This window comes from Heterodontus francisci, chromosome 40, assembly GCF_036365525.1.
Source record: "Heterodontus francisci isolate sHetFra1 chromosome 40, sHetFra1.hap1, whole genome shotgun sequence".
Classification (NCBI taxonomy): Eukaryota; Metazoa; Chordata; class Chondrichthyes; order Heterodontiformes; family Heterodontidae; genus Heterodontus; species Heterodontus francisci.
The window spans coordinates 21,451,427-21,523,515 of NC_090410.1; the positions used below are offsets into that span (position 1 = coordinate 21,451,427).

Genomic DNA, 72,089 nt, shown 5'->3' on the forward strand with positions numbered 1-72,089 from the left:
GAGATGTTAAAGCAGCATCGTCAGCAAAGAGAAGTTCTCTGATGAGGACTTTCCGTACTTTGGACTTCGCTCTTAGACGGTTGTTCAACCTTGCCCGTCTAAGAGCGAAGTCCAAATTAGTAGCATACACACACGTTAATCCCCTGAGTTGGCAACTGGTCAGATTGGTGTGTTTCAAAACCAAATTCTTAACCTGATCATTACCAAATTAATCCTCACACACAGCATGTTTATTCATTGTTTCAAAATCTGATCTTCAACAGAGATTATACTCATGTGTCCACAGAAGCGAAGTTACTTAGGTTCATCCGAAAGTCAGAACGGAGCGGGTGATCAGTCCTCCCCTTCCGATTCTCCAAGTAGTTGATCAGACTACTTAGTCCTGAGCTAGCTAGCCAGCACTTTGGAGCACACTATCTTATACCCTGTTTCATGCATGCTGCCTGCATGATCAGCTCGGGATGGGCCCGACCTGACTACCCGATGTACAGTGATTGGTCGGTCAGCTGTTGCTAACGCCGCGGGTGGGCTACGTCAGCCACCGTCGATCAAGGGTCACTGACCCGAAACGTTAACTCTGCTTCTCTTTCCACAGATGCTGCCAGACCTGCTGAGTGAATCCAGCATTTCTTGTTTTTGTTGTCGATCAACCTTTCACTGGTTTTGACATCTTTTTATTTTTGGGATACTCATCCCTCAAGATTTGACCACATTGCATAGCTAGTTCTCCGTTCTCCAGCCCTTGTCTGATAACAAGGCATTACATGACTCCGCTGACCCACGGTCTCCAAGCAACTAGCCCACATGGCGCGTCAGTTACAAATTTAACAGTGAGTTTCGACATTGTTTTCATAACCACCGTGCAGGTTTTACTACAGTCACTTCCCCTTTAACAGTTCAGTTACACCACATAGCTGTCTCAGCACATCCCTACCTCCATGCAATGGACTTGTTTACACTTTTAACAGGTCACATATAGTTCACGGATTGGATGGTGGTCGCCTACAGCTGTGGAATCACATTTTCAGCAAGCCAATGGTGTGTTTAATGACGGCTCTGGTGGAGGTGTGAGCTGCTTTGTATCACTCTGCTGTGTTTTGGGGACGCCTCGTTGGTGTCATGAACCAGTTCCAAAGCAGGTAACCTTTGTCACCCAGGATCCAGCGGTCAACTTGGGCTGGTGCTTCAAAAATTCCAGTTGGTTAAGAGTTTTGCTAAATATATGCGTCGCAACATCTCCCTGGATAAAGAACAGAGACCTGCATGATTTTCCACCTGACGTCGCAAACCAGTTGCACAGTGAAAAAGTGAAATCCTTTGCGATTCACAAATGCAGCTGGCTGGTCCCAGGGAGCTCTAATGGCCACATGGGTGCATTCATGGGATTCATGCATTCATGGGTGCATTCCCTTGCACTCATGGGAAATGAGCGATGGTGCTTGGCTGTCCTTGTCTACTGGGAAATGGATGAAATCTTTGGTGTGACAGAATAGGGCATTGGTGACCTCTGTAATGTGAGTGGCAGCCTGTGAGATGCCATAGATGTCGCCCATTGAGTCCTGGACAGCACTGCTTGCAAAAACAATTAGGTGCCGCAGTCACCTTGAGGGCAACTGGCATTGGGTTCCCACCGAAACCATGTGGTTGTTAGTCCTGCTGAACGATTCCACACGTCAGTGACCATTTCACGTGATATCCTCAGACGTCTCTGGCATTGCCTCTCCGACATCTGAAAGATGTTTGTCCTGTCCTGAGGTTACGTTGATGCACCAGTGCACATCCTCTAGGATGCCTTCCCTGGAGGGTTTCATTCTGAGCCGCCTCCCCCTCTGTTGTTGCCGCTAAGCAGGAAGAGCCCTCCTCAGTCATATCCTTTGCTCGTGTTCCCGAGGTAGCAAGAATATTGGGTGTATGAGACGCATGTCATTGCAATGTTTTAACTGTGTTATGACCAAGGTGGGAGGAGTGCACTGTTAATTCAGTCCCACTTCTCCATAGGTCACAGCATATCAACAAATTTTCCCACTTACCGAAACAAATAGATACTCTATTTGTCCCCAGAATAAAGCACACCAACCAGGTTTCTTTAATCAACAACAAAATTAACCGCTTATTACAAAACCAAATCTTAACCAATAATGAAGTAAATCTATATATGAACTGAGATATTAAAGCTTCTTATTTTCCCTAGCCCTCATGCACACACACATACATCCAAAAACCGGTTAACTGGGGGAAAAAAATTATTCTGGTTTACAGCTGTTTCAGAGGAATGAAAGGAATAATAAAATAACTTAATCCGTCATGATCCGGGAGGAAGTTTTTCAGTTCGGTGAGGTGTCCCAAAGTCAAATAGTTGGATGCCATGCAAAGTCTTTCAACTGCAAAAATATTGACTTTGCTGGTCTTCAGCTTGGTCTCACATCTCAGGTTGAAGAATCACACTTGAAGTCACAGATTGAACTTTAACAAAGATTTAACAAGCTTTTAATAAAGACTGCTGCCTACTGCAACTACAAAACCTATCTGACCTTACAACAACCCCCAGGTCAGGTGTTTTCCACAAAGCACAAAGTTATTTTCAGTTTTCCTTCCAAGTATCACATGGTCTCTAATACTCAAGCCCACACATACAATCGTGACAGCTGGAGCCAAACATCCATTCCAATGACACCCTTCCTTTTGCTGAAGAATTCAGGGAAGGAGACCACTGGCCTCAAATAGAACTGCACAAAGCCGACTGGGTGCACGTGACCTTTAAATGAACATGAACCGGGTGGCATGAGATTTCTGTGCGCTGCTGAATCTGGCAAGTAGGACTTAACTTCTAATACTTATAAGGTAATGTGGATTCATTGTATGCAAATTTATGAAAGGTTGGAACCCTGACATAATCTCGGAAATTAAACCCGCTATCGGGAATGTGAAATAGCACCTCCTGGCTTATTAAATCACCCTGCCCACCTTGAAAGCCACCACTCTTGCAGGCCTTAAAATCCACCCCCCCCCCCCACCCCGTCATGACTCCCAGCTGTGACAAAGGGTCACAGATCTGAAATGTTAACTCTGTTTCTTTCTGCACAGATGTTGCGAGACCTGCTGAGTATTTCCAACACTTTCAGGGAGAACTTGAACTCTTCATCCTTTCCAGATGGGAAATGAGGAGCCTCAGGAGATCAAGCCAACACATGACTGCACACAAAGGAATCCCAGCACACACTGCCTTCATATAGATGATGATTATTAGCTGGACTGGGACAGGAGAGGGGGAGGCAAAAAAATAACTCTGGAATCTGACGCTTAGATGCTATGATTGAGGGTGGGAATTGTAGGTTGCCTAGGGAAGGATGACCTAGATGACCTCCATCCAACTATCTTAAAACAAAATATTTGCGATGACAAAACTTTGTCAATCAAGACAAAAGAGAGTGCACTTTCTGGAAAAGATGCTGCAGGGATGTTTATGTTAAAAGCGGGCATGAAATCTTACAATTTACAGTTTGAGAGATGGAGGAAGGTCTTGGCAGCACGTTTCTGATCAGAATCGAAACTAAAGCAGAGTTTCGTTTCTGTGCGAAGGAGGAGTCACATCGCTTTGACGTCTCTGTTCCTGGGTTTAAATAACGGGCAGATCAATTTCAGTGTGAAGCACACATTGGTGGAAGCAGGTAGAGAGCTCAGGATGGAACAACAGCCCATCTACAACCCGGTATGTACCTGATTGTTTTTTTTTCTGCAAATAACCCCGGCGTGACATTAAATTCAGTGAGCGATGAATTTGCGGGGGAGTGTTATGTTGATAAATTGATAAAAACCAGGAGAGATAACAATATGAGGTGGGGTGGAGAAGAGGTAAAGAGTGAGAGAGACTAGGGGGAGTAAGACTGAGGGAGTGAGAGAGACAGGCGGGTGTCGTGAGTTACTTGAGGTGGATAGTGAGGGAGTCTGGAGGGCGGGGTGGAGGGGAAGAGAGGGAGACTCAAACACAGTGAGGGAGATTTGGGGGGAGAGTGAGGGAGATGGGGGAGTGAGGGAGAGTGGGGTAGAGTGAGGGAGAGTGGGATAGTGTTGTGGGACCCACCATTTCCTGCAGAGCCAGAAACCACTGCAACATGGTGAATGGGAGTGGCACTGGGGAGCAGCCAGTAAACGGGTGCACATAGAAACAGGAGTAGGTAATTTAACTTTAAATTCTTAACAGTCGAGTATCTCCTGCTTGCACCATCACCTGTCAAGCAAAGGTTGCCCCATAACTCTATGGAGCTACTTCCAAGCCTTGGAAATACTCTTGGTAATCCTGTGCCATTACCACAGATTCAGTCCCGAATGTCCTGGAATAAAAGAGGAGCAAATCCATTGTTGCTCTGAACTGAAAAGTTGGGGCAGAGCCAATCTCGCCCTGTGAAGCTGCAAGCTGTCACAGATTTGAAGTAAATTGACAGACACTTTGCCCAAATTGAAAAGAATTGAAAAGATTTTGATCTCAAATTTCACAGACATCAAATTGGACACGGTCCTGTAACTGTGTAATTATTGAAACTCCCTTTCATATTTTTTTTCAATGTCTTTGTGCATTTCACAGCAATGCTGGGTATTTATTAAAATTACTGCCATCAATTGGACTCAATACTCGCACAAAGATCCCCACACTCTAAAGCTGTAGGCATGATTTACCCAAACAAATCCTTGAATTCTGCCCAATAAATTTCAGCTCTTTTCAGTTTTCCAAACATTATTCATGAAGGCGTAAAGTTTTTACCAATCTTTAGCATTGCTGCCTTAAGTGAAGGAACATGCATCCTTAGGAGATCTGTTCAAACAAGCAGAAACCATTAGTAACATCACATTCACTTTAAACACAATCCTGTTGGGAAGGCAGAATTTTATTTTGTTCAATCTCATTTAAAAAGTGTAGTTTTTCTCCCTTGTCTTGTTTCACCAGGATACAGATACAATTGGATCAAGTTTAAACCCCAAATGTTGTTCAATCATTTAGCATTTAAGAGATGTTTTAAACCCTCATATTGTCCTTAGGGAGTCAGCACAGTCCAGTCACAAAATGTCTCAGTGTTGCCACAGAGGTGACAGAAGTTCCTCATTTTTTCTGATGATTGTCAATCATGGGGCCAATGAGAGCTACAACTGAGGTGATTTATCTGGTATAATTTCTTGAAAAATAGACCAAGCTGAATGAGACTTTGGAGGCACGATATTAAATCAAAGTTTACGTTTTATACTGAATTGTTTCTTAGATATCAATAGTATTTACATTCTCCAGTACCTCCAGTCACATTAATTAGACTCAACATTAACTGTTTGTCCAGCTTAAATCATTCATTTCTTGCTATTGGGGGAGGCAGTGGTGTAGTGATAATGAAACTGGATTGGTAATCCAAAGGTCTCAGCTAATGCTATGGGTTTAAGTTCCAACATGGCAGGTGGCGAAATTTGAATCCAATGAATCAATCTGGAATAAGAAAAAGCTAGTCTAATGGTGATCTAGTCGATTGTTGTAAAAACCCATCTGGTTCACAGATGTTCTTTAGGGAAGGAAATCTGCCGTCCTTACCTGGTCTGGCCTATATGTATCACCAGACCCACATCAATGTGGTTGACTCTTAACTTCCCTCTGAAATAGCCTCGCAAGCCACTCAGTTCAAGGGTAATTAAGGATAATAAGTCAGTGACGCCCACATCCCATGAACGAATAAAAATCGCTGACAAATTCAGAATTGCCAAATTTTATGTGACACTCTCATGTCCGGAACCAGAGACTACCCACGTAATTTTCAATTTCACTGTGGCCATGATAACAATCTAGGTTTCACAATTTAATAGTTAATAGTTAACTCAGGTTTGTTAACCTCAAACAAAACTCAGAACCCTTTGTATGATATCTCTGTTTGGTTCAGGTTATTCTGTTGATCTGGTTGCGATGTGTCAGGTCCAAGTACAGATTAGCTCTGACTCAAGGTCCCTGTTCAAGGTTGGCACCCTCACGTAGAATTTTTTAAAAATGATTTGATCATGGGATGTGGGCATCGCTGGCTAGGCCAGCATTTGTTGCCCATCCCTGATTGCCCCTGAGTCCAAATCAAAGTTCAAGGAGAGAGATAGGGCCTATTGAAAATTGCATCGACTGGGAAGCCTGACAGCATCCTGTTGAGTGCAGGAGGATTCCGGCTGTAGCTTATAGGACGTTTAGGGAGGTGGTCACACCACAGGTTAGGAGGATGCAGGCAGATAGAGAATGAATGACCGCCAGGCAGTTTCAGAGAACCAGGCAGGTAGTGCAGGAGTCCCCTGATATCATCTCACTCGCTAATCGGTTTTCCATTTTAGATACTGGTAAGGGTGATGATTCCTCAGAACAGTGCAGTCAGAGCCACGTTTGTGGCACCACAGGTGGCTCAGTTGCACAGGAGGGGAGGAAGAGGAGTGGAAGAGCAGTAGTGATAGGGAGCAGGATAGAGGAACAGACAGGCAGTTCTGCGACAGTAAACATGACTCCGGGATGATATGTTGCCTCCCTGGTGTCAGGGTCAAGGAGGTCACGGAGAGGCTGCAGGACATTCCTCTGGGGCAGGGTGAAAAGCCAGAGGTCATGGTCCACATTGGTACCAATGACATAGGTAAGAAGGGGGATAAGGTCCGGAAAGCAGATTTTAGGGAGCTAGGAAGGAGATTAAAAAGCGAGACCTCAAAAGCAGTAATCTCAGGATTATTCCCAGTCCCACGTGCAAGTGAGCATAGGAATAGGAGAATTGAGTGATTGAACATGTGGCTGGAGAACTGGTGTAAGAGGGAGGGTATCAGATTTCTAAGACATTGGAACCAGTTCTGGGGCAGGTGGGACCTGTACAACACGGACGGGTTGTATCTTAGCAGGACTGGGACGAATATCCTTGCAGGGAGATTTGCTAGTGCTGTTGGGGAGGGTTTAAACTAACATGTCAGGGGGATGAGAATGTGAGAGGGAGCTCAGATTGGAGGGAAGCAAAACTGGTAACTAGTCAGGGGCTGTGGGAACCAGATGTAAGTATCAGAGAGGAGTGCCAAGTGCACAGAATACTGGGGGAGATAGATAGCACGAGAGTAGGGAATAGCACATTATTAGTTGGGGTTAGAGTAAGGGAGAAAGTAATAAAGTCTGAATCAGGGTTAATATATAGAGTGTCGTTAATAAAACTGGTGAGGTACAGGTGCAGAGTGCCATGTGGAAATATGATGTTGTGGCTATAACAGAGAACTGACTCAAAGAAGGGCAGGACTGGGAGTTAAATATTCTGAAAGAAATCTGAAATAAAAACAGAGCTGAGAAGAATCAGCGGGTACGTTCTGTCAAAGGGTTTAACAACTGAAGCTTTAATTTGTCCATTCTTTCCTCAGACACGGACTGTCCAAGCACCTTCCAACAAGTTGTTCAGGAAAGATAGGAAAGGGAAAAAAGGGGAAGGGGTGGTGTTATTGATTAATGAGAACATTGCAGTGCTGGAGAAAAAGGATGTCTCAGAGGGGTCGAGGACAGAATCAATTTGGCTAAAGCTAAGGAACAAAAAAGGTGCAGTTACATTGCTTGGTGTTGTCTATAGGCCACCAGCTGGTGGGGAGGATGTAGAAGACCAAATTTGCAAGGAAATTACAGAGAGGTGCAAACATTATAGGGTAGTTAGAATGGGGGACTTTAATTATCCTAATATTGACAGGGATAGCAGTAGTCTAAAGGGCAGTGAGGGCAAGAGTTCCCAGAATGTGCTCAGGAAAATTTTCGTCAACAATATGTTGCTAGTCCAACAAGAAAGGAGGCACTGCTAGACCTGGTTCTTGGGAATGATGTGTGTCAGGCAAACCCCCACCTACCAAAACTGAGGCACACACACATTATTTCGCCACATGAACAAAAACTTAAAATTGCAATCCCTGACTGGAAGGACATTTGCCTCGTACCTGACAATGTTGAAACAATGGGGACTCAGTAGTTGCTTCCCCAATACACAGAAGTGGTCAAACCTGTTTTAGTCACATGACTAGCTGGCTGGAGTTTTTGAATTTGAACTTCCAACAAAGGATTTGAACTGAGAACACCATGTGCTCATGCACTGAGAGCATCTCCTCTCCTGTCTGCCTGCCTTCATCTCCTTCCCATGGAACTGAATCTTGTGAAAACACATGAAACTCAAAGAGAGAAAGATTTCCTACGTGAACAAAGTTTTAAGAAGACCAGTGGGCCCCAACGAAATGCAAGACCATATCTTCAATCAAGGACTACAGTGAGCTCAAGAAACAGTAACAAGATATTGCCTCAAACTGTTCTACTTATCTTTTCTTCTGTTCTTTTCTGTCCTTATTTGCATGTCTGTATCACGTGTGTATGCTAGCGTGGGCACATCGTATATCCATAGGCATTAACTATGTTAGAGTTTAAGTTTAAGGTTTAATAAATTTCATCTTCTTTAAATCAAAGAAAGCCTGTTTGTGTACATTTCTTTGCCTTATAATTGGAAACCGTGAACAAGGATTCACAAAAAGGGGAGCTCAAAGCACAGTGTATTTAAAATTAAACCCTGTTACAATAAGACCAGGTGAAGACAGCAAAAGACAGCGAGACACATTACTCACCTGGTCATATCAGGTATCTGTAGGAGACATTTAGGGTACAGTGATCATTGTATCGCAAGGTTTAGGCTGACTATGGAAAAGGACAAAGAGCACTCCAGAGTAAGAATAATTAACTGGGAGAAGGCCAACTTCAGTGGCATGTCTGGACACAAAAAACAGGACAAGTCCAACCTGGCCAATTACCGCCCCATCAGTCGACTCTCAATCATTAGTAAAGTGATGGAAGATGTCATTGACAGTGCTATGAAATGGTATTTGCTTAGCAATAACCTGATCAGTGATGCTCAGTTTAGCATCCACTAGGGCCACTCAGCTTCTGACCTCATTACAGCCTTGGTTCAAACATGGGCAAAAGAGCTGAACTGAAGAGCTGAGGTGAGAGCGACTGCCCTTGATAACAAGGCAGCATTTGATCGAGTATGGCATCAAGGAGCCCGAGCAAAACTGAAGTCAATGGGAATCGGGGGGAAAGCTCTCTGCTGGTTGGAGTCATACCTTGCGCAAAGGTTGTGGTTGTTGGAGGTCAATCATCTGAGCTCCAGGACATCACTGCAAGAGTTCCTCAGGGTAGTGTCCTAGGGCCAACCATCTTCAGCTGCTTCATCAATGACCTTCCTTCAATCATAAGGTCAGAAGTGGGGATGTTCGCTGATGATTGCACAATGTTCAGCACCATTTGCGACTCCTGTGATACTGAAGCAGTCTGTGTAGAAATGCAGCAAGACCTGGACAATATCCAGGCTTGGGCTGATAAATGGCAAGTAGCATTTGTGCCACACAAGTGCCAGACAATGACAATCTCCAACAAGAGATAATCTAACCATCTCCCTTTGACATTCAGTGGCATTACCATCGCTGAATCCCCCACTATCAACATCCTAGGGGTCACCATTGACCAGAAACTGAACTGGAGTAGCCATATAAATACCATGGCTACAAGAGCAGGTCAGAGGCTAGGAATCCTGAGGCGAGTAACTCACCTCCTGACTCCCCAAAGCCTGTCCACCATCTACAAGGCACAAGTCAGGAGTGTGATGGAATACCCTCAACTTGCCTGGATGGGTGCAGCTCCAACAACACTCAAGAAGCTTGACACCATCCAGGATAAAGCAGCTGGCTTGATTGGCATCCCATCAATAAACATTCACTCCCTCCACCACTGACGTACAGTGGCAGCAGTGTGTACCATCTACAAGATGCACTGCAGAAATGCACCAAGGCTCCTTAGACAGCACCTTCCAAACCCACGACCTCTACCAACTAGAAGGACAAGGGCAGCAAATGCATGGGAACACCACCACCTGCAAGTTCCCCTCCAACTCACATACTAACCTGACTTGGAACTGTATCGCTGTTCCTTCACTGTCACTGGGTCCAAATCCTGGAACTCCCTTCCTAACAGCACTGTGGGTGTACCTACCTCATATGGACTGCAGCGGTTCAAGAAGACAGCTCACCACCACCTTCTCAAGGGCAATTAGGGATAGCCCCACATCCCATGAATGAATAAAAACGGGGTAATAATGGAACTGGGGCAAATAAATTGGAGTCAGAAACTGGCAGGAAAACTAGTAGATGAACAATGGGCTACCTTAAAAGAAGGTATAGTTCGGGCACAGTCAAGGGGTATTCCTTCGAAGGGAAAAAGTAGGGCAAACAAATCCAGAGCTCCCTGGAAGACAAAAGAGGTAGAGATTAAGATAAAGAAGAAAAAGTCTGCTTATGACAAATGCCAGATGGAAAATACTATTAAGAACCAGACTGAATATTGAAGGTCCAGAGGGGAAGTGAAAAAGCAAATAAGAGAAGCAAAGAGAGCGCATGAAAAGAGACTGGCAGCTAGCATTAAAGGAAATCCCAAAGTTTTCTATAGGCATATAAATAGGAATAGGGTGTAAAAGGAGGAGTGGGGCCGATTACGGAACAGAGTGGGATTTAAACATGGAGGTAGAGGGCATAGCTGAGGTATTAAATGAATACTTTGCATCTGTCTTTACCAAGGAAGAAGATGCAACCTGGTCAATGTTGAAAGAGGAGGTAAGTCAGATCCTAGAGGGATTTAAAATTCATAAGGAGGATGTATTAGATAGGCTGTCCGTACATAAAGTGGATAAAGTACCAGGGCTGGATGAGATGCATCCAAGGATACTGAGGGAAGTGAGGGTGGAAATCGCAGAGGCACTGGCCATAATGTTTCAGTCTTCCTTAGATTCGTGGGTGGTGCCAGAGGACTGGAGAATTGCAAATGTTACACCCTTGTTCAAAAAAGGGTGTAAAGATAAGCCCAGCAACCACAGGCCAGTCAGTTTAACTTCGGTGGTGGAAAAATATCTAGAAAAAATAATTTGGGACAAAATCAATCGTCACATGGACAAATGTGAGTTAATTAAGGAAAGCCAGCATGGATTTCTTAAGGGAAAATCATGTTTAGCTAACTTGATGGAGTTTTTTTGAGGAGGTAACAGAGAGGGTTAATGGGGGCAATGCTGTTGATATGGTGTACATGGACTTTCAAAAGGCGTTTGATACTGTGCCACACAACAGACTTGTGAGCAAACTTGTAGCTCATGGAATAAAAGGGACAGTAGCAACATGGATATGAAATTGGCTGAGTGACAGGAAAGAAAGAGTCAATGGATGTTTTGTAGTGGAGTTCCCCAGGGATCAGTGTTGGGACCCTTGCTTTTCCTGATGTATATTGATGACCTAGACCTTGGTGTACAGGGCACAGTTTCAAAGTTTGCAGATGATTTAAAACTTGGAAGCATTGTGAACTGTGAGGAGGATAGTGTAGAACTTCAAAAGGACATAGACAAGTTGGTGGAATGGGCAGACAGGTGGCAGATGAAGTTCAATGCAGAGAAGTGTGAAGGGATTCATTTTGGTCGGAAAAATATGGAGAGACTATATAGAATAAAGGGTACAATTCTAAAGGGGGTGCAGGAGCAGAGGGACTTGGGAGTGCATAAGTCATTGAATGGGGCAGGACAGGTTGAGACAGCAGTCAATATAGCATACAGTGTCCTGGGCTTTATTAATAGGGCCATAGAGTACAAGAGCAAGGAAATTATGTTGACCTTCTATAAGACACCAGTTCAGCCTCAGCTAGAGTACTGCGTCCAGTTCTGGGCGCCTCACTTTTGGAAAGACGTGAGGGCATTGGCGAGAGTGCAGAAAAGATTCACGAGAATGGTTCCAGGGATGAGCAATTTTGGTTATGACGATAGGTTGGAGAAGTTAGGACTGTTTTCCTTGGAGAAGGGAAGGCAGAGAGGTGATTTGATAGAGGTATTCAAAATCATGAGGGGTCTGGACAGAGTAGATAGAGAGAAACTGCTCCCACTCATGAAAGGATTGAGAACGAGTGGGCACAGATTTAAAGTATTTGGTAAGAGAAGCAAAAGTGACATGAGGAAAAACATTTTCATTCAGCGAGTGGTTAAGGTCTGGAATGCGCTGCCTGAGAATGTGGTGGAGGCAGGTTCAATTATCCCAAAAGCAATCCAGAATTGAATGGCTTCATCTTAAAAAAAAAAGGAGGTGTGAAGTAGCCATGTCTTGGACCATTGTGCGATCACCATGGGCCAGAAACCACAGTATCTCATAACAGGAGGTGAGAGGTTACACAGTTTTACTTTAAAATAAAGACAGCCAGTGAGAGAGAGAGAGACTGAACCAGAAGGCAAAGCTACTAGTAGCAGCTGGCATTCCAGCAAGCCAGAAAGCATATGCCCTGTTGAAAAAATCCAACAACTATATTACACAGCAGAGAGCGCTGGAGGTGACCCACCATCTTCAACAGAGCCTTCAATCAAGAGAGAAATCTACAATCATTTCAGGCCTGCAACTATCTAGAACTCGAATCTCAAGCGAATTCAACAGGTTTATCGTCACCCTTCTCCCCCACATTAACCCACCTACCTCTTTCTCGTCTCTATCTGTTTCTTGTATGTGTATGTGTGCATGCAAGTGAATGCGTGAGTGGATGTGGTTGCGACAATTTTGTCTAAGGCATTGACATGTTGGGCCCCCACCTGCCAAGAATGAGGCATATAAATTTCGCCATATGAGCATTGATTTTAAACTGTTGCTGGAGCGAGGAAATGACAGATTAAACAGATCAGCGGTGGCAGGAAAAAACATTTGCATACTAACAGACAGTTCTTGGAGGGACAAAGGGGCTATTCTCTGCTCCAATTTAACCCACAATCAACTTTGAGCACCAGGTATTGTGTGTAAGAAGAGACATTCCAGGGTTGGCTAAGACGAGAATCCACAAACAGACATGGTCAGACCAGCTAGTCATATGACTAACGTGCTTGGCAACCTGGGTTTTTCTGAATTGTACAAAGAGTTTGAACAAGAGAAAAGACTGTTTGCTCCTGGAGTGAGAAGACCTTTCCTGTCTGCTCCCATCTTTTTCTGACAAGCCTCTGAACCCATTGAGGACACATGAACTTCAAGAGAGAAAAGTCTTCTACATCGAACAAGGTTTAAGAAGAATACTGGGCCCCAACAAAAAGCAAGACCTACCTACAGTCAAGGACTTTACAATGAGTTCGAAGAACAGTAGCAAGACCATCTTCAGATATTGCCTCAAACTTTTCCACCTTATTTCTTCTGCTCTTTTCTGTCTCTAGCTACATGTGTGGGCGTGTCGCATATCCATAGGCATTAACCGAAGTAGAGTTGAAACTTAATACAGTTCAACCTTTTTTCTTTAAACCTAATAAAACCTGTTTGGCCAGTTTCTTTGCCTTATAATTGGAAGTTAGTGAACAAGGATTCACGAAGGGGGGAGCTAAAAAAAGAACGGCTGTTTAAAATTAAACCCTGTTACGGTAAGAGCAGGTGAAGGCTGAGAGGGAACCCCAGACCCCTTTCTCACCTGGTCGTAACAGTGTATTGATCAATAAACAATTGACTTTATGTTTTTAAAACCTACAAGAAAACCTGTCGCTGTCTGCTTATTTGAAAGATAAAACATTAAGGGACTAAACTCTAATACAAATACACTTGCTGCAGTCTTGTGAGGAGTTGAGCAGTGGGAACCACCCACATCGCACACGTGGCCGTAACAAGGTGAACACATGTGTCTGGAGTTTTCACTACGGGTGCAATTGGGTAATTATATTCAAAAGGTGCTGGAAGTTACTCCAGTTTTTGCTAAAACTCATTTACATAAGCCTGAACATAAAATCTCCCATGACTTGTGTGCAATCAAGCAGAATCATTGATCATTATTGGTTCTTTATTGGAACAAGGCCGACGGGGCCTGAAGATTACTGAATTAAACTAATTTAAACTGAAGATTTGCTCAATCAGTGCTGCAGCCAAGAGAGTTTCAGTTTCTGCTGGTCACTGCAGCTGCTAGTCATTAGCAATAGGTGAATGTGACAAGAACCTGGCTGCAGAGTGTTGAATACCCCTGCCCCCTGAATGGGCCCAATTGAATTCACCATGGCAACCTGGGGATATGGGCAGTTTTGTAGGCAGGGACTACTTTGGGCAAATTGACTTTTGAACCAGCGTAAAAAGGTTGCAGGAAACTCGAGTGTAATTGGTAATGGGTGTAACTCAATTACGTTTTAATTTCTGCCATTTGTGCTATTTCAGATGAAACCCCAGGCCAAGGTTTCGATTAGGTCATTGGGATTCCGCTGGGGAACATCCAGTAAGCAGTTATTCAATACTCAGTTATTAGTTTAAGCTGTCAAGATCTCCCCAGCCATTATATTATCCCAAGCCTTTTGTCCATATTGATGGCGGCAGGGTGGGGGAGGGACTTCTGTTACTGAAGCTGAGAGGCAGAGAATTCCACTTGAACACATTAATCCAGTGCTTTTTGTTGCTATCATATTGAAAGTACATCAATGTCATGCTAGGCCCCCACCTGCCAAGAATAAGGCACATTAATTTTATCATGAACATTGACTTTCAACTGTTACCGGAGTGAAGAAAGGAATTGTTAAACAGAACAGCTGTGGCTGTAAAAAACATTTGCATATTAACAGACAGTGTTTGGAAGGACAAAGCAGCCAATCCCTGACACATTCAACCCACAATGGATTTTTGATCACCAGACGTGGAAGGTGGGGGAACTCGCATTCCAAGTTGACTGCTATGATGGCCGAATATACAAATGGACATGGTCAAAGCAGCTAGTCACATGACTAACCTGCTGGGCAGTCTGAGTTTTTTGAATTTGTAAGAACAGTTTGGGGAGAAAGCTGTTTGCTTCTGGACTGAGAAGATCTCGCTCCTGTCTGCTCCCATCTCTTTCTCACAAGCCTCTAAATGTACTGAAGCCACATGAACCCCAAGAGAGAAAAGTCTCCTACAGCGAACAAGGTTTAAGAAGAATACTGGGTCCCAGCGAAAAGCAAGACCTACCTACAGTCAAGGACTCTACAGTGAGCTCGAAGAACCGTAAAAACAACTGTTCAGATATTGCCTCAAACCATTCCATTTTATTTTTCTTCTACTCTTTTCTGTCTCTATTTGCATGTGTTTATCGCATATGCCTGCTAGCGTGGGGCGCGGTGCGTGACGTAAGCGTTAACCGAATTAGAGTTTTAAGTTTAAGTTTAATAAATTTCAAATTTTCTTCTTTAAACCTAAGAAAGCCTGTTTTTGCTGGTTTCATTGCCTTATAATTGGAAAGCGGTGAACAAGGATTTACCAAGAGGGAGCTAATAACAGTGTTTAAAATTAAACCCTGTTACAGGTGAAGGTTGGAAGGGAACCCTAGACCTCTTACTCACAATCAGGTTTTGTTTTGGCAGTGAGGGTGCTGAGGCTGTCCATCTCTTTTGGTGTGTTTATATAACCAGCAGGTTTTATGGAGTTACTGCCGTTCCTGCATATTTTTCTCCACAGGTTTGGACTATAGCGTTTCACCAATTCAAAATCATTAGCAATTTTTATACAAAGATTTTTTGGGGATGGGCAAGAGGGATTAGGGGAACACTGGGGAGGGGTGTCTTGAGATGAGGGGGTGACTTCTGCATCTATGCGGGAATTCCGCAGCCACTGAATTATGTGGGTAAGATTGAGCCTTGAGTATTTTGTTTTGTCTCTTTCAGATTATCCCCTTCACTGGGGCGATATTTGGTGGACTTCAAGATGGGAAGATGGTGATAATTCAAGGACAGGTGCCAGGTCACGCTAAGAGGTACCAGGAAAATCAAAATCAAAGACACTCCAGTCCGACTATCCTCCAAGATCCCTGTGCTCACCCAATTCTGGCATCTTGTCCATCTCCAACTTATTCCAACATTGGCAGCCGTGTCTTCAGCTGCTGATGCCTGAGGGAATTCCCTCCCTAAACCTCTCTGCCTCTCTCCTCATTTAAGATACTGTACCTCTTTGACCAAGCTTTTGGTCACCTCTCCGTAACATCTATTTAAGGGGCCTGGTGTCAAATTCTGACTGATCATCACTCCTGAAGCACCTTGCAATGTTTTATTATGTTGGGATTGCACTCGCTGTGCTCGCTGACCTACATTGGCTCCCGGTTAAGCAACACTTCGACTTTAAAATTCTCATTCTTGTTTTCAAATCCCTCTATGGCCTCGTCCCTCCCTATCTCTCTAGTTTCCTCCAGTCCCAAAACCCTCTGAATTATCTGTGCTCATCTCATTTAGGCCTCTTGAGCATCCCTGATTTTAATTGCTCCACCATTGGTGGCCATGCCTTCAGCTGCCAAACCCCTAAGCTGTGGAATTCCCTCGCTAAACTTCTCCACCTCTCTTTCCTTCTTTAAAATGCTCCTTAAAACCTACCACTTTGACCAAGCTTTTGGCCATTGCCTTTTGTGACTTGGTGTCAAATTTTGCTTTGTAAGGCTCCAGTGAGACATATTGGGATATTATATTACATTGAAGACACTATGTCAACATAAGTTGTTGTTGTTAATGATGCTGTGTAAATGCTAGTTGTTGTTATACACTTACACAACACCAAGGCGATTATCTCTACTTTCAATTGTCTGCAAGAATTTCTGTGAGAATTTGAAGTTGATTTTTGCACGATGACATTGGCTTGTTTTGAGCTAGCGGTCTTTGGAATTTGTTCAGAGCCCAGGAGGAGTGATCTATCTGGCTGGCACCAGTCCCTTTGTCTCGGCCTTTTGGCTAAGATCAAGTGTAGTATCTGTTCTTATCAGTTTAATATCTGATACGTCCCCTATCTTCTTTGGGCGGCACAGTGGCGCAGTGGTTAGCACCGCAGCCTCACAGCTCCAGTGACCTGGGTTCAATTCTGGGTACTGCCTGTGTGGAGTTTGCAAGTTCTCCCTGTGTTTGCGTGGGTTTCCTCCGGCTGGTCCGGTTTCCTCCCACATGCCAAGGACTTGCAGGTTGATAGGTTAATTGGCTATTATAAATTGCCCCTAGTATAGGTAGGTGGTAGGGAAATATAGGGACAGGTGGGGATGTGGTAGGAATATGGAATTAGTGTAGGATTAGTATAAATGGGTGGTTGATGGTCGGCACAGACTCGGTGGGCCGAAGGGCCTGTTTCAGTGCTGTATCTCTAAACTAAACTAAAACTGAACTAAACTAATTGAGTGACTCAACCTTTACAAAGGAAGTTTCTCCATTTCCCCTTCCCTTCCCTCGTACTGCTAAACCCACCCAAATAGTCCACTGTCAAATTATCTTGTCGAGCAGCTTTATGGATTCAGATGTGAGCGAGACAGGAAGCAAATGCTTATCCTGATGGAGATGAAAAATAGGAATGGAATGCAGCATTTCCTGGTGATAATTCCAACGATTTTTGAGAACTTGGCTCCATGATGCAAAATGTCCAGTGGGAATACTCCAGATTAAGATGCTCTGGGATCAGTTACAGGCCTTAGCCCAATGCAAATAAGTTCCATTTAGTGACTGTTAAGAGCCAAGGGTCACGATCTCTCCAAATTTGGACCAGTGTTTCAGTAAAATGTGCAAATAAATCCCACAGTGGAAATTGGATCCCCTCCCCTGCTAATATATGACAGAACAAAATCTAAATTTGGAAAAAGACATCAACAGCACAGAAAGTGCTGATTAAATTCTTCTATGTTGACAGACCTTCATCAAATAATAAGCACCCCTGCCCCCAGGGACCCATGATAAATAATAGCACATTCTCAGGATCCACCACCTGCTTCAGATAATAACACACTCCCAGGGAGATCCCCTTCACATAATAGCATGCCCCTAAGGACACCACCCCCCCCCCCCCCACCCCTTCAGATAATAGCACACTCCCAGGGCTACCCCTCCTTCAGATGATCGTCACCTTCAGGGACCCCCCCATAAATAAGAATGCGACTACAATCTGCTGTTGTAGTGAATGTGTTCACTGGCGATGCTGGTGACTGAGGCTGTTCCCAAGGCAATGGGAGCTGCATTCAGAGCAGTGTGCGTATATGTCAAGGGAGCTAACTGACTGACTCTATCCCTCTGCCTTGTAGGTTTGCAGTGGATTTTCAGTGTGGCAGCAGTGTGAAGCCACGTTCCGACATTGCCTTTCACTTCAACCTGCGCTATGACGAAGGGGTCGTGGTCTGCAACACACTGGAGCGCGAGTGTTGGGGAAGTGAAGAGAGGAAGAAGCAGATACCCATACCCTCCGGCTCATACTTCGAAGTGATCTTTAACGTGCGCAGTTACTGTTTCCAGGTACGAAGAAAGACTAATTGACTCCATAGGAACAGGCTCCCCTTTCCTGTGGGCAGCTGTCAGGCCGACATGACCGAAGTCTAATGTCCAGGTGATCACAGACCAAGATCCATATTGGGTTCCATGAAGGCACTTTGTATTCCAGCATTGCTGCAAGTAGGATTGCCAACCCTACAGGATTGCCCCGGACTAATCTCCAGGACATTTGCAGCAAGCAAACTAGGAGAACAATTAGAGGGGCAATAAAGAAATTATGTTTTAAAAACATTTCTTTTAAGACTTTTGTTTACCAGTTAACACACATACGAATTGGAGTAGGCCACTCGGCCCCTCGAGCCTGCTCCACCATTCAACAAGATCATGGCTGATCTGATTGTAACCTCAACTCCACATTCCTGCCTACCTCTGATAACCTTCCACCCCCTTGCTTATCAAGAATCTATCTAACTCTGCCTTAAAAATATTCAAAGACTCTGCTTCCACCGCCTTTTGAGGAAAAGAGTTCCAAAGACTTACGACCCTCTGAGAGAAATAATTTCTCCTCATCTCTGTCTTAAATGGGCGACCCCTTATTTTTAAACAGTGACCCCTAGTTCTAGATTTTCCCCCAAGACGAAAAATCCTTTCCACATTCACCCTGTTAAGACCCCTCAGGATCTCTTACTCTTTCCCTCTTACTCTTCTAAACTCAGAATCACAGAATCACAGAATAATACAGCGCAGAAGAGGCCCTTCGGCCCATCGAGTCTGCACCGATGCATTAAAGACACCTGACCTGTCTACCTAATCCCATTTGCCAGCACTTGGCCCATAGACTTGAATGTTATGACGTGCCAAGTGCTCGTCCAGGTACTTTTTAAAGGATGTGAGAAAACCCGCCTCTACCACCCTCCCAGGCAGTGCATTCCAGACCGTCACCACCCTCTGGGTAAAAAAGCTCTTCCTCAAATCCCCCTTAAACCTCCTGCCCCTGACCTTAAACTTGTGTCCCCTCGTAACTGACCCTTCAACTAAGGGGAACAGCTGCTCCCTGTCCACCCTGTCCATGCCCCTCATAATCTTGTACATCTGGATCAGGTCACCCCTCAGTCTTCTCTGCTCCAGCGAAAACAACCCAAGCCTATCCAACCTCTCTTCATAGCTTAAATGTTCCATCCCAGGCACCATCCTGATGAATCGCCTCTGCACCCCCTCCAGTGCAATCACATCCTTCCTCCAGCGGACACAAGCCTAGCCTTTCCAACCTTTCCTCATAAGACAACCTGCCCATTCCAGGTATTAGTCTAGTAAACCCTCTCTGAACTGCTTCCAATGCATTTACATCCTTCCTTAAATAAGGAGATCAGTACCGTACACAGTATTCCAGATATGATCTCACCAATGCCCTGTATAACTGAAGCATAACCTCCCTACTTTTGTATTTAATTCCCCTCGCGATAAACAGTAACATTCTATTAGCTTTCCTAATTACGTGCTGTACCTGCATACTAACCTTTTGTGATTCCTGCACTAGGACACCCAGATTCCTCTGCATCTCAGAGCACTGCAATCTCTCATCATTTAGATAATATGCTTCTTTTTTATTCTTCCTGCCAAAATGGACAATTTCACATTTTCCAACATTATACTCCATTTGCCAGATCTTTGCCCACTCACTTAACCTATCTATATCCCTTTGTAGCCTCCTTATTTCCTCTTCACAGCCTACTTTCCTACCTATCTTTGAGTCATCAGCAAATTTAGCAACCATACCTTCGGTCCCTTCATCCAAGTCATTTATCTAAATTGTAAAAAGTTTAGACCCCAGCACTGATCCCTGTGCACACCACTTGTTACATCTTGCCAACCGGAAAATGACCCATTTATGCTCTTTCTTGTTAACTAGCCAATCTTCTATCCATGCCAATATGTTACCCCTGACACCATGAGCTTTTATTTTCTGCAAAAACTTTTGATGTGACACCTTATCAAATGCCTTCTGGAAATCTAAGTACAGTAATTCACTGGTTCCCCTTTATCCATAGCACATGTTACTTCTTCAAAGAACTCCAATAAATTGGTTAAACATGATTTCCCTTTCACAAAACAATATTAACTCTGCCTGATAACCTTGAATTTTTCTAAATGCCCTGCTATAACATCTTTAATAATAGTTTCTAACATTTTCCCTAAGACAGATATTAAGCTAACTGGCCTGTAGTTTCCTGTTTTCTGTCTCCCTCCCTTTTTGAATAAAAGAGTTAGAAACAATATTGGATTGGTGTGGGGGAGGGCTGTTTGACTGACAGTTAAAAATTTTCCAGTCTATTCTAGTTCCAATTGGTGTAGGAAGCCTGGCCTGTGAGGATGGACAAGCCAGGTGACCAATAGGAGTGTGGGAGCAGGGTCGAATGAGTCATGAGCTCATATGCCAAAACTTCTGAGAATACATTCAACCGGAATTGACAACCCAAACCTCAAGCACGGCACAGCTTGGATAAAGGGATAGTACTATTGTGCTGGGATGAGTGGGCAGCCTCTGTGAGATGTCATAGAATTATTTATGGCATAGAAGGAGGCCATTTGGCCCATCGAATCCATGCTGTCTCTCAGCGGAGCAATCCAGTCAGTCCCACTCCCTCGCTCAATCCCTTTTGCCCTGCAAGTTTATTTCCTTCAAGTGCCCATCCAATTTTCTTTTGAAGTCATTGATGTTTCCACTTCCACCATCCACGAGTTCCAGGTCATGACCACTCGCTGCATAAAAAAGTCCTTCCTCACATTTCCCCACATCTCTACCCAAAACCTTCAATCTGTGTCCCCTAATCCTTGTACCATCAACTAATGGGAACAGCTTTTCCTTGTCTAACTTATCTAAGCCTGTCTAATCTTGGTTTTTTGCCGGGTGCTCCGGTTTCCTCCCACAGCCAAAGACTTGCAGGTTGATAGGTAAATTGGCCATTGTAAATTGTCCCTAGTATAGGTAGGTGGTAGGGGAATAGAGGGACAGGTGGGGATGTGGTAGGAATATGGGATTAGTGGAGGGTTAGTATAAATGGGTGGTTGATGGTCGGCACAGACTCGGTGGGCCAAAGGGCCTGTTTCAGTGCTGTATCTCTAAATAAAATAAAAATAAAATAAAATAAAAATAAAATAATCTTGTACACCTCTATTAAATCTCCCCTCAATCTCCCTTGCTCCAGGGAGAACAACCCCAGCTTTTCCAACCTAACCCTGTAACTAAAATCCTTCATCCCTGGAACCAATCTGGTAAATCTGAGTAATGTTTAATGTGTACATAAATATTTAGTCAGAAATACAACATCTCAGTACAAATGGACTTTGCTTTGTTCCTGAATCTCAGGAACTGAATTTAAGTCTTATTTGGGATATGGAGACTAATAAATCCAATAAGGAACTCAGGAGAAACCTGTTTATCGAGAGAGTAGTGAGAATGTCGAACGTGCTACCACAGGGAGTCGTTGAGGTGAATAGCATCGATACATTTCAGGAGAAGCCAGATAAACACATGAGGAAGGAATAGAAGGATTTGCTGACAGGGTGGGATGAAGTCAGGTAAGAGGCTGGTGTGGAGCATAAACACCAGCACAGATCAGTTGGGCTGAATGGCCATTTCTGTACTGTTAATACTATGAGAAAAGCTAAGGTGGAGAACTGAGGTCCTGGGATTTCATAACTGCATTGCTTTTCTTTCTTTCAAAGGTTTCTGTGAATGGTCAGCATTTCATCGAGTATAACCACAGGCTGGCCTTTAATAGAGTGGATACGCTCAAGGTGTCGGGAGATGTCCATGTGAATGCCATCACCTTCAGAAGCCCAGTTGTAAGTAGCTCACTGCCAGTGCCAAGTCCATAACAGGACATGTAGATAGAGATCAGGGCAGCTGGGACCATGGCTTGGGTTCCGAAGCTTGCTCTGCTGCTGATGAAAATTTGATTGAAAATCTTCATAACCAATATAACCCTGCCACAAGACCGATATAAACGCAATGAATGACTTTTATTTCAAAGCCAGGCTTTTGGATCTGGATGTCCCTCCATTACTCTGCCCACAACCGGGCAGGATATCAGGGGGGAGAAGTAGATGGCGAGGCATACAGGAGCCTCATGGCCCCAGCCTCAATTTTTCCTGCCCTTGCCCAAGGCATGACCACTGCTGGCAGCTCCCTTCATTGAATGCCAGTGGGTAACTTTACCCCAGTTGACTAAAGTATGGAAGAATGTGGGTTAAATCAGACAAACCACCTGATATGCCTTCTGCCAACTGAAGGTAATCAACAGTTGGCATGCACCCCCAGTTAAATTGAAGAATGAATGCTGCAATGGGAGCACTGTAGGGATTTGCTAGATGGATAAATTAAAATGGGCCGAGTGGCCTTTCTTATCCGTAATGATCTTGTGACCTCTGCCATTTGAGCCTCTGACCTCTCATGTTGAGGTGCCAAGCAGAAATCCGATGTTTGTCCAAGGCAGGTGAGGGAAGGGAAGGTAATGTCACCTATTGGGCACCTCTCAGTGGCCAGCTTCAGAATGATACTGGTGAGGACTTGAGCTGGAGGTTGGGAGGAAGACTACCCTCCCTTCTGGGGACAAGCAAACGCAGAAAAATATCCTAAATTGAAGAAGACTTCCCCTTGAAACAGAAAGAAATAAAAACCTTCTCGAATCCAGTCTTTGTGTTCATTCTGATACATTTCGAATCCTAGTTTTGATTAAACCTTGCCCAAATACTAGTTTATCTTCCGATTTCAGACTTTGATTTAACTGCCGCGTACTTCCAGAGTATGAGGCTTTTCGTCCAGATTTCTGCATCCTAACTCACATCAAGTCGCATCACCCATCAACTCTGTGACTGACTCCCATTGGCTCTTGGTCTCGATTTTTAAAATTCTCATCCTTGTGTTCAAATCCCTTCATGGCCTCGCCCCTCCCTATGCCTGTAACTTCTTCCACTCACAACCCTCCGAGAACTGTGCGTTCCTCCAACTGTGGCCTCTTCTGCATCCCCTACTTACTTCGTCTCTCCATTGGCGGCTGTACTTTCAACTGTCTAGGCCCAAAGCTCTGGAATTCTTTATGTAAACCTCCCAATATCCGTAAACTTGACCTTATCCAATACTCTGCTGGCTACTTCCTAACTTGCATGTCCTGTTCACCATCACCCCTGTACTCGATGACCAACAATAGCTCCACGTCCAGCAAAGTCTCAAATTTAAAATTATAGAGTCATAGATAGTACCTCTTACAGTGCAGCACACCCTCTATACTGCACTAGAATGTCATAGAGAGTCATTGAGTCATAGAGTCGTACAGCATAGAAACAGGCCCTTCGGCCCACTGCTTCCATGCCGACCATAATGCCTGTCTATACTAATCCCACCTGCCTGCATTAATTCCATATCCCTCTGTGCCTTGCTAATTCAAGTACCTGTCCAGATGCCTCTTAAATGTTGCTACTGTTCCTGCCTCCACCACCTCTTCAGGCAGCTCATTCCAGATACCCACTATTCTTTGTGTGAAACATTTACCCTTTCATCCCCTTTAAACCTCCTCCCTCTCACCTTAAATCCATGCCCTCAAGTTTTAGTCACCCCTACCATGGGAAACAGACTCTGGCTATCTACCCGATCTATGCCTCTCATAATTTTATATACCTCTATCATGTCCCCTCTCAGCTTCCTTCACTCCAGGGAAAACAGACCCAGCCGATCCAATCTCTCTTTATAACTCAAGCCCTGCAAGCCAGGCAACATCCTTGTGAACCTTTTCTGCACCCTCTCTAGCTTAATCATATCTTTCCTGTACTGCGGAGACCAGAACTGCACACAGTACTCCAAATGCGGCCTAACCAACGCTATGTACAATTGTAACATGACGACCCAACTCTTGTACTCAATGCATCGGCCGATTGAGGGCAAGCATGCCATACGCTTCTTCAACACCCTGTCTACCTGTGTTGCCACTTTCAGGGAACTATGTACTTGCACCCCAAGATCTCTCTGCTCAACAACACTTCCCGGGGCCCTGCCATTCACTGTATATGTCCTGCCCTGGTTTAACTTCCCAAAATGCATCACTTCACACTTGTCTGCATTAAATCCCATTTGCCACTCCCTTGCCCACTTTCCCAGTCGATCGATATCCTGTTGAACCTTAGACAAACCTCTTCACTGTCCACTATACCACCAATTTTGGTGTCATCTGCAAACTTACTAATCATGCCCCTTACATTCACATCCAAGTCATTAATATATATGACAAACAACAGAGGGCCCAGCACCGATCCCTGTGGCACACCACTGGTCACCGGCCTCCAATCTGAAAAACAACCCTCCACTACCACCCTCTGCCTCCTGTCACCAAGCCAATTTTGTACCTGACTGACTAGCTCACCCTGGATCCCATGTGTTCGAACCTTCCGGACCAGTCTACCATGCGGGACCTTGTTCAAAAGCCTTGCTAAAGTCCATGTAGACAACGTCCATCGCCCTGCCCTCGTCAATCCTCTTAGTCACCTCCTCGAAAAACTCAATCAAATTTGTGAGACATGATTTCCCACGCACAAAGCCATGCTGACTATCCCTAATCAGACCATGCCTTTCCAGATGCATATAAATCCTGTCTCTCAGAATCCCTTCCAATAACTTTCCCACCACTGATGTGATGCTCACCGGCCTGTAGTTCCCTTGCTTATCCCTGCTGCCCTTCTTAAATAAAGGCACAACATTAGCTATCCTCCAGTCTTCCGGTACCTCACCCGTGGCTAACGATGATAACAAAATCTCTGCCAGGGCCCCAGCAATCTCCTCCCTTGCTTCCCAGAGCATCCTAGGATACACCTGGTCAGGCCCTGGGGATTTATCCACCTTAATGCACTTCAAAGCCTCCAACACCTCCTCATTTGTAATGTTGCTCCAGGATATCGCTGTTCCCTCCCTTGAACTCATTAGCTTCCATGACCTTCTCCACAGTAAATACAGACGAGAAGTATTCATTTAAGACCTCATCTTTATTTTCAAATCCCTCCACTCCCTCGCCCCCTCCCTATCTCTGTAATCTTCTCCAGCCCCACAACCCTCCAAAATATCAGCTCTCCTGCAATTTTGCCCTCTTGAGCATCCCTCATTTTAATCACTCCACATTGATGGCCTTGCCTTCAGTTGCCTGGACTCTAAGCACTTGTATTCCCTCCCTGAAGATCTCCCCCCTCTCCATCTCTCCCTCCTCCTTTTAAGACATTGGTTAAAACCTACCTCTTTGAGAAAGTCCCTGTCCTAATGGCTCCTTCCTTGGCTCAGTATCAATATTTGTCTGATAATGGATGTTTTACTACATTAAAGGCGCTATATAAATGCAAGTTCTTCTTGTTGTTCTAATTTTGACGTTAGTTCCTGTTCATCCTCTTTAATCCTGTTATCTGATACTGTTTGCATTACAGGTTCCTCCTGCATATGCTCCTCCCGCTTATACGCCATTTCAGCCTGTCAATGTAAGTCTGGTTGCTTTGCATTTTTCCACAAATACCTTCTGCCAAGTTTTGTGAATGTGGGTTACTTTCCACACTGCCAACATGCTAAGTTGGTCGATTGCCCTTCTCCAGACCTGCCATCCGAATTCTCAAGAATCGCCTACATTTTTTAAATAACGCATCCAATCAGATATTGTGATATAAAAACAAGAAATGCTGGAATCACTCAGCAGGTTTGGCAGCATCTGTGGAAAGAGAAGCAGAGTTAACGTTTCGGGTCAGTGACCCTTCTTCGGAACTGACAAATATTAGAAAAGTCACAGACTATAAGCAAGTGAGGTGGGGGTGGGGCAAGAGATAACAAAGGAGAAGGTGTAGATTGGACCAGGCCACATAGCTGACCAAAAGGTCACGGAGCAAAGGCAAACAATATGTTAATGGTGTGTTGAAAGACAAAGCATTAGTACAGATTAGGTGTAAATACACCGAATATTGAACAGCAGCAAGTGCAAACCTGAAAAAAAACAGTGGGTAAGCAAACTGAACAAACTAAGATGAAATGAAATAAATGCAAAAAAAATTGTAAAAAATATAAAAAAGAATGTAGAAAAAAGGAAGAAAAAATAACTAAAAATGAAAGTAAAATGGGGGGCTGTCATGCTCTGAAATTATTGAACTCAATGTTCAGTCCGGCAGGCCGTAGTGTGCCTAATCGGTAGATGAGATGCTGTTCCTCGAGCTTGCATTGATGTTCACTGGAACATTGCAGCAATCCCAGGACAGAGATGTGAGCATGAGAGCAGGGGGGAGTGTTGAAATGGCAAGCAACCGGAAGCTCAGGGTCCTGCTTGCGGACTGAGCGGAGATGTTCCACAAAGCGGTCACCCAGTCTGCGCTTGGTCTCCCCAATGTAGAGGAGACCACACTGTGAGCAGCGAATACAGTATACTACATTGAAAGAAGTACAAGTAAATCGCTGCTTCACCTGAAAGGAGTGTTTGGGGCCTGGGATAGTGAGGAGAGAGGAGGTAAATGAGCAGGTATTACACCTCCTGCGATTGCAGGGGAAGGTGCCCTGGGACGGGGACGAGGTGGTGGGGGTAATGGAGGAGTGGACCAGGGTGTCGCGGAGGGAACGATCCCTTCGGAATGCTGACAGGGGAAGGGAGGGGAAGATGCGACTGGTAGTGGCATCACGCTGGAGGTGGCGAAAATGGAGGAGGATGATCCTTTGGATATGGAGGCTGGTGGGATGAAAAGTGAGGACAAGGGGAACCCTGTCACGGTTCTGGGAGGGAGGGGAAGGGGTGAGGGTAGAGGTGCGGGGAATGGGTCGGACACGGTTGAGGGCCCTGTCAACCACAGTGGGGGGAGATCCTCGGTTGAGGAAAAAGGAGGTCATATCAGAAGCACCATCGTGGAAGGTAGCATCATCAGAGCAGATGCGTCGGAGACGGAGAAACTGGGAGAATTGAATGGAGTCCTTACAGGAGGTAGGGTGTGAAGATGTGTAGTCGAGGTAGCTGTGGGAGTCGGTGGGCTTATAATGGATATTGGTAGACAACCTATCCCCAGAGATGGAGACAGAGAAGTCGAAGAAGGGAAGGGAAGTGTCAGAGATGGACCATGTAAAGGTGAGAGAAGGGTGGAAATTGGAAGCAAAGTTGATAAAGTTTTCTAGTTCGGGGCGGGAGCAGGAAACGGCACCGATACAGTCATCAATGTATCGGAAAAAGAGTTGGGGGAGGGGGCCTGAGTAGGACTGGAACAAAGAATGCTCGACATATCCCACAAAAGGACAGGCATAACTAGGACCCATGCGGGTACCCATAGCGACACCTTTTACTTGAAGGAAGTGCGTGGAGTTGAAGGAGAAGTTGTTCAATATGAGAACAAGTTCAGCCAGGCGGAGGAGGGTGGTGGTGGATGGGGACTGGTTGGGCCTCTGTTCCAGGAAGAAGCGGAGAGCCCTCAAACCATCCTGGTGGGGGATGGAGGTGTAGAGCAATTGGACGTCCATAGTGAAGAGGAGGCGGTTGGGACCAGGAAACTGGAAATTGTCAAAATGACGTAGGGCGTCAGAAGAGTCACGGATGTAGGTGGGAAGAGACTGGACCAGCGGAAAAAAGATAGAGTCTAGATAGGAAGAAATAAGTTCAGTGGGGCAGGAGCAGGCTGACACAATGGGTCTGCCGGGACAGTCCCGTTTGTGGATTTTGGGAAGGAGGTAGAAGCGGGCTGTCCGGGGTTGTGGGACTATGAGGTTGGAAGCTGTAGAGGGAAGATCTCCAGAGGAGATGAGGTCAGTGACAGTCCTTTGGACGGTGGCTTGATGTTCGGTGGTGGGGTCATGGTCCAGAGGGAGGTAGGAAGAGGTGTCTGTGAGTTGGCGTTGAGCTTCTGCAAGGTAGAGGTCAGTACGCCATACAACAACAGCACCACCCTTGTCTGCAGGTTTGATGACCATGTCGGGGTTAGACCTGAGAGAACGGAGTGCCTCAAGTTCAGAGGGGGACAGGTTAGAGAGAGTGAGGGGGGCAGAGAAATTGAGACGACCAATGTCTCGCCGACAGTTTTCAATGAAGAGATCGAGTGGGTAAGAGGACAGGGGGAGGGGTCCAGGTAGAGGGAGAATGCTGGAGGCGGGTGAATGGGTCTGCTGGTCGGGGGGAGGACTCCTGGTCGAAGAAGTGAGCCCGGAGGCGGAGGCGACGGAAGAAGAGCTCAACGTCATGCCGAGCGCGAAATTCATTGAGGTGGGGGCGTAAGGGGATAAAACTGAGACCTTTGCTGAGTACAGAATCAGAGAGGGGGAGGTCATAGGGTATAGTGAATACACGGCAAGGGGTCAGATCAGAAGGGGCGGGGTCAGAGGGAAGTGAAGCGGAAGGAGGATCTGGAGGGGCATTAGTCCCCATCAGCTGCTGGAGCTTGCGTTCCTTAACACCTGAAAGGAAGAAAAAAAGTTTTTTGTTAATGCGTCGGATGAGACGTAAGGTGAGATGAAACTGCGGAGTAGAACAGCCTTGAGATAAGGTGAGCCCGTGCTGCTGGAGAGAGAGGTCCAGTGTGTGCATGTGGCGGCACATAGCACTGAGTGTGGATCTCAGGATGCGGCGAGATATTGTGATAATTGGGTTTACTGAATGTGCTTAGATTGGCAGAATGACTTTCATCAGCCTTAGAGCATGGCTACCTAACCCGAACCCGACAGGACCCGACGACACGTGTCGGGTTCGGGTCGGGTCTCTCTTCCGGGTCCTAAATTCGGGCTCCGGTCGGGTCGGGCTGGACATGGACAGAAATCAGAGGCGAGAAGAGTGGGGGGGGGGGGGGGGGGCGAAAGGGGGAGAAAGAAACAGCTACAAGTTCCAACATAAAGCGCCCGAGTGAAATTAACCCAACCCCTTACACCCTGAAATCTATCAAGTCCGGGAGAAACTGACAAGCCCGGGGAAGATACCAGTAACTGCAGTAAGTGCAGAAAGATCAACTCAGCTCTCGCTTTTATCTATACCTGGCCCAAGGATTTAAAATTACCTGGAAATAGGGAGATTAAATTTCCCAACCTGAGTTCTCCATGGAGATTTATTTTTTGTTAATGACATCAAAACTTGATACAGTTCAGAAGCTTGTTTGTTACATTGCATGATTTCCTGAAGTGGATACTTTTTTTCCTGCGAGTGCTGAGGGTCACGACGCCTTCACCTGTTTGAAATCAGTGTTTGTTGTTTTTTTAAAACTTTATGATGTCAATTGAACACGGGTACAACAACAACTGGCACCTGTACTTGATCACTGGTCTAAAGCCTGGCTACGCCACCAAACCTGAATACATTTGTCGGGTACGGGTCGGGTCGGGTCGGGCATTTAAAAAAATTAAAGGACTCGGGCTTGGGTCAGGTTTGGGTTGGCTGTTGTCGGGTTTTAATTTTATACCCGAGCCAGGCTTTAATTTGCCTTGTGACCTTTTCCTGGAATTTTGCAATTAACTTCCTGGAATAAATTTATATCAAAATTGCCATGAAAATGTGATACTAAGCACTTGTATACAGATTCAGATGGTATAAAGAGGGAGACTGGAAAAATGTGGGAGTTTTAGAATGGAGAAAGTTAAGGGGAGATTTACTGGAGATGTTTAAACTGTTGAGGGTGTTTTGATAGGGTAAATCAGGAGAATCTGTTTCCAATGGTTAGAGAGTCGGTAACTTGGTGCCATAAATTTGAATCACCAAAAGGTCAAAGATTTGCAGACTTTCCTTCTGAAAAGGGTTGTTAGGACATGGAATGCAATGCCAGAAAGAGTGGGGAAAGCAGAATCCACAATAGCTTTTAAAAGTGGAAACAAATTTGAAACAGAAACATTTAAATGAATATTGGGAAAGGGCTGGGGGATGACACTATGTGGAGAGCTCTTTGAAGGAGCCAGCACAAATACAATGGGCCAAATGGCTCCCTTCTGTGATCTGATAGGAGCTAAAATTTTTAGTCAATTGTGCCTTGCGTAGAAAGTGATTCAGAAATGGCCTCATGTAAAATAGGTGAAAGAAGCTGTGGTGATTTGTTTGTATTGTTGTTTCGGTGAAAAGATCTCTGCCCTGTATGGATCTGGGTTTTATCCCATTACGAGGCTTGTTAGCGAGAGGGCAGTGGGATGTGGGAGAGGTGGGCGGCTCTTACACTCCCACCTTCACCACTCTTTACAGGCAGCCAGGAGGGTATAACAAGTGGAGCTACTGCAAACAAACCTCCCATCCTGTAGGTGGGGCTGTGAGTAACCCTCTCATCCTGTAAAAGCGGGAGGCATTCTGTAAGTGGGGGTGGGAGGCTGTGGGTAACCCTCTCAAATATTAACACATTTTCTCTTTCCAGAGCTGCTTCCTGTTATGCTGGAAGTGTTTCCAGCATTCTTTGTTTTTATATAAATATTGAGATATTGAGAAGACCAAAGCCATCATCTTTGGTCCCCACTACAAATTCCATTCCCTAGCTACCAAATCCATCCCTTAGTGTTACGTCCAGGTAGTGGGAGGGGAGGCTGTGGCGTAGTGGTAATATCACTGGACAAGTAATCCAGAGGCCCAGGCTAGTGCTCTGAGGACATGGGTTCGAATCCCACCATGGCAGATGGTGATAAATCTGGAATTAAAAAATCTGGTCTAATGGTGACCATGAAACCATTGTCCATTGCTGTAAAAACCCATCTGGTTCACTAATGTCCTTTAAGGAAGGAAATCTACCATCCTTACCTGATCTGGCCTACATGTGACTCCAGACCCACAGCAATGTGGTTGACTCTTAAATGCCCTCTGAAATGGCCTAACAAGCCACTCAGTTCAAGGGCAATTAGGGATGAGCAATAAATGCTGGTTTAGCCAGCGACGCCCGCATCCCACGAACGAATAAAGAAAGGGGAGAAAGGGGTCTAGGGTTCCCTCTCAGCCTTCACCTGGTCTTACCGTAACAGGGTTTAATTTTAAACACATCGTGTTTTAGCTCTCCCTTGGTGAATCCTTGTTCACCGCTTTCCAATTATAAGGCAAAGAAACCAGTCAAGCAGGTTTTCTTAGGTTTAAAGAAGAAAGGTAGAACTTTATTAAACCTAAACTCTAATTCGGTTAACGCCTACGGATATGCGACGTGCCCATGCTAGCATACACATGCGATACACACACGCAGATAAAGACAGAAAAGAGCAAAAGAAATAAAGTGAAAAAGTTTGAGGCAATATCTGAAGATGGTTTTGGTTACCTTTCGAGCTCGCTGTACAGTCCTTGATTGTTGGTAGGTTTTGCTTTTTGTTGGGGCCCAGTATTCTTCTTCAACCTTGTACGATGTAGAAGACTTTTCTCTCTTGAGGTTCACGTGTCTTCAGTGGGTTTGGAGTTCCATGATAAAGAGATGGGAGCAGACAGGAGAGGTTTTCTCAGTTCAGGAGCAAACAGTCTCTCAAACTCTGTACAATTCAAAAAAACTCTGGTTGCCCAGCAGGTGTGTCATGTGACTGGCTGGTTAGACCACATCTGTTTGTGGATTCAGCCATCTTAGCAGTCATCCTGGAATGTGAGCTTCCTCACTTTCAATGTCTGGTGGTCAAAGTCCATTTTGTGTTGAATGTGTCAGGGAATGGTCCTTTGTCTCCACAAGCACTGTCTGTTAGTTTGTAACTGTTTTTTCCAGCCATGGCTGATCTGTTTAACAAGTCATTTCCTCGCTCCAGCAACAGTTTAAAATCAATGTTCAAATGACAGAATTAATATGCCTCAGTCTTGCCAGGTGGGGGTCTGCATGACATTAGCAACTGTCTGTGGCTGACCAGACTGTTCATAACCTCGCTATCATATTGGATCCTGAAATGAGCTACCGACCACCTACAGGATGGGATGGTAATCTGCCTGACTCCACCCCTGCATCAGCTCATCTACTGCTGAAACCCTCATCCATGCCTCTAGACTTGACTATTCCAATGCACTCCTGCTTGGCCTCCCACATTCCACCCTCTGTAAAGTTGAGGTCATCCAAAACTCTGCCACCTATGTGGTACAACTCTCACAAAGTCCTATTAACCCATCATCTCTCTGCTTGCTGACCTACATTGGCTTGAGTTTAAAATTACCTCAAACTTAAAATTCTCATCCTTGTTTTTCATGCCAGTATACGATTTTTGTTTAGAGCTCTGTTACAGACAAGAAAACACTTGGGCCGAATACTTGCTCATTCTTGAAGAAGTAGCAGATGAAGTATGTTGTGTTCCAAAACTGGCATACAGTCTGACCTCCGAGTACACGTAAACAGGTTACTGGAATTTTTTAGAACAGTTCATTGGCAAAGATTGTCTTTCTACCCCATCATCTAAGTTGTTAATAAATACAGTGAATATAGGACTTTATCCAATGCCTTCTGGAAGTCTATTTACATAACATCGACATTCCCCAGTCCCAACCTTCCAAGATAGCTGCGCTCCTCTAATTCTGGGGTCTTGAACATCCCTGATTTTAATCGCTCCTTCATTAGCGGCTGTGCCTTCAACTCCCAGGGCACTGAGGTCTGGAATTCCCTCTCTCAACCTCGTCACCTCACTCTCCTGCTTTAAGATTGCTCCTTAAAAACGACCTCTTAGGCCATGCTTTTGGTCATCCATCTCCTTATGTAGCTTGGTCAAATTTTGTTTGATAATGCTCATATGAGGCATCTTGGGTTGTATTATTACTAGTTAAAGGTGCTTTTTAAATGCAAGTTGTTGTGAGCTGGGATTTCAACAGCTCAGTACTGCCACTCACAGGGCCATGTTAGTACTGCAGGCTCTTGTAAACTCCCAGTTGAAAGATACATTTTTCAGTTTCTGCAGAAATCTTTAGAACTAGTTCCTCAGATCCCAGTTTAGATTTTCTTAGCCTCAGGGAGATGTGTTATTTGCAACTTTTGTTTTCTCTCTTAAACAGACTGCATAGATGATGCTGCATTGTATTTTTCTTCTAGGCTCAGCCTGCATTTAGCTCTTCGCTTGCCTTCTCGCAGTTTTCGCAGTACAACAAAGAAACTGTAAGTCTTACTGTTTTAAGGTTTAATTTTATTTTAGAAGGCACCTCACAGTGAACAATCATGTCTCTTTAAATGAGTGGTACTGTCAGCACTGATTGAATCAAAGCACTTGTTAGAGGTGTGACTAAGACTGCGTGGCTGCTTCATGTCCAGGGGAAAGGTTCGATGTAAAACCTTATTGCATGGGTGTACAACACAAATAGAACTGACTAAAATATTGATATGGAAATTACAACAGGCCATTGAGCCCATCTAGACCATGCTGTTCCTCAGCGAAGGCACGAACTTACAGGCGTAGACAATGTGAAGAGTCCTGCGAAGGGAATTTCCTTGAACGTTCTTCTTGGATGGCCTCCATAATTTGGACAGTTCGGTCCAGTTTGTGTGGCCGATTAGGGACACCCCCTGCCCCTCCTCACCTCCGTCTCCACAGCTGAGACACAACTGCACCTCACGCCAAGGGCAAGCTAGGAAAGGAATGAGGCAACAGAAGGCTTTGACCGTCCAGTCACTCGAGCACTCGAGCCTACAGGAGTGTGACTACTTTTAACCAGGAGCTCTGTCCAGGCTGCCCATGTCTGAGGGGAGCTTAGTAATTCTATTCACTTTCCCCTCCTCATCACAGGCCTCTCAGTTAAAAGCTGACTTCTCTTTCCCGACAAATAGGAGGAGGAATCGCGCCAAGGTAAGTAAGACTGAATGATAATGGGGAACTTAAGTTGCTCACAAGTGCGGTGGCTCTTTAGGGCTTGAAAAAAAACAGAAGTACTGCCAGATCTGTACAGCATGATCACCCATGTGGTATTACTATGCAACAAGTTAAAGCTATTAAAGAAGTGTCTCGATCTGCTTTGATTGCTCAGTAGGTAAAGTACATGGTGCAGTGACTACAGAACAGGAAGGGCTCAGACCCCTCAGCCTGAACTCAGTAGTTAGAAATATAGAAAATTTACGAACATACAAACTTACATACAAACATCCGAATTAGGAGCATGAGTAGGCCACTCGGCCCCTCGAGCCTGCTCCACCATTCAACAAGATCATGGCTGATCTGATTGTAACCTCAACTCCACATTCCTGCCTACTCCCGATAACCATTCACCCTCTTGCTTATCATGAATCTATCTACCTCTGCCCTAAAAATATTCAAAGACTCTGCTTCCACCGCCTTTTGAGGAAGGGAATTCCAAAGAATCACGACCCTCTGAGAGAAAAATTTCTCCTCATCTCTGTCATAAATGGGCAATCCCTTATTTTTAAACAGTGACCCCTAGTTTGAGATTGTCCCATAAGAGGAAACATCCTTTCCACATCCACCCTGTCAAGACCCCTCGGAATCTTATATGTTTCAATCAAGTCACCTCTTACTCTTCTAAACTTCAGCGGATACAAGCTTAGCCTGTCCAACCTTTCCTCATAGCAACCCATCCATTCCAGGTTAGTCTAGTAAACCTTCTCTGAAAGGCTTCCAGCACATTTATATCCATTCTTAAATAAGGAGACCAATACAGTACATGGTACTCCAGATGTGGTCCCACCAATGCCCTGTATAGCTGAAGCATAACCTCCCTACTTTTGTATTCAATTCCCCTTGTGTTAAAACCAGGTGAGAAAGAGGTCTAGGGTTCCTTTTCAGCCTTTACCTGGTCTTACTGTAACAGGGTTTAAACCGTGTTTTTAGCTCCCCTTGGTGAATCCTTGTTCACCGCATTCCAATAATAAGGCAAAGAAACCAGCACAAACAAGTTTTCTTAGGTTTAAAGAAGAAAGGTTGAAATTTATTAAACTTAAACTCTAATTCGGTTAATGCCTACGGATACACGATGTGCCCACGCTAGCATACATACACAATACACATACGCAAATAGAGGCAGAAAAGAGCAAAAGAAAAATAAAGTGGAAAAGTTTGAGGCAATATCTGAAGAGTTTTTGTTATGGTTCTTTGAGCTCACTGTAGAGTCCTTGATTGTAGGTAGATCTTGCTTTTTGTGTGGGCCCAGTATTCTTCTTAAACCTTGCTTGTTGTAGGAGACTTTTCTCACTTGGGGTTCATGAGTCTTCAGTGGATTCAAAGGCTTGTGAGAAAGAGATGGTAGCAGACAGGAGAGATCTTCTGTCTTCAGGAGCAAAAAGTCTTTCTGAGTTCAAACTCCCTGTGGCCATTTCAAAAGAAAACCCTGGAACAGCCAGTTAGTCATGTGACCAGCTGGTCTAACCAGTCCTGGCCCTTGTGGATTGTATCATCCTTAGCAGGCCCTGGAATGCGCTTCCTCACCTTCGATGTCCGTTAGTATGTAAACGTTTTTTTCCAACCACGGCTGATCTCTTTAACAAGTCATTTCCTCGCTCCAACAACAGTTAAAAATCAATGTTCATGACAAAATTGATGTGCCTCATTCTTGGCAGGTGGGGGCTTAGCATGACACTTGCAATAAACAATAAACTTCCCTAATTATGTGCTGTACCTGCATACTAATCTTTTACGATTGATGCACTAGGACACCCAGATTTGTCTGCAGCACGGAAGAAGGCCATTTGGCCCATCATGTCTGTGCAGCTGAAAAAGATCTATCCTGCCTTATCCCACTTTCCAACTCTTGGTCGATAGGTTACAGCACCTCAAGTGCACATCCAAGTACTGTTTAAATGTGCTGAGGGTTTCTGCCTCTACCTCCCTTTCAGGCAGTGAGTTCCAGACCCCACCACCCTCTGAGTGAAAAGATTTCTCCTCAGCTCCCGTCTAATCCATCCACCAATTAATTTAAATCTCTGCCCCCTGGTTATTGACCTCTCTGCTAAGGGAAATAAGTCCTTCCTATCCACTTCTAGAGGGAGATGATGCCGTAGTGGTAATGTCACTGGACTACTAATCCAGTGGCCCTGGCTAATGCTTTGGGGATACAGGTTCAAATCTCACCATGGCAGCTGGTGAATTTTAAATTCATTTAATTAATAAAAATAAATCTGGAATATTAAAAGCAAGTCTCAGTAACAGTGCCATGAAGCTATCATTGATTGTTGTAAAAACCCATCTGGTTCACTAATGTCCTTCAGGGAAGGAAATCTGCCATCCTTACCTGGTCTGGCCTACATGTGACTCCAGACCTACAGCAATGTGGCTGACTCTTAACTGTCCTCTGAAATGGCCAAGCAACCCACTCAGTTAGGGATGGGCAACAAATGTTGGCCTTGCCAATGACGCCCACATCCCATGAAAGAATAAAAAATAAACTCTATCTAGGCCCCTCATAATTTTATACACTTCGATTAAATCTCCCCTCAGCCTCCTCTATTCCCATGAAAACAACTCCAGCCCATCCAAACCTTCCTCATAGCTAAAATTCTCCATTTCTGTCAACATCCTTGTAAATCTCCTCTGTCCCCTCCCTAGTGTGATCGCATCCTTCTTGTAATGTGGTGACCAGAACTGGCCGCAGTACTTTAGCTGTGGTCTAACTAGTGGGCATGGAGAGTTCTATGATATTTCAGTTTCATGCCCATTCTTCCTGTCTGAGCCTAAATGGGAGGTGTTGACAAGCTATTTGACTAAAGAAGGCATCACAGCCAACTCTGATCTTGTTGTCACCAGCTGCAACACATCTGCAAGTGTTTTACAACAGGGGGCATTGGATGAGGAGTGGGAAAACCCTATCTCAGGGAGCTGAGGCCAGTTACGTTACCCTTACCAATCCCCTGACAGAAACCTGCTAACCTAATACAGACTAGTGATTGAAGCTGAGATCTTAGTGTTCTGTGTCAATTAGATCACCAGTAGGCTAAGCTTTAACCAACTGAGCATCAGGAAGGAGCCTTTTATAATTAAACCAGAGCGGTGATATCTCATTAAAATATGTGAGGATTAATTTTTATCCTGATTCCTTCATCAACAGCCCCACCCCAGCTAAGACTGGCAGAACTTACTGCCTATGGGGAGGCTGGATTAGTTTTCACTATCCGACTACTTGCCTCTGGTGCATGGTCTGTTTTTGGCTTTTGATTGAACTTGATCACTGTGGGTGCATTTCTTTCTGTCCCCGCCCCCCAATTCACTTCTATTTCAAAGTAATAAGTGGCTTCAGTGCTGGAGTTTAGTGGTGATGAGGGTTCAGAGTCCAGGACGAGTGCAGGGTTTTGATAACGGGCTGTGTAAACTGTCACATTGTAAGGTGGACCAAGGCAGTTGACCCTTTCACCAGCCGCTGTGCTTATTGAAAAGATTTACCTCAGCTGTTGCTCAATCACCTTTAAGTCGCCATTGGCATGCATCTCTTTAAGTGTTCACAGGGCTGAGCACATCATAAAGACTTGCAATCCAAAACTATTACCCTATGCAGTTGTTTGTTTCTGTCTCAACACAGGTGCTGATGAAAGGGTTGTGTTTCATTGCATGTCTGTGATCGCATCCAAATCACTTTGAAAAAAATAAATGTCTCCTTCAGTGAAAAATCTTCTACATTGGCCCCCCTCCTCCTGCTGCAGAAGGCCATAGTTTGAGAAACAAACCATCTCTATTATTGCCCACCAAGTGATTATTCCTTTCACCTTTCTGTCTCGCTGTCTCTGCCTCTCGTGTGTTGCATTCTCTTGAACTGTGAGGATTGAAGGGGTTTTGTTGGAGATGTTCAAACTGATCAACAGAATAAAGCAAGAGGAACACAACAGTATTTCCAAAGGGTGGCAAATCGAAGATTCAGGGCTTGACTTCAAGCTGAGCACCAGATACAGAAAGGGAGGAAGATTAGAAACAAAGGCGCTTTGTGCAAATTAGGATGCAGAATGTTTTATTCTAAGTTGCGTTTGGTACAAAATCTATTACAACACTTGGGGGTTGTGGGTGGGGTAGTGCTGGATACTTAAAAATAAAGGATATTAATAGGCATGGGAAAAAAGCAAGGAAATTGAAAGGAAACAGGAAAAATTCTCCCTCTATTTCTTCCTCTCTTTCCTTTTTATCGTTTTCCTCTCCCTCATCCTGTTCCTCGCTCTCCCTCTTTTATTCCTCTCCCTCTTGTATTCCTCCCTGTCTTGTATTCTCTCTCTCTTTTATTCCCCTCTCTTTTATTTCTCTCTCCCTCTTTTATTCCTCCCTCTTTTATTCCCCTCTCTTTTATTTCTCTCTCCCTCTTTTATTCCTCTCCCTCGTTTATTCCTCTCCCTCTTTTATTCCTCCCTCTTTTATTCCCCTCTTTTATTTCACTCTCTCTTTTATTCCCTTCCCTCTTTTATTCCTCTCCCTCTTGTATTCCTCCCTGTCTTGTAGTCTCTCTCTTTTATTCCCCTCTCTCTTTTATTCCTCTCCCTCGTTTATTCCTCTCCCTCTTTTATTCCTCCCTCTTTTATTCCCCTCTCTTTTATTTCACTCTCTCTTTTATTCCCCTCTCTCTTTTATTCCTCTCTCCCTCTTTTATTCCTCTCCCTCGTTTATTCCTCTCCCTCTTTTATTCCTCCCTCTTTTATTCCCCTCTCTTTTATTTCACTCCCTCTTTTATTCCTCTCCCTCTTGTATTCCTCCCTGTCTTGTATTCTCTCTCTTTTATTCCTCTCTCCCTCTTTTATTCCTCTCTCCCTCTTTTATTCCTCTCCCTCGTTTATTCCTCTCCCTTTTTTATTCCCCTCTCTTTTATTTCCCTCTCCCTTTTTTATTCCCCTCTCTTTTATTTCCCTCTCCCTCTTTTATTCCTCTCATTTATTACGCTCTCTTTTATTTCCCCCTCTTATATTCCTCTCCCTCTCTTATTCCCCTCATTTATTTCACTCTCTCTTTTATTCCCTCTCTCTCTTTTATTCCTCTCTCTCTTTTATTCCTCTCCCTTTTTTATTCCCCTCTCTTTTATTTCCCTCTCTCTCTTTTATTCCTCTCCCTTTTTTATTCCCCTCTCTTTTATTTCCCTCTCCCTCTTCTATTCCTCTCATTTATTCCGCTCTCTCTTTTATTTCCCCCTCTTATATTCCTCTCCCTCTTTTATTCCTCTCCCTTTTTTATTCCCCTCTCTTTTATTTCCCTCTCCCTCTTTTATTCCTCTCATTTATTCCGCTCTCTCTTTTATTTCCCCCTCTTATATTCCTCTCCCTTTTTTATTCCCCTCTCTTTTATTTCCCTCACCCCCTTTTATTCCCCTCATTTATTCCGATCTCTCTTTTATTCCTCTCCCTCTTTTATTCCCCTCTCTTTTATTTCCCTCTCCCTCTCTTCCCCTCATTTATTTCACTCTCTTTTATTCCCCCTCTCTTATATTCCTCTCCCTCTTTTATTCCCCTCTCTTTTATTTCCCTCTCCCTCTCTTATTCCCCTCATTTATTTCACTCTCTCCTTTATTCCTCTCACTCAGGGTGGTCTAATCCTGGTGCCCTAAGATGTTTGATGGCAACGCTTGGCATACTTTCTTGGTATTATCTTGGTTAAATTTCCTTCCCCAAGGAAATGCCAGTCCCTTGTTGGTTTGTAATATTTCTTGGTGGTAGTGCCTAGATATTGTGGCTGTACTTTGGTGGTGAGGGGTATGTGTTGTAAATGATACACCAACCAGAATCCTCACTTCAAATACTAACCTCATTTATCATTGCTTTCTAGAACACACCCACCCAAGTGACCGTGTCCAGTCCAGTGAGTATTTCATCAGGTTTTGCAAAACTATATCTTGTGGTTTCATTTTTGCAAAATTGGCACTGAATTTAAGATGTACCCTCCATGTTCTTACCAAAGATGAATGACATTTTTAGGGCCCCAAACATAAGTTGGCCTTTGCCCGTTGTCGGCTCTGAACCTTTCGAGAACTTCATAGAACAGTTGGCATTATGGCTCAGATTTTGTGGCAAGTGACAAAGCAGTGGTATTCGCCGCTGACTGCATAAAGAAATCCGAACATATCTGCTTCGTAGGCTGCACTGGGAATTTGATCTTCCTGCTGCAGCATGGGACCAATGAGGAAATCACTGACGAGGCCTAGCAGCAAGGTGCATCAGTGGCAAAGCCATGCCCCCTCCATTGACATCGCTAGATGAAGACACGTCCCTTGAGATCAAGGAGTCGGTCAGTCAGTCAGTGTTCAGGCCAGTGCTTTATAATGATTTTAAGCACTTCTTAAAAAAGAATTTTGAACACTTTTATAAACTTTGAAAAGTTGTTATGAACTTTTAAACACTTTAAAAATAGTTTAAAACTTTTATACATACTTTAACAAAGTTTGAACGCCCAGTAACTGCCCATGGGAAACATCTTGGACAAACTAGCTTGTTTTATAACAGGAGCTGCAAATCCATAGTGGACCTTAGACCATGAAACACTTAAAACTATCAGTGGAAAGAGGAAATGGTGTTTCCATAAAATAAATTCTCCCTCCCTCTCTCACCTAGTCTGGAATTTCACTGAAACAGTCCAAAGTGATTCAGAGGAAGCTTCTTCCCCCCCACCATTCTTCAAGCATGTGTAGAGAAAGGATGTGCAAAAGCTAGTAATTATAATCCTTATTGCACCACTAACACAAAATCCTTTCAGGAAAAAAGGCAGTGGAAAAACACAAGCTTAGTTTAATCTTCTTTATTATTTTTTTTATTCATTCATGAGATGAAGGCGTCATTGGCTAGGCCAGCATTTATTGCCCATCCCTTTACTGCCCTTGGGAAGGTGGTGGCGAGCTGCTTTCTTGAACTGCTGCAGTCCATGTGAGGTTTCTGGTGCCTAGGTTGATGCCAGGTAGTCTGTCTGGTTTCATTGACTTCGTAGTGGTTAGATACAACTGAGTGGCTTGCTAGGCCATTTAAGAGTCAACCACATTGCTGTGGGTCTGGAGTCACATGTAGGCCAGACCAGGTCAGGACAGCAGATTTCCTTCCCTAAAGGACATTAGTGAACCAGATGGGTTTTTACAACATTCGACAATGGTTTCAAGGCCATCATTAGATTAGCTTTTACTTCCAGATTTATTAATTAAATTCAAATTCCACCTTCTCCTGTGGTGGGATTCAAACCCATGTCCCCAGAGAAATACCCTGGGTCTCTGGGTTACTAGTCCAGTGACAATACCACTACGCCCCCCACACTGTCCACAGTGAACAGTCGCCCCCACCTGTCATCCCTTCCACTGATAGCTTTGCATATAATTTAATGGTGTTAACAGATGCTTATTGGTGAGTATATTTGGCTTCAGTTACTCACTTGAACTACTCCTAAGATCATATTTCCAAAACTGGCAACATCATAAGCCCAATATATTTCAAAGATTTCCTTCTGTACACTCTGTGTCATCAAGTAAAGACACAAAAATCTTCCATCAGAGAACGCAATTTCAAACCATAATTCTTTGGCTTTTATTTTGCCTTGTTCAGGATGCTGTGTCTCAGAAAGCCAGATTTTGCTAAATGACACAGAGTGAATACACACTCAGCTATAATGAGCCCCGAAATAGTCATTTTCGAACAGGACAGAAGTTAATTTGTATGGAGGCTGCTGGATTGCCATGTGACGTTCAATGCCAATGTGCTTGATTAATTTTAAACATTTTAATGTGAGCATTTTAAGCTGTCTAAAGATAATTTTGCATTCACTAATTTGGGACGTAAAGTTGGTTTCTACTGAATTTGTTTTCTTTTAATCCAGTTGGCAACGCAGAATCTCAAGGTTTTAACTAGAGATATTTATTTTGCAAATTGCAGTGAAAATTTATAATTAAGTTGATGCACAAAAAGAATCATAGAATGGTTACAGCACAAAATGAAGCCATTCAGCCCATCATGTCCATGCCAGCTCTCTGACAGAGCAACACATCTAGTCCCAGTCTCCCGCCCTTTCCCCATAGCCCTGCAAATGCTTTCTGTTCAGATGCTTAACCAATTCTCTTTTGAAATGCATGATTGCATCGGCCTCCGCCACACTTTCGAATACTGCATTCCAGATCGTAATCACTTTGAAAATTTGGGCTTATGATACTTTCTAAAAAAAAATCCAGGCCAATATATCTACCTCCCTCTCTCTCTACCTCACTTTCTCTCTACCTCTCCCTCTCTTAAAATATATATCAAACCTCTCTACCTCTCCTCCTTTAAGGGTCTACTTAAAATCTACCTCACTCACCTGTCCTGGTAATCCCTTATGTAGCTTGGTGTCAAATTTTGTTTGTTACTTGCTACTATGAAGCAACTTGGGATGTTTTAAAACATGAAGGGTGCTATATAAATGTCAGTTATTGTTGTTGATGGCCCCTCATATGACTAGACCCTCATTTGACCCAGTTTGTTGGAGTTAAAGGGAATTTGCAAGATTGAAATGTTCTTGTTAAATCCTTTTACTCCTTCAATGGCCTCCTCAAAACCATCCTCATCCACCTCGTCTCCACTAACTCTCCTCCCACTTCCTTTGTGGTGCCCATATCCCCTCTTTGTGAGGCTTCGGGGGTCATTTTGTTGTGTTAAAGGATCCTACACCTGTGTCAGTTAAAGAGAACAGTTGGGCAAATTTCAATTCCATTTTCTTGGAATCTAATGCTCGAGAACTTCCAGGCCCACTTTTGCCAACTGTCTTCTGTCAAAAAGGGAAAAGTGAAATTTTGATCTGGAACATTGCCCTGTGAAGCTCAGCCCCTCTGGAGGTGAGAATGTACCTGGCCTGGATTGACTTCCTGCTCATGGGCTGCATTTCTTTTTCAGATGGTTCCATACCAGGCCTACATAGGAAGCATCCGACCACAGCAGAAGATAAAAGTTGTTGGGACTGTGAAACCCAAGCCTTACAGGTAATCTGGGGGTCTTCAATAGCAAGACGAAGCTTAAAGCTGAGGTGTTTCATTTTCTCTATAAAGTGTGTGTGACAACTAAAGCCCCGCTATTAAAAAGTCCGCCAACATCCAGATTTTACAATTCTCATCCTTATGTTCAAATCCCTCCCATACCCTTGCTCCTCGCTATTTCCAGAACCTTCTTCAGCCTTATACCACCTCAAATCTCTGCACTCCTCCAATTCTGGCCTCTTGCACATCCCTGATTTCCTTCACCTCACCATTGGTGACCATCCCTTCAGGCGCCTAGGCCCTAAGCTCTGGAATTCCCTCCCTAAACCTCCCTACCTCTCTCTCCTCCATCGTCCAAACTGAATCATCTCCCAGCCCATGTTGTGCCTATATTTTTTTCAGGTTTACCATTAATCTGAAGGCGGGTTATTCTGATAACATTGCCCTCCACATCAATCAAAGATTCGATGAAAACGCAGTGGTGAGGAACAGTTGCATCAACAAGAGCTGGAGTACAGAGGAGCGAGGCCTGCCCTTTCTCCCATTCGTACCTGGCCAAACATTTGAGGTATGCTATCTAACTGTGCATTGAGCGATCTTGATTGGACTTGCTATGGATATAGCTGGTTCCAGGGAACTAACTGTGTGTTAACCTCGAGCCCAATGAATCAATGTTGTCAACCATATCTAGCACCGAGGGGCAGCTGTCCAGAGCAGTGCGGCCTCCTCCTCACTTTAGTTGCTGAGGTGGCGATGGTAACCTAATGGTTATGGGATAGGCTAGCAACTCAAGGTCATCAAGTTGAATCTCACCACGACAAGTTTGGATTTTGAATTTTTTTTAAAAAGTCTGGTGATTATCATCAGACAATGACCTGCCTGATTGCTGTAAAAATCCAATGGGTTCATTAATGCCCATCAGGCCTACATGCGGCTCCAGTCCCACCTTAATGTGCTTGACCATTAATGCCCTCAAGGTTGACCCTTAAAGCCGTCAAAGTTAATCAATACCTTGCCTGCACCTCAGAAAACATTTTAAAATTGATTTCTTTTAGACATTTATGATCTAATTATTAATTTGGTGGTGCAACTAGGGTTGCGAACTCTGGTTGGACATATTTCAGGAGGTTTTATCACATGACCTCCAACTGCATCACTTTTTTAATCCTTCTCCAATATTTTTAGAACTAATAAACAAAAACGAAAAGTAGAATTTTTTCACACCTGTGACATTTCTCAGGGATGGTACGTGCAGGAGGTGTCCCAGAGATTCATGTTTCATTCCTATAGACTCCAGGGCAATCCTGGAGAATTGGTAACTCTAGGTACAGCACAGAGGAGGTTTGTTTGGTTATCGGTTACTAAAGCCAATAGCAGTAAACCTGGTCACTGGAGGATCTTCATTTTGCTTCCATCAGGAATACTCATGGACTTACTGTTGAGGGAGAACACTCCTAATCCCTCTCTCAGTGCAGTCCACTTCCACATTGAGACAGGGTCGTTTTGAGTTCACATCGATGTAAAACACTCGAAGTGGTGTTGCCCCTTGATCTGACACTCGAGCATCTTGTAGCTGAGAAGGCTGAGATCCCCCTCCCCACAATCACCCAGGGCAGCATCTCCTGTTACTTACTTCAAGTAGGCGCTGGCCGCAGTATAAATCCAATCCAGTGCAAAGCCATTTCCTACATCTGTCTGGGTGTCTCACTACAGTGTCTGGGGACTTTTAAAATTTGTGTTCTGGAGTCCTAAAACTAACAAGTGTCTTGGGGCTGGAAGTTCATATGTGTATCACAGCGTTCCCGCACAGAACCCAGTCGTTGCTGCATCTCAGTCCCAGTGCATGACGATTCTGCTGGCTGTCATCACAGCTGGTAGTTACTGGCCTCTGATCAGTGGCTGAGGAAAATACATGTCTCAATGGGATAGAGGAACAGAGGGATCGGTGGTACAGATACACAGATCATTTGAAGTAGCAATGCAGGTTAATAAGTTCCTTTAAAAAAGGCAAACGCCGCAATGAGAATTGAAAAGCAGAGAAGTTACAATAAACTTGTGTGGAACCTTGGTTAGAGCACACAGTACTGTGTACAGTCTGCTCTCCACATTCTAAAAAGGAGTTGTAGGCACTGGAGAAGGTGCAAAATTGATTTACTAGAATGACACCAGAACTGAGAGGTTATAACCATCAGGATAGATTAAATAGCCCTGAGCTTTTTTTTCTAGAAAAGAGAAGACTGAGGAATGACCTGAGCAAGGGATTCAAGATTCTCAAAAGGTTTGATAGGGTAGACATAGAGAAATAGTTTTCACTTGTGGGTGAGACCAGAGCTAGGGACCAATATAAGATAGTCACTAATAAACACAATAGGGAATTCCCGAAGAAACCTCTTTATCCAGTGTTACGACCAGGTGAGAAAGAAGTCTAAGGTTCCCTTTCAGCCTTCATCTGGTCTTACTGTAACAGGCTTTTATTTTTAAACACACTGTGTTTTGAGCTCCCCCTTGATGAATCCTTGTTCACTGCTTTCCAATTATAAAGCAAAGAGATGAGCACAAACAGGCTTTCTCAGGTTTAAAGAAGGTGAAATTTTCTTAAACTTAAAACTCTAATTCGGTTAATGCCTACGGATACACGCTGTGCCCCATGCTAGCATGCATATGCAATACGCAGATGCAAATAGAGACAGAAAAGAGCAGAAGAAAAATTAAAGTAGAAAGGTTTGAGACAATATCTGAAGAGCTATTATTTTGTTAGTATGCTTCGAGCTCACTGTAGAGTCCTTGATTGTAGGTAGGTCTTGCTTTTCGTTGGGGCCCAGTATTCTTCTTAAACCTTGTTCACTGTAGGAGACTTTTCTCTCTTGGGGTTCATGTGTCTTCAGTTGGTTTTTGGAGTTCTGTGAGAAAGAGATGGGAGCAGACAGGCAGACAGAAGGTCTTCTTCCGTCCAGGAGCAAAGATATTTTTGCCAGTTCAAACACTGTCTTTACAATTTAAAACTCCCCAAGTGGCCAGCAGGGTAGTCACGTGACTGGTATAACCACTTCTGACTTTGTGTATTGGGTGGGTCAGGGGAATGGTCCTTTGTTCCAAGCAGTGTCTGTTAATATGCAAAAATGTCCTTCCAGCCAGGGGCTTGGCAACCCCTTGTATCAGGCCTCCTCTTCATCCAGCAACAATTTGAAATTTAATGTCCATGTGGCGAAATTAATATGCTTCATTCTTGGCAGGTGGAGGCCTGCATGAAGCTAGAGAGTGGTGAGAATGTGGAACTCGCTACTACTGGGAGTAGTTGAGGTGAATAGTATAGATACATTTAAGGGGAGGCGAGATCAGCACGAGGGAGGAAGGATTAGAAGGATATGTTGATGGTGTGAATGGAGCCTAAACACTAGCATAGAGCTGTTGGGCTGAATGGCCTGCTTCTGTGCTATTAATATTTGTAATACTTTGTGAGGTTATACCGGTAGTTTCTATAGAGTAAACACACCCCATATTCGGTGGGATTGCGGGTCACTGAGTGGGTGCAATGTATCCCTATTCCTAGTGCACACTTCCTGTTGAAGGCGGCTCCCCATTGGGAGGCTGGGATTGGTAACTTTGCCTTTCAATTCTTATCTGTGGTGTAGGTGCTCCCAGGGTTCACAGGACGGATGGAGCCCCAGAGACACAGATAGCGTTCTGTATACTGAGGGCCAGGCATCAGTGGGCTCCATTTGGCTTCCAGTTTGGATTTTGAGTGGCAGTTGTTGAGCAAAGATCTCTCCTCTCTGCTGCTTGTGAGGGTCCTGCCTGTATGTCTGGTGATTCAGGTGGATGTTAAAGATCCCATAGCACAATTCCAAGAGCACAAGAACCAACATTCCTCCCTCAACCACAAATCACCAAATAACAGACTATCATTTATCTTGTTGCTATTTTTGGCATCTTGTGTGCAAAATATGTTGCTTTGTATGATATCTGACTTGACACTCCAAAGTAATTCATGTGTGAACATGCTGTGAGACAGAGCCAATGTAAATACATGTCCTTTGTTGCTTCAGACTTTGTGTTGGATCAGATTACAAAAGAGCCTTTTGATGCACGGATTTCCTGATTTTATGGAATTGTTTTTTGTCAGGTGCTGATTGTGGTTCAACCAACCTGCTACAAGGTCTCGGTCAATGGAAGGCACCTGTTCAACTTCAACCATCGGCTCCAGCCCCTGAACCAGGTTGATCATCTAGAGGTCACTGGCGATATCAGCCTTTCTCTTGTGCAGTACTAACATTTTGGACTAAATGATCTGCTTTATTTGTGAAATCAAATTTCTGTGCTTTGGAGAGTCCCACATTCTTTACTATTAACTCTTCCTTTCTTGAAGAATAATCCTTAGTGTCAACTCTCCTTCACAGAGCCCAAAGGATGGCCATTTTCATTGATGGCAGTGAAGAAGGTCTTGCGTGGCACATTAGCCAATGGCAATGAAACATGATTCCCATGGGTTTAGACTTGGCTTGTGTTTGGAAGCACTTTTTTTTGTGTTTTTGTATATGTACAGTTATATAGAGCAGAACAGCCACATGTTCACACTCAGTGACACAGAGCAAGGGATGGGTGCAGGTCTGATCTTCGCTCAGTTCCCAATCTCTCAGAAATAAGGGTGATGGGGAATGGATAAGGGAGTCATTCCTGGTTTATCTGTGATGGTTGGCTTATAGGGGCACTTGTTGCTATCTTGGACTAAGCCATGTGCCCACATTTGCCAGCTTGAGGGGCCAATCTCATCAAAGAAAAGTGACCAAAACAACCTGAGAAAGTTGCCGCAAAACCCAATATTTAAAAAAATGCTTGATTCCGTTGAGGTTTTACTGCTTCCCAAGCAGAAACTAGTGTAGACAGTGTTTAAGAGAATGCTGCTGATTGGCAGGGAAATCAAATGACTATCTTTCAAGGAATTTCAAATAAGAATCACCCAATGAAAGGCTGTTATCTAGAGGACTCAAGGGTAAGAATTTCCCCTCTCCCCTTATTCCTCGCCTGCCCCAGTTGTTTATAGAATCATAGAATGACACTGCATAGAAGGCCATTCAGCCCATTCTGCCTATGCCAGCTCTTCAAAGGAACCATCCACTTAGTCCCACTCCCCTGTGGCATAAGGTTGTGGCACCTTCCAGCTCTTGCTTGTTCCCATTGCTGGCAAACGAAACATGGTGTTCTGCTGTAGGCAGACTTTGGTGGGTTTCAGGCAGCTAAAGGAGCTTCTATATTGTGTTAATCACAAGGAACCCGAGAGTTGATCGCAAGCAGCGAGATGCAAAAACGCTGGGACTTGCCAAAAGCAGATCTTGCCACAGCCAACTTTACTGAGTCCTATGGTTTCCGTCGGCTTCCTGGGATTCAGTGGTGAAAGTGAACAGCAGGCTGTTGCTGGCGGGAATGGTTAAGGACCGAAACTTACCTTTTCCAAGATCCTTTTCCAATGGATCTAAAAGATCTATATTTGGAGTCTTTTTTTAAATGAATGGAATTTTATTCATTTCAAACTGAACCACGAACTAGAAGGAACAGTCAGGAGTATAAAGCTGATTTCAAGCCCAACTGGTGGCTGAAATAGTCTGGAACTTTCCAGAATGCTGTCCCAGCCCTAAAATTGTTCATTTGATTCGTGTTCTGATGATCAGATGTTGTGAATATTGTCTTTTTTGCATTCCTGGGATTCTTGGAAGAATTGTCAAAAGGTTTGAGGCCATGCGCTTGAGCAAGCTGAAATCTTTAGCACAGCTCTCTGTCTATCTGCAGTCCAGCCTATGACTGCCTGATATAGATCATGTTATTGCTCCTGGCTGACTCCTGACAGAGCTACCATAGATAATATTAGTCAACTAGATGCACCTCTGTGGATCCCAACCTGATCCCCCCACGATTAGGATTAGAGAGAACAAAAACAGACGATTCTCAGCTCAATCCCTGGATGGGTATAATCTTCTCGTCATGTCCCCCACTGTATGCCAGGATAGCTCCCCGAGGCTCATGACCAGGAATTAGCCTGGAGCAATGTGTGATATTGCTATACAAACCCTTAATACATTGGGGTCAAAGTACTTTGGCTATTCTGTGTGAGGCTCCATCCATTTAAACATTTGGACTACTTGCTCTATTTAAAATGGCAGTGAGAGGAATTTCAATGCATCATGCTAACATGGAACAGCGGACTTTCAGGATTATAGAGTTTAATCAGCAATGGTAATGTATCACTCACTGTATGGAAATACTATTGTAGAGATTAGGATGGGGGTTCAAACTGCCACCATCTTGGAATAAAGAATGATCCCTTCTTATGACATCTGTGCCCCTGAACAGAGACCCATCAATTAATGCTTTGTAACATTTCATTGTAAAGGTTTATTGATTGATAGAATGTCTGTGCAACATTGTAACATTCTGATCACTGAATGTTTAAAATAACTGTATATTTACAAAAAGAGCCTTTTGCATTTCATTTGCTTCCATCTTGCATGTTGTTGCCATGTGAACCAAGCGAATGCAAGAGGAACTGAGAAATCCGGGAATGTCGGGAATCTGTGCCAGAGGTAAACATAGAAACATAGAAAATAGGAACAGGAGTAAGCCATTCAGCCCTTCGAGTCTGGTCCGGCATTTATTATGATCATGGCTGATCATCCAACTCAATAGACTGTTCCTGCTTTTGCCCTATACCCTTTGATCCCTTTAGACCCAAGAGCTATATCTAACTCCTTCTTGAAAACATACAATGTTTTGGCCTCAACTGCTTTCTGTGGTAGTGGATTCCACAGGCTCACCACTTTCTGGGTGAAGTAATTTCTCCTCATCTCAGTCCTGAAAGGTTTACCCTGTATCCTTAGACTATGACCCCTGGTTCTGGACTCCCCCACCATCAGGAACATCCTTCCTGCATCTACCCTGTCAAGTCCTGTTAGAATTTTATAGGTTTCTATGAGAGTTCCCCTCACTCTTCTGAACTCCAGCGAATATAATCCTAACAGACTCAATCTCTCCGCATACGTCAGTCCCACCACCCCAGGAATTAGTCTGGTAAACCTTTGCTGCACGCCCTCTATAGCAAGAACATTCTTCCTCAGATAAGGTAGCAGAGGATGCTGGCAACACATAGCAGGCCCCTCAGCATCTGGAGGACAAAGGACAGCTCAACATTCTGGGTGAGGACTCCTTGCCTGACAACAAATGGCAGGACTTCAGACCCTCCTGCAGAGTCCGTCCCCAAGGTGGATGGTCCTGGGATGGAGAGTTGAAGAGATTGAGATGGGGAACAGGCCTCCCACCAAATTCCAGCCCTTAATGTTGACCACCGACTTACTTGATCCCCCACCCCTCCACCCCCACTGCCACCCCTGCGCCCCTGCTGTGGATGACGACGTCCTCCCAGTGTCGTGTAAATGACAGTGACAGGGTGGGCTAGGTCTACGAGCCAGTTCCCCATTGTTCTTGTCTCTGCACCACCAATGGGAAAGGCCAGGAGGAGGGAGACACCGTTGGGGGGTGGGGTGGGGGGGGGGGGGGGTGCGGAGAGAAGGGCTAGGGGGAGCAGTGGGGGGAAGCTGAGGAACAGGTTTCATAACTGCAACACAGATGATCTGGTCACTTCCTCCTCTCCCAAAGCCTCCAACCACCCTTTCTTTTAGGCTTCAGAGCTAATCAATTCAAGGGAATGATAGCAAAGTAGTTATTTTTCTGGATTAGTAAAACAGGCCTGGATTAATAATCTGGATTTATGGGTTGGAGCAGAAGACTCTGAGATGAGTATCGATGCATGAAGGAACAGCTTCTCACTGAGCAAAGTGTGTGCATTCTCCACTCTATTAATGGCCACCTGTCATTTGAAAGGTGAAACAGCTTGTAATTCTTTCAATTTAGTAAACTTCCCCTTACCCCCACACCCCCTTCTCCCCAACCCCTCTCCCCTCGCACCCCCTCCCTCCTTGCATCCCCTCCCTCTCCCTCCATGAAATTGCACAGTTTACTTGTTAGGGCCCCTGCTCAGGGATAGGAGCTAACAATCCCACTGCCTTGTGGGCGTCTTGGGAGAGACCAAGGCTAAGGGAGTAAACCTTAACAGAAAATCCAGAGAGGAACCCATAAGGTGGTCATGTGTCACCTTTGGCATGTTTCCGGCAGTTCCTGCAGCCATACCGGTGCCAAACGTCATGCTCTGCACTCCTTTGTACAGCACTAGAAAGGCCGAGAGGGGGGTTTTGACGCTTGGGCAACTCACAACCTCCATACATTCCGCCCAGGCAGGCGCCATGGAGAGGTCACTCCATAGTCTCCTCGCAACGACCAAAACAACACGGAAGGCAGCAGTTACGGGTTATAAATCCAGCTCAATTGGCGTAGAGGTTGGGTGCCACGGGTTACCTTTGTCGGCGGGAGAGGTCATCGCATCTCACTGGATAGCTACAGCCCGCTGCAAACCAGGCAGCCCCCCTGTCAGAAAGGTTCTGTCCTGCCACGGTCCACCTGCTTCAATAGGTGCTTGGAGCTCAGGGTCATTGTCTGACAAGTGGACTGCAACACTGCACCAAACAACATGACAAAAAAAGGAAAGAAGGTACCAAACCTTCGTTTTGCAAGCTGGAAGGTCAGAACTATGTGTCCTGGCCTGTCGGAAGACCTTACAGAAATCAACGACTCTCGGAAGACCGCCATCATTACCAATGAGCTCAGTAGACTCAATGTGGACATTGCAGCACTTCAGGAGACACTCTTCCTGCGAGCGGATCTGTAAGAGAACAAGACTACACCTTCTTCTGGCAGGGTAGGGATCCTGAAGAACCAAGACAGCACGGAGTGGGCTTCGCCATCAGAAACTCTTTGCTCAGCATGATACAGCCACCTTCAAATGGCTCGGAACGCATACTGTCCATCTGACTGCTCACTGCCTCTGGCCCAGTACACCTACTCAGCGTCTATGCTCCAACACTCTGCTCCCCACCTGAAGTTAAAGACCAGGCCTCCTCCTGAAGTCCCCAACATCACAGATGCCGGAAATCAGCCAATTCGATTTACTCCGCGTGATATCAAGAAACGACTGAAGGCACTGGATACCACAAAAGCTGTGGGCCCTGACAATATTCCGGCAATAGTACTGAAGACCTGTGCTCCAGAACTTGCTGCGCCCCGAGCCAAGCTGTTCCAGTACAGCTGCAACACTGGCAGCTACCCTGCAATGTGGAAAATTGCCCAGGTATGCCCTGTACCCAAAAAGCAGGACAAGTCCAACCCAGCCAATTACCGCCCCATCAGCCTACTCTCAATCATCAGTAAAGTGATGGAAGGTGTCATCAACAGTGCCATCAAGCGGCACTTGCTCAGCAATAACCTGCTTAGTGACGCTCAGTTTGGGTTCTGCCAGGGCCACTCAGCTCCTGACCTCATTACAGCCTTGGTTCAAACATGGACAAAGGAGCTGAACTCAAGAGGTGAGTTGAGAGTGACTGCCCTTGGCATCAAGGCAGCATTTGACCTAGTATGGCATCAAGGAGCCCTAGCAAAACTGAGGTCAATGGGAATCAGGGGGAAAACCCTCCGCTGGCTGGAGTCACACCTAGCACAAAAGAAGATGGTTGCGGTTGTTGGAGGTCAATCATCTGAGCTCCAGGACATCACTGCAGGAGTTCCTCGGGGTAGTGTCCTAGGCCCAACCATCTTCAGCTGCTTCATCAATGACCTTCCTTCAATCATAAGGTCAGAAGTGGGGATGTTTGCTGATGATTGCACAATGTTCAGCAACATTCGTGACTCCTCAGATGCTGAAGCAGTCCGTGTAGAAATGCAGCAAGACCTGGACAATATCCAGGCTTGGGCTGATAAGTGGCAAGTAACATTCGCGCCACACAAGTGCCAGGCAATGACCATCTGCAACAAAAGAGAATATTACCATCGCTGAATCCCCCACTATCAATATCCTAGGGGCTACCATTGACCAGAAACTGAACTGGAGTAGCCATATAAATACTATGGCTACAAGAGCAGGTCAGGGGCTAGGAATCCTGAGGCGAGTAACACACCTCCTGACTCCCCAAAGCCTGTCCACCACCTACAAGGCACAAGTCAGGAGTGTGATGGAATACTCTCCACTTGCCTGGATGGGTGCAGCTCCAACAACACTCAAGAAGCTCGACACCATCCAGGACAAAGCAGCCCACTTGATTGGCACCCCATCCACAAACATTCACTCCCTCCACCACCGACGCACAGTGGCAACAGTGTGTACCATCTACAAGATGCACTGCAGCAATGCACCAAGGCTCCTTAGACAGCACCTTCCAAACCCGCGACCTCTACCAACTAGAAGGACAAGGGCAGCAAATACATGGGAACACCACCACCTGCAAGTTCCCCTCCAAGTCACACACCATCCTGATTTGGAACTATATCGCCGTTCCTTCACTGTCGCTGGGTCAAAATCCTAAAACTCCCTTCCTGACAGCACTGTGGGTGTACCTACCCCACATGGACTGCAGCGGTTCAAGAAGGCATCTCACCACCACCTTCTCGAGGGCAATTAGAGATGGGCAATAAATGCTGGCCTGGCCAGTGATGCCTACATCCTATGAATGAATAAAAAAAACATTCTACGAGGAACTCCATAATATCATTAGTAGTATTCCTAATACCGAACATTTGTTCCTGCTGGGGGACTTTAACGACAGGGTTGGGACCGACCATGACTCGTGGCCCTCCTGCCTTGGGCGCTATGGCATTGGAAGGATGAATGAGGATGGCCAGAGACAGCTTGAGTTGTGTACCTATCACAACCTTTGCATCACCAACTCGTTCTCTCATACTAAACCCTGTCACCAGGTTTCATGGAGACACCCAAGATCACGTTGTTGGCATCAGCTGGACCTCATCGTCACAGGGCGAGCCTCTATAAACAGTGCCCAAATCACACGCAGCTTCCACAGTGCGGACTGAAACACCAACCACTCACTGGTGTGCAGCAAAGTTAGACCAAAGAAGCTACATCACTCCAAGCAGAAGGGCCACCCGCGCATCAACACTAACAGAATTTCTTATCCACAGCTGTGACAGAAGTTTCTAAATTCACTTGAAAAAGCTGTTCAAAACACTCCTGCAGGGGATGCAGAGACAAAGTGGGCCCACATCAGAGACGCCATCTGTGACTCAGCAATGACCACCTTTGGCAAATGTGAGATGCAGAATGCAGACTGGTTTCAATCTAACTAAGAAGAGCTGGAACCTGTCATGGCGGCTAAGCACACTGCACTGTTGAACTACAAGAAAGCCCCCAGCGAGTTAACATCCGTAGCACTTAAAGTAGACAGAAGCGCTGCACAAAGAACAGCCAGGCACTGTGCAAATGACTACTGGCAACACCTATGCAGTCGTATTCAGCTGGCCTCCGACACCGGAAACATCAGAGGAATGTATGATGGCACTAAGAGAGCTTTTGGGCCCCCCCTCAAGTCTAAATCGGGAAACACGATCACTGACCAACGCCAACAAATGGATCGCTGGGTGGAGCACTACCTAGAACTGTACTCCAAGGAAAATGTTGCCACTGATACTGCCCTCAATGCAGCCCAATCTCTGCCAGTCATGGATGAGCTGGACGAACAGCCAACAAAATTGAAACTCAATGATGCCATTGATTCTCTAGCCAGTGGAAAAGCCCCTGGAAAGGACGGCATTACCCCTGAAATAATCAAGAGTGCCAAGCCTGCTATACTCTCAGCACTCCATGAACTGCTTTGCCTGTGCTGGGACGAGGGAGCTGTACCACAAGACTTGCGCGATGCCAATATCATCACCCTTTATAAGAACAAGGGTGACTGCAGTGACTGCAACAACTACCGTGGAATCTCCCTGCTCAGCATAGTGGGGAAAGTCTTCACTCGAGTCGTTTTAAACAGACTCCAGAAGCTGGCTGAGCATGTCTACCCTGACGCACAGTGCAGCTTTCGAGCAGAGAGATCCACCATTGACATGCTATTCTCCCTCGCCAGCTACAGGAGAAATGCCGTGAACAACAGGTGCCCCTCTATGTTGCTTTCATAGATCTCACCAAAGCCTTTGACCTCATCAGTAGACATGGTCTCTTCAGACTACTAGCAAAGATCGAATGTCCACCAAAGCTACTAAGTATCATCACCTCATTCCATGACAATATGAAAGGCACAATTCAGCATAGCGGTGCCTCATCAGACCCCTTTCCTATCCTGAGTGGCGTGAAACAGGGCTGTGTTCTCGCATCTGCACTGTTTGGGATCTTCTTCTCCCTGCTGCTCACACATGCGTTCAAGTCTTCAGAAGAAGGAATCTTCCTCCACACAAGATCAGATAGCAGGTTGTTCAACCTTGCCCGTCTAAGAGCAAAGAGCAAAATATGGAAAGCCATCAACAGGGAACTCCTCTTTGCTGACGATGCTGCATTAACATCCCACACAGAAGATTGTCTGCAGAGACTCATCGACAGGATTGCAGCTGCCTGCAACGAATTTGGCCTAACCATCAGCCTCAAGAAAATGAACATCATGGGATAGGATGTTAGAAATGCTCTATCCATCAATATCGACGCCCACACTCTGGAAGTGGTTCAAGAGTTCACCTACCTAGGCTCAACTATCACCAGCAACCCATCTCTCGATGCAGAAATCAACTAGTGCATGGGAAAGGCGTCCGCTGCTATGTCCAGACTGGCCAAGAGGGTATGGGAAAATGGCACACGGACACGGAACACAAAAGTCTGAGTGTTTCAAGCCTGTGTCCTCGGTACCTTGCTCTACGGCAGCGAGGCCTGGACAACCTATATCAGCCAAGAGCGACATCTCAACTGATTCCATCATCGCTGCCTCTTGAAATCAGGTGGCAGGACCATATCTCCAATGCAGAAGTCCTCGAGGCGGCCAACATCCCCAGCATATGCACCGTACTGAGCCAGCGGCGCTTGAGATGGCTTGGCCATGTGAGCTGCATGGAAGATGACAGGATCTCCCAAGGACACATTGTACAGCGAGCACATCACTGGTATCAGACCCACCGGCTGTCCTTGTCTCCGCTTTAAAGACATCTGCAAACGCAACATGAAGTCCTGTGACATTGATCACAAGTCGTGGGATCAGTTGCCAATGATCGCCAGAGCTGGTGGACAGCCATAAAGGCGGGGCTAAAGTGTGGCGAGTTGAAGGGACCTAACAGTTTGCAGGCAAAAAGACAGAAGTGCAAGGGGAGAGCCAACTGTGTAACAGCCCCGACAACCAATTTTATCTGCAGCGCCTGTGGAAGAGCCTGTCACTCTCGAATTGGCCTTTATAGCCACTCCAGGCGCTGCTCCACAAACCACTGACCACCTCCAGGCACTTACCCATTGTCTCTCGAGACAAGGAGGCCTAAGAAGAAGAAGAATTTGCTGCTAACAGTGCAGTCTCCTCTACATTTGGAAAACCAAATGCAGATTGGGTGATCACTTTGCCTGACGCCTCCATTCAGTCCGCAGGCGTGACCGCAAGCTTCCAGTTGCCCGTCATTTTAATTCTCCTCCCCACTCCCACTCTGACCTCTCTGTCCTCAGCCTCCTATTTTGTTATGTGGAAAATTGCCCAGGTATGTCCTCTACACAAAAAGCAGGACAAATCCAACACGCCCAATTACTGCCCCATCAGTCTACTCTCGATCATCAGTAAAGTGTTGGAAGGTGTCATCGACAGTGCTATCAAGCAGCCATTGCTTAGCAATAATCCGCTCACTAATGCTCAGTTTGGGTTCCTTCAGGACCTCAGCTCCTGACCTCATTGCAGCCTTGGTTCAAACATGGACAAAAGAGTTGAACTCAAGAGGTGAGGTGAGAGTGACTGCCCTTGGCATCAAGGCAGCATTTGACAGAGTATAGCATCAAGGAGCCCTAGCAAAACTGGAATCAATGGGAATCAGGGGGAAAACTCTCTGCTGGTTGGCATCATACCTAGCACAAAGGAAGACGGTTGTGGTTGTTGGAGGTCAATCATCTCAGCTCCAGGACATCACTGCAGGAGTTCCTCAGGGTAGTGTCCTAGGCCCAACCATCTTCAGCTGCTTCATCAATGACCTCCCTTCAATCATAAGGTCAGAAGTGGGGATGTTTGCTGGTAATTGCACAATGTTCAGCACCATTCGCGACTCCTCAAATACTGAACAGTCCATGCAGAATTGCAGCAAGACCTGGACAATATCCAGGCTTGGGCTGATAAGTGGCAAGTAACATTCGTGCCACACAAGTGCCAGGCAATGATCATCTCCAACAAGAGAGAATCTAACCATTTCCCCTTGACATTCAATGGCATTACGATTGCTGAATTCCCCACTATCAATATCCTAGGGGCTACCATTGACCAGAAACTGAACTGGAGTAGCCATATAAATACCTTGGCTACAAGAGCAGGTCAGAGGCTAGGAATCCTGTGGCGAGTAACTAATCTCCTGTCTCCCAAAGCCTGTCCACCATCTACACGACACACGTCAGGAGTGTGATGGAATACTCTCCACTTGCCTTGATGGGTGCAACTCCAACAACACTCAAGAAGCTCAACACCATCCAGGACAAAGCAGCCTGCTTGATTGGCACCCCATCCACAAACATTCTCTCCCTCCACCACCGACGCACAGTGGTAGCAGTGTGTACCATCTACAAGATGCACTACAGAAACGCACCAAGTCTCCTTAGATAGCACCTTGCAAACCCGCGACCTCTACCAACTAGAAGGACAAGGGCAGCAGATGCATGGGAACACCATCACCTACAAGTTCCTCTCCAAGTCACACACCATCCTGACATGGAACTATATCGCCGTTCCTTCGCTGTCACTGGGTCAAAATCCTGGAACTCCCTTCCTAAAAGCACTGTGGGTGTACCTACCCCACATGGACTGCAGCAGTTCAAGAAGGCAGCTCATCACCACCTTCTCAAGGGTAATTAGGGATGGGCAATAAAGGCCTAGTCAGCTTCACCCACATCCCCCCAAAAAAAGCTCAACATAAGTCAAGGAACAGCATCTCATCTTTCGATTAGACACTTTACAGCCTTCCAGACTCAACATTGAGTTCAACAATTTCAGACCAAAATCTATGTCCCATTTTTTTGTACAGCAGCTGTTGGTGATGGGCAAGCTTTCTGCCCTCCTTAAATAGGACTGTGAACGTAGAACTGGTTACTTCGGAGGCCTCCTCCGGGAAGATTGCTCCATTGGGTACGCTGCCAGTAAGTGTGGGCTCAGTATCCCCATTTGGTCCCTACATTAGGGTCCCAAAGCCCCTGGGAAAATCCAGCCCATTAACTCTTGTTTCTCCATTTCCAGCATTTTTGGTTTTAATATAAGTAACTTCTACCTCCTTCCCTCCAATTGTCATCCCTGTTCTCAGCTCCTTTCCTGATTCCGCTGGCGATTTTCTGGGTATCTCAGCCAAATCCAATGGGAAATGGATAAGTAACTGGCATAACGAAAGGAAGCAGCAGGTACCCATCAGGAAAGTGATAACAAGAACAATAATATTTATGCAGTGCCTTTAATATTATTAAACGACTCAAGGAATTTCACAGGAGCATTATAAAACCAACTTTATAAAAGCAAAATAAAAGCAAAATACTGCGGATGCTGGAAATCTGAAATAAAAACAAGAAATGCTGGAACCACTCAGCAGGTCTGGCAGCATCTGTGGAAAGAGAAGCAGAGTTAATGTTTCGGGTCAGTGACCCTTCTTCGGAACTGACAAATATTAGAAAAGTCACAGGTTATAAGCAAGTGAGGTGGGGGTGGGGCAAGAGATAACAAAGGAGAAGGTGCAGATTGGACCAGGCCACATAGCTGACCAAAAGGTCATGGAGCAAAAGCAAACAATATGTTAATGGTGTGTTGCAAGACAAAGCATTAGTACAGAAAAGGTGTTAACAGACTGAATATTGAACAGCAGCCAGTGCAAACATGAAAAAAAACAGTGGGTAAGCAAACTGAACAAACTAAGATGAAATGAAATAAATGCAAAAAAAAAGGGTTGTAAAAAATGTGAAAAAGAAAAAAAGAGAAGAAAAAAACACTAAAAATGAAAGTAAAATGGGGTGCTGTCATGCTCTGAAATTATTGAACTCAATGTTCAGTCCGGCAGGCTGTAGTGTGCCTAATTGGTAGATGAGATGCTGTTCCTCGAGCTTGCGTTGATGTTCACTGGAACACTGCAGCAATCCCAGGACAGAGATGTGAGCATGAGAGCGGGGGGGGAGTGTTGAAATGGCAAGCAACCGGTGAAGCTCAGGGTCCTGCTTGTGGACTGAGCGGAGGTGTTCCGCAAAGCGGTCACCCAGTCTGCGCTTGGTCTCCCCAATGTAGAGGAGACCACATTGTGAGCAGCGAATACAGAAAGAAGTACAGAATGAAAGAAGTACAAGTAAATCGATGCTTCACCTGAAAGGAGTGTTTGGGGCCTGGGATGGTGAGTAGAGAGGAGGTAAATGAGCAGGTATTACACCTCCTGCGATTTATAAAAGCAATGCCAGTGCAGAGAGAAATATTGCGTAACATCTTCTGGGAGTCTCATTGACACCAATGATGTTACACATATCTCGTTCCAAGTTCTTGCTGCACCATTAGGGCAAGATGCTTTTCAGAGACTGTTGTGTTACTGGGTTCTTAACACAAAATTACCAATTGCACACTGATGAATGGTAACAAATACTTTTGGCCCTTTTTATTGAAGAATCACAATGCTATAAGGAAGTTACAGTAGTGCTCTATATGTGCATCTTACTAGGGATCAACACAACTCCTACTACTGTGTCACACATGGTATGGCATCACTTCCTGCAGTGATGATGTACACTCACTATTTACAAACTCCTTTAAAGCAATATCACAACATCCCCCTTTTTTCTTAAATAGAACATTAGACAATAAGAATAACTCACATAACATAATTGGATTACTGAGAATACTATTTACTTGAAAGTTAGACCTCCATCCACCAGTTAAGAGTCCCTAAAAAGTACAGGTGGTTTACTAAAATGGCCAGGCCTCATAATAGTAAAACTCTTCTGAGATCTAGAATCGCCACGACAGTGTTCTTGACTCATCGACGTAGACGTATGGGTATTCTGCGCATTAGCTGATTGTCTGCACAGTGGTCTTCCACAATTTCACTCTCATGAGTATGTTATCACCAATATTGCAGTATTGGATAAGATGCAGTTGGGCAATTTTCTTAGTTGACGACTGTCCTGCTCAACGTCGCCCATTAGGTGTTGTGACCTCATATGATCTTGGCTTGTTGCAACCGTTAGATACCTCTGCAGGGAACCAGGTTCCTTCTGTTGGGTGAATAACTCAAACCTTTTGCTCCACATGTAAACTAGGCAATTCTGCATCTGCATGTCGATTGTGTGTGGACTTCATCTTCTCCTGCTTCTCCAGTAGTCTTTCCTGCATTGATACAAGCCTGGACAGATGATGACTTGGAAGTGTCATTCTGATCTGCCTTCTGAACATGATTTTGGCAGGTGACGGTAATCCAGTGTCTAACGCAACATAGCAACCTGGAATAAAAACAAGAAATGCTGGAATCACTCAGCAGGTTTGGCAGCATCTGTGGAAAGAGAAGCAGAGTTAACGTTTCGGGTCAGTGACCCTTCATCGGAACTTCCGATGACCTGAAACGTTAACTCTGCTTCTCTTTCCACAGATGCTGCCAGACCTGCTGAGTGATTCCAGCATTTCTTGTTTTTATTTCAGATTTCCAGCATCCGCAGTATTTTGTTTTTATTAGAGCAACCTGGAAGTCTTGCTCTGTTTCCCTGCATTTCACCATTAGCAATTTAACTGTACAAACCATTCCCTTGGCAAGATGGTTGGACCTAGGATAATGTGGAGAGGCTGTTACAGGGTTTCTGCCCCACTTGGCATACATATCCTGAAATGGTTTGCCTTTATTTTATGGACTATTTTCTGATGCAATCTCTTCTGGTGTACCAAAAAGACTAAATACAGCACTCGTATTCACTACGAATCATTAAATATATTCAAGAAAGAGTTAGATATAGTTCCTAGGGCTAAAGGGATCAAGGGATACGGGGAGAAAGCGGTAACAGGGTAATGAGTTTGGATGATCAACTATGATTGTATTGAATGGTGGTGCAGGCTTGAAGGGCCTACTCCTGCTCCTATTTTTCTATGTTTCTACAGATGTGCTCGATATATTCCTCAACTATCTCATGACTGGAAATTTTGAAAAGTAATCTATTATTAAAAGGAAATCATCACCACAAATGGTGAACAATGAACAGATCCATTGCAATCCTTGACCAGGGATCTGATGGGACCTCGTGAGGGTGTATTGGATCCCTGTGCTGGTTTGGCTGATGCGCTTGGCACCTCTCGCACATCCTCATGGCTCTCTCGATACCGCAATTAATCCCAGGTCAGTCAACAGTTTCCCTCGCCAGGCGACTTGTTCGCTCGATGCCCATGTGACCCAGGGGCAATTGCGATAACATATCCTGATGAAGAGATTCAAGAATCAGCACCTGTCTTTAATTAAATATCACTCCTCTCAAGACATGTAACTTGTTCCTATATGGCCAAAAGGATCTTAGGTTGTCTCGAACCTGCTGTATTCTATCAGGCCAACCATCGACAATAACTCACCACAATGTCACTTCAGAGCCACAGCAATGTGGTTGACTCTTATGGCCGCTGATATGGCCTATAAAGCCCTCAGTTGTACAAAACCGGAATACAAAAGTTGAAAAGGAATAAAACTGGACAGAACACCCGGCATTGACCTAGGCACTGGAAATGACAACAGCAAACGCAGCCCTGTTGACCCTGCAAAGTCCTTTAGTAATGTCTGGGTACTTGAGCCAAAATTGGGAGAGCTGTCGTACAGACCGGTCAAGCAATTGCCTGACATAGTCCTACTCACCAAGTCATACCTTACAGCCAATGTCCCAGACTCCTCCATTGCCATTCCTGGGTAAGTCCTGTCCCATTGGCAGGACAGACCCACCAGAGGTGTCAGCACAGTGGTATACAGCTGGGAGGGAGTTGCCCTGGCAGTCCTCTACATTGACTCCAGACCCCATGAAGTTTCATGTCATCAAGTCAAACATGGGCAAGGAAATCTCCTGCTGATTACTACCTACTGCCCTCCCTTGGCTGATGAATTAGTATTTCTCCATGTGAACACTACTTGGAAGAAGCACTGAGGGTGTTAAGGGCACAGAATGTATTCTGGGTGAGGGACTTCATTGTCCGTCACCAATAGTGGCTTGGTAGCACCACTACTGACCGAGCTGGCCAAGTCCTGTAGGGCATATCTGCCAAACTGGGCCTACAGCAGATGGTGAGAGAACCAACACGAGGGAAGAACCTACTTGACCTCGTCCTCACCAATCTACCTATTGCCAATGCATCTGTCCATGACTGTATTGTTGGGAGTGACCACCGCACAAACCTTCTAAAAACAAAGTCCCATCTTCACATTGAGAATACCTTACATCGCGTTGTGTGTCACTACCACTATGCTAAAAGAGATAGATTCAGAACAGATCTGGCAGCTCAAAACTGGGTAACTGTGGACCATCAGCAGCAGCAGAATTGTATTCAGCCACAATCTGTAACCTCATGCCCTGGCATATCCCTCACTCTATCATTGCCTAGGGATCAAACCTGGTTCAATAATAAATGCAGGGACACATGCCAGGAGCAGCACCAGGCATACCGAAAATGAGTTGTCAACCTGGTGAAGGTACAACACAGCATACTAAACAGCGGAAGCAGTATGTGATAGACAGAGTTAACCGATCCCACAACCAAAGTATAAGATCAAAGTTCTACAGTCCTGCCGCATCCAGCTTCTATAGGTACGTAGAAAGGAAATGTTTGGCTAAGCCAAATGTGGCTCTATTACAGGCAGAGCCAGGAGAGTTTAGAATGGGGAATAGAGAAATTGCAGAGAACTAAATGATTACTTTGTGTCTGTCTTCATTGAGGAGGATACAAGAAATCTCCCAGAATTAGAGATCCAAGGAACTAGGGAGAATGAGGATTTGAAGGAAATTAGTATTAGTAAGAAGGTTGTATTGGAGAAATTAATGGGGGCTGAAGGTTGATAAGTCCCCAGGACCTGATATTCTACATCCCAGAGTGTTGAAAGAGGTAGCTATGGAGATAGTGGATGCATTGGTGATTACCTTCCAAAATTCTATAGATTCTGGAACAGTTCCTGCAGATTGGAAGGTAGCAAATGTCACCCCACTATTTAAGAAGGGAGGGAGAGAGAAAACAGGGAACTACAGACCTGTTAGCCTTACATCAGTCATTGGGAAAATGTTAGAATCTATTCTAAAGGATGTGATAACTTGGATAACAATGATCTGATTGGGCCTGGTCAACTTGGATTTATGATGGGAAATCATGTTTGACAAACCTGTTGAAGTTTTTTGAGGATGTTACTAATAGAATTGATAAAGGGGAGTTGGTGAATGTAGTATCCTTGGATTTTCAGAAGGCTTTTGATAAAGTCCCCCATAGGAGGCTGGTTAGCAAAATAAAAGCACATGGGATAGGAGATAATATATTGGCCTGGATTAAGGATTGGCTAACAGAGAAAACAAAGAGTAGGAATAAACGGGTCATTCTTGTGTTGGCAGGCTGTGACTAATGGGGTACCACAAGGATCAGTGCTTGGGCCACAGCTGTTCTCAATATATATCAATGATTTGGATGTGGGGACCAAATGTAATATTTCCAAGTTTTCTGATGACACAAAACTAGTTGGAATGTGTGTTGTGAGGAAGATGCAAAGCAGCTTCAAGGGGATTTGGAGAGACTTAGTGAGTGGGCAAGAACATGGCAGATGGAATATAATATGGAAAAATGTGAGATTATCCACTTTGGTAGGAGGAATAGAATGTGGAGAGTATTTCTTAAATGGTAAGAGATTAGAAAGTGTCGATGTACAAAGGGACCTGGGTGTCCCCGTCAATAAGTCACTGAAAGCTAACATGTAGGTGCAAGCAATTAGGAAGGCTTATGGCATGTTAGCCTTTATCGCAAGAGGATTTGAGTACAGGAGTCGTGAAGTCTTGCTTCAATTGTGTGGAACCTTGGTTAGACCGCACCTAGAGTATTGTGTGCAGTTTTGGTCCTCTTACCTTAGGAAAGATATTATTGCCATAGAGGGAGTGCAATGAAGGTTCACCAGACTATTTCCCGGGAAGGCAGGACTGTCCTATGAAGAAAGATTGGGGAAACTGGGTGTGTATTCTCTAGAGTTTCGAAGAATGAGAGGTGATCTCATTGAAACCTACAAAATACTTAAAGGGATAGACAGGGTAGATGCAGGTAAGATGTTTCCCGTGGTTGGGGAGTCTAGAACCAGGGGACATCATTTCAAAATTAGGGGGAAGCCACTTAGGACAGAGATGAGGAGAAATTTCTTTACTCAGAGGGTTGTGAATCTTTGGAATTCTCTACCCCAGAGGGCTGTGGAAGCTCAGTCATTGAGTATATTTAAAGCAGAGATTGACAGATTTCTAAATACCAATGACATAAAGGGGATATGAGGATAGTGTTGGAAAAAGGCATTGAAGTAGATGATCAGCCATGATCATATTGAATAGCAGAGCGGGCCCGATGGGCTGAATGGCCTACTCCTACTTCTTTGTCCCTATGACAATTAAATAACTAAGCGGAGGAGGAGGCACCACAAACATCCCCATTTTCAATGATGGAGGAGCCCAGCATGTCAGTTGTTATGACCGAGGTTATTATATACTTTATTTATATTTGGTGAATCAAAGAGACTTAGCAGTTGGCAGGAAAAAAGACAGAAGTGCAAGGAGAGAGCCAACTGTGTAACAGCCCCGACAACCAATTTTATCTGCAGCACCTGTAGAAGAGTCTGTCACTCTCGAATTGGCCTTCATAGCCACTCCAGGCGCTGCTTCACAAACCACTGACCACCTCTAGGCGCTTACCCATTGTCTCTCGAGACAAGGAGCCAAAGAAGAAGATTAGTTTCAGAATAAAAATCCGCCAACCAGATTTCTTTAATAAACAACACAATTACTGCTTTATTATAAAACAAGACTTATTCAATAAAGATGCAAAGCTTATTAACACACAGTTTGAAATATGGAAGTATGAATCTAAAATAACCTAACACACACATACATACACACTCTGTTAAAGAAAAAATAAAGAAAAATGAAAAAACTGGCTCCGCGGAGATCAACTTTAAAAAAAAATATTTTGGCCAAGTTATTGTTAATTCTTGAAGAAAAAGGATAAGATATGGAATGTTTCAGATGGCCTTTGGTCTGACATCTGGGTACGTGTCTACGGCTGTCACTGGAATTTTTCTGGAGCAGTTCTGTTCAGGATACATTGAGGACTGGTCTTGCAGGCTTTTTGGGAGAATTACTGCATTAGTAGTTTCAGCTATCATACTGGCTTCTCAGAAGATTTTTCAAAACTGGTGGAAAAGATGCGTTGAGTGGCTTCTCTCTTGGCAGGCTACACATCAACTGAGCATTCAAACAGTCTAAGCCAGGTCAGAAAGCCAAAACTCCTGACAACCATAAATCTAGACATGTGACTTCTCTGTAAACAACTCCAATAGCCAGCAAGGCTCCTTAAGTTTATTTAGAACTTCATTGTCTCTTCCAGCAACCTTAAAAAAAAAACACAAATCCAGGCATCTCCTCAGTCTTTCAAATGAACCAATTTTCAGAATCTTTTAAACACGAGCCCTCAAACAATATTAATAATGGAAGCACCTTCATGACACAGTGTAAAAGTCAAGGCTGAAGCATTTGCAACCATTGTCAGCCAGAATTGAATGATCCATCTCGGCCTCCTCTTGAGGTCCCCAACATCAAAGATGCCAGTCTTCAGCCAATTCGATTCACTCCACGTGGTATCTAGAAAAAGCTGAAGGCACTGGACACAGCAAAGGCTATGGGCCCTGACAACAATCCAGCAATAGTACTGAAAGCTTGTGCTCCAGAACTAGCCACACCCCTAGCCAAGCTGTTCCAGTACAGCTACAACACTGACATCTACCCAACAATGTGGAGAATTTGCCCAGGTATGTCCTGTCCACATCCAATCCAGCCAATTACTGCCCCATTGGTCTATTGTTGATCATTAGCAAAGTGATGGAAGCTGTCATCGACAGTGCTATCAAGCAGCAGTTAATCAACAATAACCTGCTCACCGACGCTCAGTTTGTATTCCACCAGGGCCACTCAGCTCCTAAACGTATTACAGCCTTGGACCAAACATAGACAAAAGAGCTGAATTCAAGAGGTGAGGTGAGAGTGACTGCCCTTGGCATCAAGGCAGCATTTGACCGAGTATGGCATCAAGGAGTCCGAGCGAAACTGGAGTTAATGGGAATCAGGGGAAAAACTCTCTGCTGATTGGAATCATGCTTAGCACAAAGGAAGATGATTGTGGTTGTTGGAGGTCAATCATCTCAGTCCCAGCACATCACTGCAGGAGTTCCTCGGGGTAGTGTCCTAGGCCCAACCATCTTCATGGGGCTCATGAATGACCTTCCTTCAATCATATGGTCAGAAGTGGGGATGTTCACTGTGATTGGACTCCTCAAATACTAAAGCAATCCATGTCCATATGCAGTAAGACCCGGACAATTTCCAGGCTTGGACTGATAAGTGACAAGTAACATTCACACCACACAAATGGCAGGCAATGACGATCTCCAACAAGAGAGAATCTAACCATATCCCCTTAACATTCAATGGCATTATGATTGCTAAATCCCCCACTATCAACATCCTGGGGGTTCACCATAAACTTAACTGGACCAGCCCAATAAATACTATGGCTACAACAGCGGTTCAGAGGCTGGGAATTCTGCGGCAAGTAACTCATCTCCTGACTCCCCAATGCCTGTCCACCATCTACAAGGCACAAGTCAGGAGTGTGATGGAATACTCTCCACATGCCTGGATGGGTGCAGCTCCAACAACACTCAAGAAGCTAGACACCATCCAGGACAAAGCAGCCTGCTTGATCGGCACCCCATCCACCACCTTCAACAATCACTCCATACACCACTGACACACAGTGGCAGCAGAATGTACCATCTACAAGATGCATTGCAGCAAGGCTCCTTCATCAGCACTTTCCAAAGCCCCGACCTCTACCACCTAGAAGGATAAGGGCAGCAGATGCATGGAAACACCACCACCAGCAAGTTCCTTCCAAGCCACACACCATCCTGACTTGGAACTATAATCGCCGTTCTTTCACTGTCGCTGGGTCAAAATTATGGAACGCCTTTCCAAACAGTACTGTGGGTGTACCTACACCCCAACGTCTGCAACGGTTCAAGGCTGATCATCACCACCTTCTCAAGGGCAATTAGGGATGGGCAATAAATGCTGGTCTAGCCAGAGATGCTCACATTCCATGAAAGAAGATGAGGAAGGCAGTTGTCTTCGGTGTCCTGCCAATCTTTATCCAATACATCCTTTCTGAGATGCAGTGCCCAGAACTGAATGCAGTAGTCCAGATGGGGTCTAACCAGTGATCTGTACAGCTGGAACATAACCTCCAGCCACTTGTAATCCAGCCCTGCTGAAATTAAGGCCAAATTTTCATTGGCTTTTAAAATTTTTTTGTACCGGTTCATTAGCTTTTTGTAATTTCTGTAAATACATTTCTTATGATCCCTGAAGAGACCACCAACAAACCAAAAAAAAAATCCACTGACTAACCCTAATTTAGGAAACAAAAACCAAACAGACAGGATTTTCATTTTTATAAAATTTACTTTAACACTTAAACCAAAGCAACATAAATTAAACATGAACTAACAGTTTAACCACAAACGATGTATGTATATTTTAAAGGTTACACATTAACAATCAGATACAACTAAAGGTAGTCCTTACTAGTCCTCTGAACAGGCTTATCAGTGCAGTACAACAAAATCAGGATCTTATTCAGGTAGTATTTTTCAAGTTCTGTCCTCCAGGATGCAGATACAGAAGTAATAAGGTTCCATTGATAGCGAGTGATGCAATCTTCCCTTTAACGGTTTGGTTTCGATGCCTCTCAACCTTCCTCGGCCTTGCCCACTACCGTACCGTTGACAACTGCTGTAAGTCATTCACCAATGGTCAGCCCTCAGTCCAGGCTCCTCTGCCTGCAGTCAAAATAACTGCTTCAATTCCAAGCAGGCTCTCTGGAAGCACAAAAAATCTGCAGCTCTCAGCCTGTCTCTTTAAACAATAACTGGCTGCATTTTCCATCCACTGCAGCATTTTTCTCAACTCTAAAAGACTTTTTTAATAAAAAAAACACACACAGCTTTGCAGCTGGCTTCAACACTCGGTAGAGTTTTCTTAAAACTGAAACTTAATCTCCCAGTCACATGTCCTTGGTAAACTGTTTTTCCTCAGTCACAAGACTCTTTGTTTGTCTAACCTGGGTTTGACTCCCCAAAAACCTGGAAGCCTCCAGTTTCATTTCAAATCAGGGACTGTCTCAAAAAACAAATGCAAGCTGTATAGAACTCAGTCTACAGATGACGACTGCATCACACATTGACCTGCCAATTAGGTCCAGAACTCTGTGCGTAATGGAGTGTCTGCCTGCCTCTTGCTCAATCTGAGTCTATTTGCTCTGGCTGTGTTTGATGGGGCAATCTAGAGGGAGCTTACCCTTTATCTAACCAATGCTGTACCTGCCCTTGGAATGTTTGATGGGACCCATTAACCTGCTGTGTGCAGTCTTATATCCCTCAGATGCAACTGACAATTGACAATGATTAAGTTCAACTTGGGACACTGGCTGTGCTGAAATACTGTATCAACACTGTCCCTTCAAACATGGAAAGTGGGAAGAATCAGATGATGACCAGTGTACAATTACCATTTTTATTGGGTTAAGTCAACTTACCAATCAAGCCCTGTTTCAATGTGCATTACAGTACATTAAATGGTGCAGCTCTCACATTCTCATGTTGATGTCCAAAGTAAGGCTGAATTACAACTGCTACATCACCAAGAATGGGATTTGTATAATTCTGCTGTAGCTGATCTAAAACTTTGGAAATGCTTGACATTGTCTCAATAGCAATGAGATTCTTGGGTTTGGACTTCACGTCAATCATGGATATCATTGGGTAGGCGGTGGCGTAGTGGTATTATCACTGGACTAGTAATCCAGAGACCCAGGGTATTTCTCTGGGGACATGGGTTCGAATCCCACCACAGCAGAAGGTGGAATTTGAACTTAATAAAAATCTGGAATTAAAAACTAGTCTAATGATGGCCATGAAACCATTGTTGATTGTTGTAAAAACCCATCTGGTTCACTAATGTCCTTTAGGGAAGGAAATCTGCTGTCCTCACCTGGTCTGGCCTACATGTGACTCCAGACCCACAGCAATGTGGTTAACTCTTACATGCCCTCTGAAATGGCCTAGCAAGCCACTCAGTTGTACCTAACCGCTACGAGGTCTATAAAAAGGGATGAAACCGGACGGACCACCCGGCATCGACCTAGGCACCGGAAATGACAACGGCAAACCCAGCCCTGTCGACCCTGCAAAGTCCTCCTTACTAACATCTGGGGGCTTGTGCCAAAGTTGGGAGAGCTGTCCCACAGACTAGTCAAGCAACAGCCTGACATAGTCATACTCACGGAATCATACCTTACAGACAATGTCCCAGACACTGCCATCACCATCCCGTGTATGTCCTGTCCCACCGGCAAGACAGACCCAGCAGAGGTGGTGGCATAGTGGTATACAGTAGGGAGGGAGTTGCCCTGGGAGTCCTCAACATCGACTTCAGACCTCATGAAGTCTCATGGCATCAGGTTAAATATGGCCAAGGTAACCTCCTACTGATTACCACCTACCGCCTTCCCTCAGTTGATGACTCAGTACTCCTCCATGTTGAACACAACTTGGAGGAAGCACTGAGGGTGGCAAGGGCACAAAATGTACTCTGGGTGGGGACTTCAATGTCCATCACCATGAGTGGCTCGGTAGCACCACTACTGACCGAGCTGGCCGAGTCCTAAAGGACATGGCTATTAGACTGGGTCTGCGGCAGGTGGTGGGGGAACCAACACGAGGGAAGAACATACTCGACCTCGTCCTCACCAATCTGCCTGTCGCGGATGCATCTGTCCATGACAGTATCGGTAGGAGTGACCACCGCACAGTCCTTGTGGAGACGAAGTCCCGCCTTCACATTGAGGATACCGTCCATCGTGTTGTGTGGCACTACCACTGTGCTGAATGGGATAGATTTCGAATGGATCTAGCAATGCAAAACTGAGCATCCATGAGGCGCTGTGGGCCATCAGCAGCAGCAGAATTGTACTCAACCACAATCTGTAACCTCATGGCCCAGCATATCCCCCACTCTACCATTACCATCAAGCCAGGAGACCAACCCTGGTTCAATGAAGAGTGCAGGAGGGCATGCCAGGAGCAGCACCAGGCATACGTCAAAATGAGGTGTCAACCTGGTGAAGCTACAACCCAGGACTATCTGCATGCCAAACTGCGTAAGCAGCATGCGATAGACAGAGCTAAGCGATTCCATAACCAACGGATCAGATCTAAGCTCTGCAGTCCTGCCACATCCAGCCGTGAATGGTGGTGGACAATTAAACAACTAACTGGAGGAGGTGGCTCCACAATTATCCCCATCCTCAATGATGGGGGAGCCCAGCACATCAGTGCAAAAGATAAGGCTGAAGCATTTGCAACAATCTTCAGCCAGAAGTGCCGAGTTGATGATCCATCTCAGCCTCCGCCTGAAGTCCCCAGCATCACAGATGCCAAACTTCAGCCAATTCGATTCACTCCACGTGATATCAAGAAATGACTGAAAGCACTGGATACTGCAAAAGCTATGGGCCCTGACAATATTCCAGCAGTAGTACTGAAGACCTGTGCTCCAGAACTTGCTGTGCCCCTAGCCAAGCTGTTCCAGTACAGCTACAACACTGGCATCTACCCTGCCATGTGGAAAATTGCCCAGGTATGTCATGTACACAAAAGGCAGGACAAATCCAACCCGGCCAATTACCGTCCTATTAGCCTACTCTCAATCATCAGTAAAGTGATGGAAGGTGTCATCAACAGTGCCATCAAGTGGCACTTGCTGAGCAACAACTGCTCAGTGATGCTCAGTTTGGGTTCCGCCAGGGCCACTCAGCTCCTGACCTCATTACAGCCTTGGTTCAAACATGGACAAAAGAGCTGAACTCAAGAGGTGAGGCGAGAGTGACTGCCCTTGACATCAAGGCAGCATTTGACCGAGTATGGCATCAAGGAGCCCTAGCAAAACTGAGGTCAATAGGAATCAGGGGGAAAACCCTCCGCTGGCTGGAGTCATACCTAGCACAAAGGAAGATGGATGTGGTTGTTGGAGGTCAATCATCTGAGCTCCAGGACATCACTGCAGGAGTACCTCAGGGTAGTGTCCTAGGCCCAACCATCTTCAGCTGCTTCATCAATGACCTTCCTTCAATCATTCGGTCAGAAGTGGGGATGTTCAGTGATGATTGCACAATGTTCAGCACCATTTGCAACTCCTCAGATACTGAAGCAGTCTGTGTAGAAATGCAGCAAGACCTGGACAATATCCAGGCTTGGGTTGATAAGTGGCAAGTAACATTCGCGCCACACAAGTGCCAGGCAATGACCATCTCCAACAAAAGAGAATCTAACCATCTCCCCTTGACATTCAACGGCATTACCATCACTGAATCCCCCACTATCAACATCCTAGGGGCTACCATTGACCAAAAACTGAACTGGAGTAGCCATGTAAATACCGTGGCAACAAGAGCAGGTCAGAGGCTAGGAATCCTGAGGCGAGTAACTCACCTCCTGACTCCCCAAAGCCTGTCCACAATCTACAAGGCACAAGTCAGGAGTGTGATGGAATACTCTCCACTTGCTTGGATGGGTGCAGCTCCAACAACACTCAAGAAGCTCGACACCGTCCAGGACAAAGCGGCCCGCTTGATTGGCACCCCATCTA

General features: G+C 45.0%; 1 protein-coding gene and 1 pseudogene across 5 annotated transcripts; both read left to right on the plus strand.

Annotated features, from left to right (window-relative positions):
* The first annotated feature begins 3,600 nt into the window (after positions 1-3,600).
* Positions 3,601-49,485, plus strand: LOC137353141 (galectin-9-like). Of its 5 annotated transcripts, XM_068019185.1 has the most exons (12): positions 3,648-3,709; positions 14,236-14,293; positions 15,705-15,793; positions 18,080-18,287; positions 21,990-22,109; positions 25,725-25,775; positions 33,234-33,296; positions 33,922-33,981; positions 39,868-39,900; positions 42,939-43,024; positions 43,421-43,586; positions 47,142-49,485. In XM_068019185.1, exons 3-12 carry the CDS (start codon positions 15,753-15,755, stop codon positions 47,286-47,288), a joined length of 975 nt encoding a protein of 324 aa, XP_067875286.1. In that variant the 5' UTR covers positions 3,648-3,709; positions 14,236-14,293; positions 15,705-15,752; the 3' UTR covers positions 47,289-49,485. The 5 variants fall into 5 exon arrangements, with proteins under 5 accessions (XP_067875283.1, XP_067875285.1, XP_067875284.1 ...); XM_068019182.1 differs by lacking the exon at positions 14,236-14,293 and having other exon boundaries at positions 3,601-3,709; XM_068019184.1 differs by lacking the exons at positions 14,236-14,293; positions 33,922-33,981 and having other exon boundaries at positions 3,601-3,709.
* LOC137353238 (U2 spliceosomal RNA) lies at positions 16,734-16,856 on the plus strand (annotated as a pseudogene).
* Positions 49,486-72,089: the final 22,604 nt, after the last annotated feature.

Coding starts and splice junctions, on each gene's coding strand:
- LOC137353141 (XM_068019182.1), top strand. CDS start 3,683: ATGGAACAACAGCCCATCTACAACCCG. Junction 22,110..25,724: donor TCACCTTCAGAAGCCCAGTT/GTAAGTAGCTCA, acceptor TTTGCATTACAG/GTTCCTCCTGCATATGCTCC. Junction 43,587..47,141: donor TACCTGGCCAAACATTTGAG/GTATGCTATCTA, acceptor GTTTTTTGTCAG/GTGCTGATTGTGGTTCAACC.